This window comes from Ovis canadensis, chromosome 6 (assembly GCF_042477335.2).
Source record: "Ovis canadensis isolate MfBH-ARS-UI-01 breed Bighorn chromosome 6, ARS-UI_OviCan_v2, whole genome shotgun sequence".
Classification (NCBI taxonomy): Eukaryota; Metazoa; Chordata; class Mammalia; order Artiodactyla; family Bovidae; genus Ovis; species Ovis canadensis.
This window is the reverse complement of record NC_091250.1, coordinates 18,768,383-18,840,471: the sequence shown is the minus strand read 5'-3', so window position 1 is coordinate 18,840,471 and position 72,089 is coordinate 18,768,383.

The following is a 72,089-nucleotide window of genomic DNA, read 5'->3' as shown; positions in this document are numbered from 1 at the left end:
AAACATTTATGCATCCAACAGAGAAATGCCAAGATATATAAAACAAATATTAATGGATTTAATACAAGAAATTGAAAGATAATAGTAGTAATAATAGTAAATAGCATTAATAGTAAAGAGCATTAATATTGCACCTACATCACTGGATGTATCATCCAGACAGATAATGAATAAGCAGTCGTTAGGTTAAATAATATGCTAAATCACACTGACTAATAGATGTAGCAAAGTGTTAGTCGCTCAGCCTTCTCCAGCTTTTTGCAACCCAATGGACTTGTAGCCTGCCAGACTCCTCTGTCCATGGAATTCTCCAGGTAAGAATACTGGAATGGGTTGCTGTTCCCTTCTCCAGGGGGATCTTCCTGACCTAGGGATCAAACCTGTGCCTCCCACATTGTGGGCAGATTCTTTACCATCTGAGCCACCAGGAAACTACAGAACATTTTACTAAACGGTAGCAGAATACACATTCTTTTCAAGGGCATATAGAAAATTCTCCAAGAAGAATACATATAAGTTTGCAAAACAAATCTCAAAAAAATTCAAGAATTTTAAAATAATGTCAAGTGTCTTCTCTGACAAAAATAGTATGAAACTAGAAATCAATCAAAGGAAAAAAATAGGACAATTCACAAATATGTGGAGATTAAAGAAGATTGACTGAACAACAAAGCAGTCATCAAAGAAATCAAAGGAGAAATCAAAACTTTCCTAGGAATAAATTAAAACAGAAATATGGCATACCAAATGCTATATAACACAGCAAAAGTAATTCTAAGAGGGAAGTTGTTAGTAATGCAGGCCTGCCTCAAGAAAGAAATAAAAAGATTCCAAGTAAATAAAGTAATTTTACACCTAAAGAAACTAGAAAAAAACAAAGTTCAGAATTAATTTAAAAGAAAAAGTAGGAAAGAGGAATAATATGACAGTAAAAATGAGAGTGGAAATAAAGATTAAAAAAAGAAAATAGAAAGGTTTGATGTAACTGAGATTTGGTTCTTTAAAATATAAGCAAAAATCAACAAACGTTTAGCCAGACTAACCAAAGAAAAAAGAAAATTCAAATAAATAAAATCAGTGGGAACTTATGTATACCCGTGGTGGATTCATATTGATGTATGGCAAAGTATGGCAAAACCAATACAGTATTGTAAAGTAAAAAATAAATAAATAAATAAATAATAAAATAAATAAAAAAATTTAAAAAAAGAAATAAAAAAGAAGTTGCAACTGATACCACAGAAATGCAAAGGATCATGAGAAATTACTAAAATAATTATTAACTATGGAAATTGTACAACCTAGAAGAAATGGAATTCTAAATTCCTACAAATATACACTCTTTCAAAACTAACTCATGAAGAAAAGGAAAATCTAAATAGGACACTTACTCAAAAAGAGATTGAAAGAGTAATCTAAAATTTCCAAACAAGAAAAACTTCAGGATCAGAAGACCTCACTGGCAAATTCTATACATTAAAAAAAAAAAAAATTATATGTATTTTTTTAACCTTTTCAAAAAAACTGAAGAAAAGAAAATCTTCCAAACTCAATTTATGAAGAAAGCATTATGCTGGTCTCACAACCAGACAAGGATATCTCAAAAAAAGAAACCTGATAAACATTTGCAAAAATATTCAATGAAGTATTAGCAAACTGAATCCAACAATACATAAATGAATCATGCACCATTTTAAAGTGCAGTTTGTTTTGGGATGCAAAAATGGTTCAACATCTGCAAATCAATCAAAGTGAAACAACACACTAACAAAATAAAAGATAAAAATCATATGGTCATCTCAATAGGTGTGGGAAAAGCATTGGACAAGATCAAACAACCATTTATGATAAAAACTTCAAAAACCAGCTATCAAAGGAACATGCTTCAATAAAATAAAGGCCATATATGACAATTCCATAGCTACCACCATTCTCAACAGTTAAAAACTAAAAGATTTTTCTCTAAAATCAGGAAAAAGATAAGGATGCCCACTGTGATCATTTTCATTCCATATGCAATTGTTGGACTCAGTTTGCTAATAGGATTGGAAGTCCTATCCACATCAATTGGAGAAGAAAAGGGAATTAAAAAGCATTAAAATAGGAAAAGATTAATTAAAACTCACAAAATTAAATATACAGAAATCTGTTTTGTTTTTCTCTGTACCTATAACAAACTATCATAAAGAGAAATTAAGAAAATAATCCATTATGTCAAATGTAATCAAGGTCGTGAAAGATCTGATACAAAAATTTTAAAACACTAGTGAAAGAAATTGAAGAAGACACAAATAAATTAAAAGATATTTTGTGTCCATGAATTGAAATAATTCATTATTGTTAAAATGTCCACACCCTCCAAAGCAATTTGAAGATTCAGTGCAGTCACTATAAATATTTTGATGACATATTTCACAAAAATTGAACAGGTGATTCTAAACTGTTTATGGAATCACAAAATATCGCAAGTAGTTAAAACATTCTTGAGAAAGAAGTACAAAGCTGGGGGCATTAAGCTCCCTGATTTTCAACTATACTACAAATCTATAGCAATCAAAAATTGACATATACACAGATACACGGACAAAATAGAGAGTTCAGAAATAAGTCCACATGTATTTGCTTGATTAATTTATGACAAACCAGTCAATCCTAAAGGAAATCAGTCCTGAATGTTCCCTGGAAGGACTGACATTGAAGCTGAAACGCCAATACTTTAGCCACCTGATGGGAAGAGTCAACTGTTTGGAAAAGACGCTGAAGCAGGGAAAGATCGAAGGCAGGAGGAGAAGAGGATGACAGAGGATGAGATGGTTGGATGGCATCATCGACTCAACAGACATGAGTTTGAGCAAGCTTAGGAAGTTGGTGATGGACAGGGAAGCCTGGTGTCCTGCAGTCCATGGGGTCACAAAGAGTTGGACACAACTGAGCAACTGAACTGAATTTATGACAAATAAGCAAAGCTCATACAGTGGAAAAACAAGAGTCTTTTTAGTAAATGATGTTGGAAAAACTGGACAGTCTCATGCAAATAATGAACCTAGACAACTCTCTTATGCCATACACCAAAATTAACTCAAAAGGAGTTAAAGACTTGAGTGTGGGAATTTTCCCTGGCAGTCCAGTGGTTAGGACTCCATGCTTCAGGGGACTTATGTTTGATCCCTGGTCAACGAACTAAGATCCCAAGTGGCATGTGGTGCATCCAAAAAATTAAAAAACAAACAAACAAAAAAGACTTGCATGTAAGACCCGAAACCATTAAATTCCTAAAAGAAAACATAAGTTTTGATTTCACTGATATCCATTGTTAGTGATGCTTTTGTGGATCTGACTCCAAAGGCAATGGAAACAAAGCAATAATAAACAAACGGGACTACATCAAGGTGAAAAATTCTGAATAGTGAAGGAAAACACCTCAAAACAAAAGGTATTTTACGGAATATGAGAAGATATTTACAGATCATACATTCAATACAAGGTTAATATCCAAACTATAAAAAGAACTCATATGACTAAAGAAAAAAGACACAACCTGCCTAAAAATGGGCTGAAGTCCTAAAGAGTTATTTTTCTAAGAAAGGACATATGGGTAGCCAAGAGGCACATGAAAGGATGTTCAACATCCCTAATTACTAGGGAAACGCAAATCAAAAGCACCATGAAATATCACCTCACATGTGATAGAATCAGTTCAGTAGCTCAGAATGGTTGTTATTAAAAAAGACAATAAATAACAAACGTTGGATAAAATGTGGAGAAAAGGGCACCCTTATCCAGTTGCTACTAAAAGCTGATGATGTCACTATGGAAAACAGTATGGAGATTGTTCCAAAAATTAAGAACTATCATATGACCTAGTTATACTATCCTAGGTATTTATCTGAAGAATATGAAAACATCGATTTGAAAATACATATGCACCCTTGTATTCATTGCTGCATTATTTACAGTTGCCAAGATATGGAAGTAAACTGCCTGTACACTGATGGACGAATGAGTAAATATGATGAGGTGTATATACACAATTGGATACTATTCAGTCATGAAAAAAAAGTCCTGAGATTCTTCCATTTGGAACATGGATATCTCTTGAAAATACTGGATTTGCCAAACAGTTCATTTGGATTTCTGTAGTATCTTAGAGAAAAACCCAAATGAACTTTTTTGCCAATCCAGTATTATGCTATGTGATATGTCAGAGAAAAACAAATATACCTGATTTTATGAATATATAAAATCTAAAAAAAAACAAACAAAAACAGATGCATAGAAACAGATATCAGATTAGTGTTTATCAGAGGAAGAGAAAGTTGGGGGTCCAGAAAAATGAGTAAAGAGAGCAAACTGCATGATAATGAATGGTAACTCGACTTGTGGGGTGATCATTTTGTGTGCATACACATGTCAAATTACAATATTGTACACCTGAAGCTTTACTGGTAATAATATCATCTCCAAGGAAAAAATTAAGGTCTTATTTTCAACTAAATCTCTTAAAATAAGAATGCATTAATGGAGAGGGAGGGAAAGATGGCAGAGGAATAGGACGGGAAGACCACTTTCTCCCTCACAAATTCCTCAAAAGAACATTTCAACGCTGAGCAAACTCCACAAAACAACTTCTGTAGGCTGGCAGAGGACATCAGGCAACCAGAAAAGCAGACCATTGTCTTCAAAAACAGGTAGGAAAAAATATAAAAGACGAGAAAGGAGACAAAGGAGGTGGGGAGGGAGCTCCGTCCCGGGAAGGGAAGCCCGTCCCAGGAAGGGAATTTGAAGAAGAGAGGTTTCCAAACACCAGGAAACACTCTCCCTGCCGAGTCTGTGGCGAGCCTTGGAAACACAGAGGGCAACATAACAGGAAGGAAAGATAGATAAATAATTAAAACCAAGAGATTACAAGCCCAACAGTAACTCCCCCAGTGGAAAAGCAGCACAGACGCCTGCATCCGCCATTGGGAAGTGGGGGCAGGGCAGGGCCGCGTGGGAGGCGCGGGCTGCAGAGCTTTGCAAGAATCGGGCAGGAACGCCCCACGCGCAACCAGAACGATCTAACTTGGGCTAGCAAACCAGACTGTGGGATAGCTACCACGCGAAAAGCTCGACACCGCCAGGACCGAGCACAGAACAAAGGACGGAACGGAAAAAGCCGGCTGCAGACCATCCCCCGTCGGGGACAGGCAGCCAGAGCCGTAAGGACTGGAAAGGGGCAATTGCAGACCCGGAGAGACTTTACGTACCTAACTGCAAGCAGGCTCCTTTGCTAAGACTTCTGGGGGTGCTGGACAGTCACAATCTGCCTCACGGGGTGGGCCAGCGGTCCACCCAGAAAGCTGAGCAGCAGCGGCAGAAAAGGTGACAAGCCACGGCGATCGCGCTCGCCAAACCCCTGAGCTACTCGGACCTGGGAAGGGCCCAAAGTGCAGTCCCAGCCGAATCTGTGCCTCTGAGGGCTGCCTGAGCGCCGAACCTGAGCGGCTTGGACCAGGGAAGTGCACGCAGCCTAGGGCCGGCCCCAGATGGTTCCCGGCTGAGCATCCTAGAGCCGGAGCGGTTTGTGCGCCGCGAGAAAGGACAGGTCAAGAGGGGCTGAGACATGGTGTGCACACGACAGTGCTATTTGTTTGCAGCATCCCCCCTCCCCACAGCGCGACTGAACTAGTGAGCCTAAAAAACCAGCAAACAGAAGAAGTTAAACAGAGGGAACCACCTTGGAAGTGATCCCACACAGCCCACAACATCAGAGTAGGGCCAGGTATATTTTTACTATTTTAAAAATAATTCCTTTTTTTTCCTGCCTTTTTTTGTTGTTTTTTCTTTTTTCTTTTTTTTCTAACTTTTTTTTAATTGTTAAGTCTTCTATTTCTCCTCTAATTTTAATTTCTATAACCTATTATTACTATTTAAAAAAAAAGACTTTTTTTTTTTTTTAAGGCAAACAGCATATATAGTCCTTGGATGGTTGTTGGTGGTTTTGTTTGTTTGTTTGTTAATAATTCTTTTTTTTTCTTTCTTCCTTTTTCCTTCTGCTTTTCTTTAATATTGTATCTTTGAAAATCCAACCTCTACTCTAGATTTTTAATCTTTGCTCTTAGGTTTTTGTTGTCAATTTTGTACATTTAAAAACCCAAACTTCACTACCCAAGTTTACCTGAGAGCGAGATTACTGGCTTGACCACTCTCTCCTCCTCTGGACTCTCCTTTTTCTCCACTAGGTGGCCTCTGTCTCTTTTCTCCCCCATCTCTTCTCTATCCAACTCTGTGAATCTCTGTGTGTTCCAGACGATGGAGAACACCTAAGGAACTGGTTACTGGCAGGATTTGTCTCTCTCCTACTCATTCTTCTCTCTTATCCTCTTGGTCACCTCTGTCTACTTCCTCCCTCTCTGCTGCCCCGTATAACTCTGTAAATACCTCTGAGCGGTCCAGACTATAGAGCACACATAAGGAAGTGACTACTGGCTAGCTTGCTCTCTCCTCTTTTGATCTCACTGCATCTCATTCCAGTTACCTGTAACTACCCCCTCCATCTTCTCTTCTCCTTGTAACTCAGTGAACCTCTCTGAGTGTCCCTCAATGTGGAGAAACTTTTCATCTTTAACTTAGATGTTTTATCATCGGTGCTGTATAGATGGAGAAGTCTAGAGGCTACTGTAAAAATAAAACTGAAAACCAGAAGCAGGAGGCTTAAATCCAAAGCCTGAAAACATTAGAGAACTCTTGAATTCAGGGAACATTAAGCAATAGGAGCCCATCTAATGCCTTCATACCTACACCGAAACCAAGCTCCACCCAAGGGCCAACAAGTTCCAAAACAAGACATACCATGCAAATTTTCCAGCAACACAGGAACACTCCCCTGAGCCTCAACATACAGGCAGCTCAAAATTATCCCAAAACCTTTGATGTCTCATAACCCATTACGGGTCACTCCACTGCACTCCAGAGAGAAGAAACCCAGCTCCACCCACCAAAACTCCAACACAAGCCTCCCTAACCAGGAAACCTTGACAAGCCACTGATAGAACCCCACCCAAAGTGAGGAAGCTCCATAATAAAGAGAACTCCACAAATTATCAGAATATAAAAAGGCCACCCCAAACGCAGCAATATAACCAAGATGAAGAGACAGAGGAATACTCAGCAGGTAAAGGAACAGGAGAGTTGCCCACCAAACCAAACAAAAGAGGAAGAAGTAGGGAATCTACTGGAGAAGGAATTCCGAATGTTGATAGTGAAAATGATCCAAAATCTTGAAATCAAAATGGAAACACAGATTAATAGCCTAGAGACAAGGATTGAGAAGATGCAAGAAAGGTTTAACAAGGACCTAGAAGAAATAAAAGAGTCAAAATATAATGAATAACGCAATAAATGAGATCAGAAACACTCTGGAGGCAACAAATAGTAGAATAACGGAGGCAGAAGATAGGATTAGTGAAATAGAAGATAGAATGGTAGAAATAAATGAATCAGAGAGGAAACAAGAAACACGAATTAAAAGAAATGAGGACAATCTCAGAGACCTCCAGGACAATATGAAACGCTCCAACATTTGAATTATAGGAGTCCCAGAAGAAGAGGACAGAAAGAAAGATCATGAGAAAATCCTTGAGGAGATAATAGTTGAAAACTTCCCTAAAATGGGGAAGGAAATAATCACCCAAGTCCAAGAAACACAGAGAGTTCCAAATAGGATAAACCCAAGGCGAAACACCCCAAGACACATATTAATCAAATTAACAAAGATCAAACACAAAGAACAAATATTAAAAGCAGCAAGGGAAAAACAACAAATAACACACAAGGGGATTCCCATAAGGATAACAGCTGATCTGTCAATAGAAACTCTTCAGGCCAGGAGGGAATGGCAAGACATACTTAAAGTGATGAAAGACAATAACCTACAGCCCAGATTACTGTACCCAGCAAGGATCTCATTCAAATACAAAGGAGAAATCAAAAGCTTTACAGACAAGGAAAAGCTGAGAGAATTCAGCACCACCAAACCAGCTCTCCAACAAATTCTAAAGGATATTCTCTAGACAGGAAACATGAAAAGGGTGTATAAACCCGAACCCAAAACAATAAAGTAAATGGTAACGGGATCATACTTATCAATAATTACCTTAAACGTAAATGGGTTGAACGCCCCAACCAAAAGGCAAAGACTGGCCGAATGGATACAAAAACAAGACCCCTCTATATGCTGCTTACAAGAGACCCACCTCAAAACAAGGGACACATACAGACTGAAAGTGAAGGGCTGGAAAAAGATATACCATGCAAATAGAGACCAAAAGAAAGCAGGAGTGGCAATACTCATATCCGATAAAATAGACTTTAAAACAAAGGCTGTGAAAAGAGACAAAGAAGGCCACTACATAATGATCAAAGGAACAATCCAAGAAGAAGATATAACAATTATAAATATATATGCACCCAATATAGGAGCACCACAATATGTAAGACAAACGCTAACAAGTATGAAAGGGGAAATCAACAATAACACAATAATAGTGGGAGACTTTAATACCCCACTCACACCTATGGACAGATCAACTAAACAGAAAATTAACAAAGAAATGCAAACTTTAAATTATACATTAGATCAGTTAGACCTAATTGATATCTATAGGACATTTCACCCCAAAACAATGAATTTCACCTTTTTTTCAAATGCTCATGGAACCTTCTCCAGGATAGATCACATCCTGGGCCATAAATCTAAACTTGATAAATTCAAAAAAATCGAATTCATTCCAAGCATCTTTTCTGACCATAATGCATTAAGATTAGATCTCAATTACAGGAGAAAAACTATTAAAAATTCCAACATATGGAGGTTGAACAACACACTTCTGAATAACCAACAAATCACAGAAGAAATCAAAAAAGAAATCAAAATGTGCATAGAAACTAATGAAAATGAAAACACAACAACCCAAAACCTGTGGGACACTATAAAAGCAGTGCTTAGAGGAAAGTTCATAGCAATACAGGCATACCTCAAGAAACTAGAAAAAAGTCAAATAAATAACCTAACTCTACAACTAAAGCAACTAGAAAAGGAAGAGTTGGAGAACCCCAGAGTTAGTAGAAGGAAAGAAATCTTAAAAATTAGGGCAGAAATAAATGCAAAAGAAACAAAAGAGACCATAGCAAAAATCAACAAAGCCAAAAGCTGGTTCTTTGAAAGGATAAATAAAATTGACAAACCATTAGCCAGACTCATCAAGAAGCAAAGAGAGAAAAATCAAATCAATAAAATTAGAAATGAAAATGGAGAGATCACAACAGACAACACAGAAATACAAAGGATCATAAGAGACTACTATGAGCAGTTGTATGCCAATAAAATGGACAACGTGGAAGAAATGGACACATTCTTAGAAAAGTATAATTTTCCAAAACTGAACCAGGAAGAAATGGAAAATCTTAACAGACCCATCACAAGCATGGAAATTGAAACTGTAATCAGAAATCTTCCAGCAAACAAAAGCCCAGGTCCAGACGGCTTCACAGCTGAATTCTACCAAAAATTTCGAGAAGAGCTAACACCTATCCTCCTCAAACTCTTCCAGAAAATTGCAGAGGAAGGTAAACTTCCAAACTCATTCTATGAGGCCACCATCACCCTAATACCAAAACCTGACAAAAATGTCACAAAAAAAGAAAACTACAGGCCAATATCACTGATGAACATAGATGCAAAAATCCTCAACAAAATTCTAGCAATCAGAATCCAATGACACATTAAAAAGATCATACACCATGACCAAGTGGGCTTTATCCCAGGGATGCAAGGATTCTTCAATATCCGCAAATCAATCAATGTAATTCACCACATTAACAAATTGAAAAATAAAAACCATATGATTATCTCAATAGATGCAGAGAAGGCCTTTGACAAAATTCAACATCCATTTATGATAAAAACTCTCCAGAAAGCAGGAATAGAAGGAACATACCTCAACATAATAAAAGCTGTCTATGACAAACCCACAGCAAACATTATCCTCAATGGTGAAAAATTGACAGCATTTCCCCTAAAGTCAGGAACAAGACAAGGGTGTCCACTCTCACCGCTACTATTCAACATAGTTCTGGAAGTTTTGGCCACAGCAATCAGAGCAGAAAAAGAAATAAAAGGAATCCAAATTGGAAAAGAAGAAGTAAAACTCTCACTGTTTGCAGATGACATGATCCTCTACATGGAAAACCCTAAAGACTCCACCAGAAAATTACTAGAGCTCATCAATGAATATAGTAAAGTTGCAGGATATAAAATCAACACACAGAAATCCCTTGCATTCCTATACACGAATAATGAGAAAGTAGAAAAAGAAATTAAGGAAACAATTCCATTCACCATTGCAACGAAAAGAATAAAATACTTAGGAATATATCTACCTAAAGAAACTAAAGACCTATATATAGAAAACTATAAAACACTGATGAAAGAAATCAAAGAGGACACTAATAGATGGAGAAATATACCATGTTCATGGATCGGAAGAATCAATACAGTGAAAATGAGTATACTACCCAAAGCAATTTACAAATTCAATGCAATCCCTATCAAGCTACCAGCCACATTTTTCACAGAACTAGAACAAATAATTTCAAGATTTGTATGGAAATACAAAAAACCTCAAATAGCCAAAGCAATCTTGAGAAAGAAGAATGGAACTGGAGGAATCAACTTGCCTGACTTCAGGCTCTACTACAAAGCCACAGTCATCAAGACAGTATGGTACTGGCACAAAGACAGACATATAGATCAATGGAACAAAATAGAAAGCCCAGAGATAAATCCACACACATATGGACACCTTATCTTTGACAAAGGAGGCAAGAATATACAATGGAGTAAAGACAATCTCTTTAACAAGTGGTGCTGGGAAAACTGGTCAACCACTTGTAAAAGAATGAAACTAGATCACTTTCTAACACCATACACAAAAATAAACTCAAAATGGATTAAAGATCTAAATGTAAGACCAGAAACTATAAGACTCCTAGAGGAGAACATAGGCAAAACACTCTCCGACATAAATCACAGCAGGATCCTCTATGATCCACCTCCCAGAATTCTGGAAATAAAAGCAAAAATAAACAAATGGGATCTAATTAAAATTAAAAGCTTCTGCACAACAAAGGAAACTATAAGCAAGGTGAAAAGACAGCCTTCTGAGTGGGAGAAAATAATAGCAAATGAAGCAACTGACAAACAACTAATCTCAAAAATATACAAGCAACTTATGCAGCTCAATTCCAGAAAAATAAACGACCCAATCAAAAAATGGGCCAAAGAACTAAATAGACATTTCTCCAAAGAAGACATACGGATGGCTAACAAACACATGAAAAGATGCTCAACATCACTCATTATTAGAGAAATGCAAATCAAAACCACAATGAGGTACCACTTCACACCAGTCAGAATGGCTGCGATCCAAAAATCTGCAAGCAATAAATGCTGGAGAGGGTGTGGAGAAAAGGGAACCCTCCTACACTGTTGGTGGGAATGCAAACTAGTACAGCCCCTATGGAGAACAGTGTGGAGATTCCTTAAAAAATTGCAAATAGAACTACCTTATGACCCAGCAATCCCACTGCTGGGCATACACAGCGAGGAAACCAGAAGTGAAAGAGATACGTGTACCCCAATGTTCATCGCAGCACTGTTTATAATAGCCAGGACATGGAAGCAACCTAGATGTCCATCAGCAGATGAATGGATAGGAAATCTGTGGTACATATACACAATGGAGTATTACTCAGCCGTTAAAAAGAATTCATTTGAATCAGTTCTGCTGAGATGGATGAAACTGGAGCCAATTATACAGAGTGAAGTAAGCCAGAAAGAAAAACACCAATACAGTATACTAACACATATATATGGCATTTAGGAAGATGGCAATGACGACCCTGTATGCAAGACAGGAAGGAAGACACAGATGTGTATAACGGACTTTTGGACTCAGAGGGAGAGGGAGAGGGTGGGATGATTTGGGAGAATGGCATTCTAACATGTATACTATCATGTAAGAATTGAATCGCCAGTCTATGTCTGACGCAGGATACGGCATGCTTGGGGCTGGTGTATGGGGATGACCCAGAGAGATGTTATGGGGAGGGAGGTGGGAGGGGAGTTCATGTTTGGGAATGCATGTAAGAATTAAAGATTTTAAAATTTTTAAAAAACCAAAAAACAAAAAACAAATATGCCTGACTTTATTAATATATAAAATCTAAAAAAAAAATGTAAAACAAAAACAGATGCATAGAAACAGATATCAGATTAGTGTTTATCAGAGGAAGAGAAAGTTGGGGGTCCAGAAAAATGAGTAAAGAGAACAAACTGCATGATAATGAATGGTAACTCAACTTGTGGGGTGATCATTTTGTGTGCATACACATGCCAAATTATAATATTGTACACCTGAAGCTTTACTGGTAATAATATCATCTCCAAGGAAAAAATTAAGGTCTTATTTTCAACTAAATCTCTTAAAAGAAGAATGCATTAATGAACACCTTGGATGCAGTTTTAATGAACAGAAACTCAAGATAAAGGCAATTTAGTGAGGCAGCTAGGTGACTAATCTCATACAATATTTTCCAAAGATCCCTAGCTATCCAACACAGAAGTGTGTAACACACTTATCAACAAAAACACTCTGTGATCTCAAAACTTTGGGAAGTCCTGGGTAATGTAAAATAATTTTGTAACATCGTGCTGTTTATTTTTGCAGAGTGTCTCAAGTGACAAACATTAAACCAATCAAAATGAAGCAGGCTTTACTTCATTTTAGGAATTTGGGACTTGAAATTTTATGAGTTTAAATTTCTTCAGTGATTGAATTTCTCATAGAATTATGCAAATAGTGTGTTATTGTGGGAAGAGGTGTGTAATAAACTAGAAATGAGTTCAAATATTTTACTATCACTTACTAGTTTAAGGACCTTTAGCTGCTTAAATTTTATGAATTTTAGTAATATCTTTGATAAAAAAAGAATACTTTAAAAAATTCACCTGATATAGTTTATGTAACTTTAAGTTAGATAATGCATTCAATGACTAAGAATAATTTTAATAAATTATGCATAAAAATTCATCATAGCTCTTATTTAGTTTATTTTTATGTTTATGACTCTTTAGATAAACATATAAAACATTTATTTAAACATATTTGGATAAACATATAAAAAGATTTACAAAATGATATGGGCTTTTCTTTCTTGTTATGCTTTGTAGTGAATTTAATTTTAGGGGACAGAAAGGATCCCATGATTCTTATGCAAATGCCAGAAAATACATGTACACAAAAAATACTTACATAATTCAAAGATTATGTGTATGTCAGACTGGAAACTTCCAATTCTTGGAAGTCTACCCTATACCACAGTGCTCAGTATTTTTGTGTCCAAGTTTGATGGATAAAAACAACTTTTAGCAATATTTTTGACTTTTGATTCTACACAGAAGTGCATAATTTTGAATATGTGTGGGTTGGTGAAGGAGGATTAAGTGATAATGATGTGAGTGTAGTTTAAAAAGACTTTATATCTGATTCTGATAAGCTTTCCAAGTTCAACAAAAAGTTATAGAATTATACAGCCACAGACTTACAAATCCATTATAAATTAATCATCATAGAGTTTTTAATACTCAAAAGTTATGACTCACTTTTGTGTAAAACACAGTAGACATATTGAATCAGTAACAGTTTATAAAGAAAAATAGCTATTTAGGCAATTTTTGAGTGAAAAGGAAAATGTTCATATGGAGTGATCTTTGCAAAAAATGATTCAATATATGAAAGTATAAGGCACAAGATTTTAAGAGTCTCATGCTCTACTGACTGAGCTAGTTGGGCACTAAGGCAAAAGATTTTAAGAATGATTTTTTGCATTTAAAGAGAAAGAATGAGAAGTTACTGGTCAATATTAAGACAAAATCTAAAGGGAAGAAGAGCAGCCCTTTAGAGATTTTTTCTTTTTTTGGACAATGAAAAACTCTTTATTATTTTTTTCCTCTCTTTTTTGTATTTTATTTTTTAAAATTTGTTTATTTATTTTAATTGAAGGCTAATTGCTTTACAATATTGTATTGGTTTTGCCATACATCAAAATGAATCCGCCACAGGTGTACACGTGTTCCCCATCCTAACCCCCCCTCCTACTTCCCTCCCCGTACCATCCCTCTGGGTCATCCCAGTGCACCAGCCCGAAGCATCCTATATCCTGCATCAAACCTGGACAGGCGATTTTGTGAAGAGAAAATATAATGGATTTGAGCCACTTGTGGAAAAAAATGGTATTAGTCTTTAAAAACCAAAAGGGACTCAGGAAATAGAGAGCTTAAAAGAGATTTTTTTGTGTGTTAGTGTGAAATTACTATAGCTGCTCATTGTGACATTATCTCAGTAATGGAATCAACTGCATATTCCCACAAATATGTTAAACTTCTGTTAATACTATATTCATAGCTTCACCGAATTTTGAACTTTAAAAGTTAGCATGGGTGTATCACTTAACAGTTGCTTTAGAATATTAATTACTGGGAAACCAGTCCATGGAGAAGATTCATTTGTAATGAATTTTAGCTTGAGTTAATTAAAACAACCTACCTCTGAAGAAAGATAATGATTATAAGGAAAAAAAAAATTCCCCTTTGCCAAACACTTATTAATTAATACAAGATTTCAAGACCCAGGTCAAATGTACTTTCTCTGTAAAACATTTTTTTTAATTAAAATACTTTTATCTATTAAAATCATTCATTCAGTGGATATTATCAACAGCTATGTGTTACCCATTTCATTGTGTTGGAGATATTTGCAAGTACTGTTTTTAGGAAATCTAAAAGGGAGGAAAGACAGGTATACTGCATTTACAGGTTTTTTTCTCTCTCTAAAAAAAAAGAAATAGTGAATACAGACCTCAATGGGAGAGTATGCCTTTTGAGCTGGTGGTGATGAGGTGTGAGAAGAAAGGATTGCAAAGAATTTTTCAAGGAGGAGAAGGTGTCTGCCACAAGTTCTGAAAAAAGAAAAGGAGTTACTTGGTAGGCAAGGTGAAAAGAACCTGTGTGTATTTAATATATTGAACTAAAAAAATCTTTGTTAATACTTCTAATCCATATGCCATACCCTAAACTTAAGAGCAAGGATAGGTATGATAAATTATTTCTTTATTACACTAGCACTTAGAAAAGAACCTGAGTTTCAGATGTCATTCAACAAATTATCACTAAGTAAGGGTTTCCCTGATGGCTCAGACGGAGACCTGAGTTTGATCCCTGGGTTGAGAATATTCCCTGGAGAAGAGCACAACAACCCACTCCAGTATTCTTGCCTGGAGAATCCCGTGGACAGAGGAGCCTGGCGGGCTACAGTCCATGGGGGTCACAAAAAGTCAGACACGACTGAACAATTAAAAACAAGCACAAGCAATGAATAGACACACAAAAGATCACATAGTGACCTTGATACAAGAACTTATTTGGACTATAGGAACATCAAGGGCAAAGATGGAGGTCCTTTAACAAAATCTTGGAAATAGAATTCAAGCTAGAAAGTGGGAGCGGCAGCATAGTTTCTAAAATTGTTTAAATCCTCCAATAAAATCAAACAAGAAAGTAGGAGAGACAAGCCAGAATAAAACTGAAAACTCATGGAAAATGCATATAATAATATTAGGCAGGAAACATTCTCATATAACACAAAAAGCATGAGTGGAAGGAGATCAGTCACCACCAACTACAGAATCTACATGAAATCAGTGTTTGTATACGAGGAAGTAGCAGGAACTGTTGTAATATCAAAGAGACCTAAAATTTTCAGGATGATCACCATTCCCTCAACGTCTCAGTGAGCTGACTGGAAAACTGTAAGGGGTTAACATTCCAAAAGCAAGTAGGAATAAAGGGCTGTGATGAGATTTGAAGGAGAAAAAAGTAGTTTCTTGCCTTAAGAATTCTCAGAACTAACCAGGCTGTAAGTTAAAAAACAAGATTTCCCCTGGTTTTCAGGAGAAAGCACCTTTGAGGAAAAAATTGTTAAACACAGGTTCCAAATGTAACACAATGGGATAAAGAAACAAAGGGAAAAGAAGATCCAGATAAAGTCAAGAAGGGAACAGGGAGAGGAAGACCCAAGAAACCTAGCCACATATATTTAAAACTCTTTTAGAAGAGGAAACTCTAAAATTATGAAATTAGAAAAAAGACTCTTATGCCTTCTATCTAAAAGTTCAGAAAAGTAATTATGCACACAAATAAGAAACGGAACAGCAATGAAGCTGAATACCATAGAATGTTCTAATAAAAAATAAAAATGTAGACTAGAGACAACATAAAAACAAGTACACACATAGATTATGCATTAAAAAGTAGAAGAAAAATGATACAACATTTACTGTATAATAAAGAATTAAAGAAAGAAATTAGATAAAAAGGAAACTTTGAAGACAAGCAAAGTATATATCCAATTTCCATATATTAGGAACAGCAGAGCAAAGAGGAGGGGAAGCAAATAATCAGCTCAGGGCTAAAACTTCCCAGATGTTTATGAAATCAAAATTAAAGCAGGTTTGAAACCCCATATTGAAGAAGTACAATGACACCTGGAAAAGTCTACATAAAATGTCTAACATTAAGAAATATTCTAGTAAATTTTGGTTATTACAGGAAAGGAATAGAAAAGAAAAAATCCTTCAAGTAACTTCAAGCAAACAGGTAAACAAAGAAGTGAGTTGGAAGGGTAAGAAAATTCAGATGTAATAAAATTTCTCAGTAGAAGAAATTGTAAACATTTTAATGATATTAAAAAAAAAAAAAGACAATCACTCACAGGTTTCATTTACACCTAAACTGCATTTCAAGTATAAACACTGGAAATAAACATCTTCAACATGCAAATTTTCAAGGAATATATTTCCTGGAAATTCCAAAGAATGATTTGGGAGTAAAAGATTAAACAATTATTGAAATAAAGTGGTTAATGGTAAATCTATATTCATATGTAGAATAGAATAAATTAGGAGCAAATGAGTAAAGATTAGGTAATGGCTACAACTATATTTAAATTTAAAGTAAAATTTAAATAAACTAGTAAAAATTTTAACAATATATATTTACAGCAATAAAATGGGTGAGTTTTATGTTTCCATTCTAGGAATGTTTTATTTGTAATGTAGAGAAAATAATTTCATCATGTTTTTATAATATCTCCCTTTGGGTCCTTGAGAATGATGATTCTTTGAAGAAGAAAAGGAGTAAAAGATATAAACAGAAGAGTTATATAAATACTATGAAGTCTAGACTTTCATTTGGCAATAGCAGTTTGAACATATGATGTGTTTTATCAAAAAGGAAAATATACTTAACAAATATTTTTTCTAGCTCTGTCCAGCTAAAAGACCTAGGACAACTAATATATCTGGTGTCAGTGATTGCCTCCAACAGCCAGACTGAAATGCCATTTCCTACTAAAATAAAACATGCCACTTTAGAGACATGACTGATTTTAAGTCTGGAATAGAAAATGGACCAAATGAGCTACAAAAGCTTATTTTAAATTAAGCACACACATATTTTTGCCTTTTTAAATGTACATCCCATGTATTTGAACACATATATGGAGTTCTATAATCACCTCCACAATCAGGTTACAGAACACTATAATCTCAAAATCCCTTCAGATCTCTTTATAATCACATTCACTCCATCTGTAATTCGGCAACCACTGACCTGCTCTCAATCGCTATATTTCATCTTTTTGAGAATGTCATATAATGGACTTATATAAGATGTAATCTGTCAAGATTGGCTTTTTCATTCAGTATTGTTGTTCAGCTATTCAGTCATGTCTAATACTTTGCGACCCCACGGGCTGCAGCACACCAGGCTTCCCCATCCTTCGCTATCTCCTGGGTTTGCTCAGACTCATGTCCATTTAGTCAATGATGCCATCCAATCATCTCATTCTCTGTCACCCCCTTCTCCCCCTGCCCTCAGTCTTTCCCAGAATCAGGGCTTTTTTCCAATGAGTTGACTGTTTGCATCAGATGGCCAAAGTGTTGGAGTTTCAACTTCAGCATCAGTTCTTCCAATGAATCTTCAGTGTTGATCTTTAGGACTGACTGGTTTGATCTCCATGCAGTCCAAGGGAATCTCAAGAGTCTTCTCCAACTCCACAATTCAAAAGAATTAATTCTTCAGCGTTCAACCTTCTTTATGGTCCAGTTCTCATAACCATGACTGTGGTTTTCATTCTGTCTGTTCTCTGATGGTGGAGAAGGCAATGACAACCCATTCCAGTACTCTCACCTGGAAAATCCCATGGACGGAGGAGCCTTGCGGGCTATAGTCTATGGGGTTGCAAGAGTCAGACATGACTGAGCAACTAAAGAAATAAAAACATCAGAGTACTCATCCTCTAGTTCAAGGGCTGACATCTGTCACATTATTCTATCATCATCTTTCTATCTATATCATTGCCCATGTCATAGGTCACCCACGCAGAATAAAAACACTCTTCTACACAAACATAATACCATTGCCACAATCAGGAAATTTAATATTATGTATCCCAGGGATGGAGGAGCCTGGTAGGCTGCAGTCCAAGGGGTCGCTTAAGAGTCGGACACAACTGAACAACTTCACTTTCACTTTTCACTTTCCTGTACTGGAGAAGGAAATGGCAACCCACTCCAGTTTTTTTTGCCTGGAAGATCCCAGGGACGGAGGAGCCTCGTGGGCTGCCGTCTATGGGGTTGCACAGAGTTACACACGACTGAAGCGACTTAGCAGCAGCAGCAGCCCTTGAATGGATGGGGATAAGAGGCTTGTGCAAGCTTCCTAATGGGAGGGATTTTCTGTGGGGAAAACTAAGCCTTGTTCTGAAGGGCAGGGCTATGCTCAGTAGATCTTTAATGCAATTTTCTATTGGTGGATGAGCCTGTGCTCCCTCCCTGTGATTAGGCCTCAGGCAGCCCAGTCCTAGAGTTTGCAGTCTTTGGAAGGCTGTGAGTGAGTGAAGTCGCTCAGTCGTGTCCAACTCTTTGCAACCCCATGGATTGCAGCCTACCAGGCTCCTCTGTCCATGGGATTTTCCAGGCAATAGTACTGGAGTGGATTGCCATTTCCTCCTCCAGGGGATCTTCCTGACCCAGGGATTGAACCCGGGTGTCCTGCATTGTAGACAGACGCTTTACTGTCTGAGCCACCAGGGAAGACCTTTGGAAGGCTTTAGGCTCTATCATGATGTTAATGGCTGCTGCTGCTGCTGCTAAGTCACTTCAGTCGTGTCCGACTCTGTGTGACCCCATAGACGGCAGCCCACCAGGCTCCCCCGTCCCTGGGATTCTCCAGACAAGAACAGTGGAGTGGGTTGCCATTTCCTTCTCCAATGCATGAAAGTGAAAAGTGAAAGGGAAGTCGTTCAGTCGTGTCTGACTCTTTGCGACCCCATGGACCGCAGCCCACCAGGCTCCTCTGTTAATGGCAACCTCCTCCAAAAGGACTTAGGCCAGCAGGCCATGACTCCCAGGACTGCTGCTCCCGGCGCCCCTGATCCCACAGCAGGCCATTGTTGACCCATGTCTCTGCCAGAGACTCCCACTCACAGGCAAGTCTGGCTCAGTCTTCTGTGGGGTCACTGCTCCTTTCTTCTGGTCCCTATAGTCAAAGCTATGGTTTTTCCAGTAATCATGTACAGATGTGAGCGTTGGGCTGTAATGTTTTCAAATTGTAGTGCTGCAAGACTCTAGAGTCCCTTGGACAGCAAGGAGATCAAACCAGTCAATCCTAAAACAAATCAACCCTGAATATTCATTGGAAGGACTGATGCTCAAGCTGAAGTTCCAATATTTTGGCCACCTGATGCAAATAACTGACTAATTAGAAAAGACCCTGATGCTCAGAAAGATTAAAGGCAGGAGAAGGGGGTGACAGAGAATGAGATGGTTTAATAGCATCACCAACTCAATGGACATGAGTTTGGGCAAATCCGGGAGATAGTGAAGGACAGAGAAACCTGGTATGCTGCTGTTCATGGGGTCACAAAGAGTTGGATACAGTTGAGTGGCTGAACAAAAACAGCTCACATCTGTACATGCTGCTGCTAAGTCACTTTGGTCATGTCCGACTCTGTGCGACTCCATAGACAGCAGCTCACCAGGCTCCTCTTGTCCCTGGGATTCTCCAGGGAAGAATACCGGAGTGAGTTGCCTTTACCTTTTCCACATCTGTTCATGACTAATGGAGAAATCATAGTTTTGATTGGACAGATTTTTGTGGGAAAAGTGACATCTCTGCTTTTTAATACACTGTCTAGGTTTGTCATAGCTTTTCTTTCAGGAGCAAGTGTCTTTTAATTTGATGGTTGCAGTCACTGCCTGCACTTTATTTTCCTGGAGCCCATGAAAATATATATATTATATATATATATAATATATTATATATAAAATAAGAATAGAATATATATTATATAATATTGTATATAACATTTTATATTATATAATATATATTAATATGATATTATAATAGCGATATATTAATAATAATTAATTATCAACAACTAATAATTAATCATTATTTCAATTATTTTATTTAATAATATTTTAAAATAATTTAAAATAATTATTTTAAATATTTAACACATTTTCAAAGTTTATTATTAAAATTAACCATATTAATCATGTTAACAATTATATTAATCAATACAATTAATAATACTAATATTAATTTTGATTAATAATTTAATTATAAACTAAATAATTTAATTATTAAATAATTTAATTTGTAAATTACTAAATAATTAAATAGTTAAAATAATTCTTTAATTGATAATGAAATAATTAATTGCTTAAATATTCAATTAATAAAATTATAATATTAAAATCATTTATTAATAAAATGTTAGTAAAATTCTAATTTAAATTTAAAATAAGACTTGAAATAGAATAAAATATAATTAATAATTAGTTATCAATTTAATTAATAATTAAGTTAAATAATTTGCAGAAATTATTATTAAAATCACTATATAAATATATTATTAAAGTAGTTATTTAAAATTTAATATAATTATTATTAATATAATTAATATATAATATGCTATATCACTAATGTAATTATTAATCATTATAATTATTATATATAATATATAATGTAATATATTATATTATTTTATATAAATATAAAGTTATATAATAATATCAATGTATATTTAATACATACATTTATTTTAAATATTTAAAAATAATATTATATTCATAAATTATATTTATAACATTATTAGTGTATTATAAACATATATTTACATTTTATTTCAGATTTTATATATTTATAAATTATATTGGTAGTTATAAATAAATTATAAATTTTCTTATTATATAAATATAAATTTATTTATATATATTATATAAATTATATATATTTATAAAAACTTATATGTATATATAAGATATATATGTATAGTTTTGTGTACATGTATACATATATACTGTATATACTATATAGAGTATATATGAAAATATATTGGATTTTCTCATTCTAAATATTATATTGATACTAAAATATATGTACTGAATAAAATATATAATGCTATATATTATATATACAAATATCTATACTAATATATTAATGTTTTGTGTACTAATATATACACTAATTCTAAAATATATATAATGTACTGTATTAATATCTATTAGTATATTATACTGTGCTATGATATTTATATAATTTTATATAATATAGAAATATATACATTAATAAATCAATATATAAATTGAACAGTAAATATTAATATATATTAATATATTAATAAAATTTTACAAATTAATATATATTATAAATTATATGTATTATATATAATATACAATATTTATTATAAAATATAATATCATGTGTTATATATCTTTTATATACTATATATATATATATATATAACTTCAGAAGTTGGTGATGGACATGGACGCCTGGCGTGCTGCTGTTCATGGGGTCACCAATATTCGGACATACTGAGCGACTGAAGTGACTGAACTGACTGAATGTACTTCACTTTGTATAACAGATTCTAGGCCCATCCTATTGAACATAACTGCCAAGAACAGAGTCGTTGCCAGCCTTGTTTACTGCATGTCCAGTGTCTTGGACACTGTCTGGCATTTTTTTAGTAATAGTGAGTGTGTGTTGGCTAAATGAATAAATTTACAAATGCATAAATGACTAAAATGAGAGTGTTACCTGTAGGTTAAAAAAGAAAAAGTATGATCTTCAGACCCTGAAGACTTCCCTGGTGGCTTCCCTGGTGAGAAGCGGCTGCCTAAAATGCAGGAGACCTGGGTTCGATACTTGGGTCAGGAAGATCCCCTGGAGAAGGAAATGGCAACCCATTCCAGTATTCTTGTCTGGAAAATCCCATGGATGGAAGATCCTGTTAGGCTACAGTCCATGGAGTCACAAAGAGTCGGACACAACTGAGTGACTTCACTTCAGACCCTACGCCAGGTCAAGGCATTTAAAAAAATGTCTGTTTTCCCCCCTACTTTATTGTTAACTGTGCCTTGAATCATTTATACAGCTGTATATATTCATCTCTCCCCTCTCTCTCTTTCTCTGCTTCAGTCTGTCCTAGGGGATGTATAGCATCCTTTGACTAGACAAAACTATATTGATGTTTTTTAATTTAAATTTTTTATGCCCAGCATATGGGATCTTAGTTGCCCCATGGGGATGGAATCAGGGCCCCTTGTAGTGGGAACATGGAGTCACCAAAACTATACAGACTGATCCATGTAATAATCTTCATCAACATATCAGAATAAAAAAATAAGTCACACTATTTCATAGTTATATTTTAGCTTTATAGTGTGTAGTCAGGAACCCTTGGCAGCTGGTAAATTTAGAATCCTTGCAGCATAGCATAAGAGTGGGAATTTTGGAAGCTCAACACTTAACATCTTCAACTTGAGTTCACCGAGGATTCACACCCTCAGTGAACTCTACAAAGCCCTGCACTGGACACATTGTCTCCTTAACGAGTCAGTAGGTTTTCAATTGAGCAGCTATTTTTATTTATTTATTTATATTTTTAAAGCCACTATTTTGTTTGTTTGTTTTTATTATTTTATTTTTTTTTACTTTACAATATTGTATTGGTTTTGCCGTACATCAACATGAATCCGCCACGGGTGTACACGTGTTCCCAATCCTGATCCCCCCTCCCACCTCCCCATACCATCCCTCTGGGTCATCCCAGTGCACCAGCCCCAGGTGTCCTGTATCCTGCATCAAACCCAGATTGGCGATTCGTTTCTCATATGATAGTATACATGTTTCAATGCCATTCTCCCAAATCTTCCCACCCTCTCCCTCTCCCACAGAGTCCAAAAAACTGTTCTATACATCTGTGTCTCTTTTGCTGTCTCGCATACAGGGTTATCGTTACCATCTTTCTAAAGCCGCTATTTTTAATACTGATTTCTCATTAAATAGAAGAAATGTACATAATGCATAGGTAGTTATTCTCTTTCTGTTATCTTAATATCTTAATAATTGACCCTCACAAAGCCCAGGAGAGGAAAGAGCAAACTGTGGTATGAAGTACCTGCCAGCTAAAAGAAACATAGTGGATCAACCTCAGATTATAGGAGACCATAAAAGGAAAATAAGTCCATATAAAACCAGCATCAAGCTGGGCCTGAATGCACATTAGTTCACTGAGGTCACACAACTATGAGATAACGTGGTAATGATGGTATACTCTGTTACACATGGAGGAACATAAGTGTTTAATGAAAAGTAACTTGCACAAGAATATCATAAAATTTTTTTAACCTGCAGACATCAAGCCCAGACTTTCAGACACGAATGTTCTTTCTGGAAGGATAAAATAGAATAGCTATTCTTACCTTACATATTTACTTCTGAATAAACATTTTGCAGCGTCCAAATTCAGAGCATTTTGGAAGTAAGATATGTGTGTGTATATGTGTGTGTGTGTGTGTGTGTGTGTGTAACACTCTATACCATTGCCATTATTATTTATCTGAAATTAAAAAAAAAACTGCTACTTGCTATTTTTTCCATAAAAATAAAAACACTTTTCAATCAATGTTTTCATATTCCTGCTTACTCTAATATTTTGTCTAAACAAGTAAACATTTGAATAAGAAATGTGCCTGCATATGGATAGCTAATTCTTCTAAAGTAAAATATGCAACTTCTATTTAAAAACTCTTTCCCCTCCCACCTGCTGCCCTCAAATACCTCATGAATAAATATTGAAAGCCTACAGAAAGTCAATTATGCTATAACAGCTAAAAGGCAATTTCCTCCATTTAGCTGTTTCATTGCAAAAATAGTGATGAATACGAAAAATTTAATATTATCAGGAAATGCTGTGTATATTATTTAGATGTTATCATGAATATATTTATATATTCTTATCTTGATAGAAAAACATTTTAAACATATAAGCCTTTTGTGTTGTTTGGTAAGACTAATTTAGTTTTACAAATATTTATGATCAAATATTGAATGTGAAAAATTATATTTCAGATTTTATTCAGATTAAAGTATGTGGTTTTCACTGAATAGAAGAAATTATTTATGCCACTACATAAATGATGATTACTTCTGGATGGTAAGATTCTTTAGATTTCCTATATTTTCTAAAATGACAATATATCATTTCTTTATTCACTAATTTAACATTACTATAAATACTTGATGGTGGTACTATTTAACTTATTTAGCCTTATTACAGCTGTCTAAATGTTATTATTTTATTAAGTTAATATAAACCTTAAAAGTTCATTTTGACAGAAAATTAGCTATTAACTAAATACCCATTTTATATAGCATATTTTGAAAAATTTTTAATTTTTAAGGTATAAGTAGATAACCTTCTAGGTAAGCTGAATTATATATCTAAATTTAAACATAATAAACAAATAAATAAATGTATATTTACAAGTTACAAATTACATATACATAGGAGAAGGCAATGGCACTCCACTCCAGTACTCTTGCCTGGAAAACCCCATGAATGGAGGAGCCTGGTAGGCCACAGTCCATGGGGTCGTGAAGAGTCGGACACAACTGAGGGACTTCACTTTCACTTTTCATTTTCATGCATTGGAGAAGGAAATGGCAACCCACTCCAGTGTTCTTGCCTGGAGAATCCCAGGGACAGCGCAGCCTGGTGGGCTGCCGTCTATGAGGTCGCACAGAGTTGGACACGACTGAAGCGGCTTAGCAGCAGCAGCAGCAGCAGCAGCAGCAGCAGCAGAGATTCCATGCATTAATAATGCACATATATAACACATATAGTTCAATTCAGTTTAGTCGCTCAGTCGTGTCTGACTCTGTGCAACCCCATGAATCGCAGCACACCAGGCCTCCCTGTCCATCACCAACTCCCAGAGATCACCCGAACTCACGCCCATCGAGTAGGTGATGCCATCCAGCCATCTCATCTTCTGTCGTCCCCTTTTCCTCCTGCCCGCAATCCCTCCCAGCATCAAAGTCTTTTCCAATGAGTCAACTCTTCGCATGAGGTGGCCAAAGTACTGGAGTTTCAGCTTTAGCATCATTCCTTCCAAAGAACACGTAGGACTGATCTCCTTTAGAATGGATTGGTTGGATCTCCTTGCAGTCCAAGGGACTCTCAAGAGTCTTCTCCAACACCACAGTTCAAAAGTATCAGTTCTTCGGAGCTCAGCTTTCTTCACAGTCACTCACATCCAAACATGACCACTGGAAAAACCAGAGCATTGACTAGAGCGACCTTTGCTGGCAAAGGAATGTCTCTGCTTTTGAATATGCTATCTAGGTTGGTCATAACTTTCCTTCCAAGGAGTAAGCATCTTTTAATTTCATGGCTACAATCACCATCTACAGTGATTTTGGAGCCCCCCAAAATAAAGTCTGACACAGTTTCCACTGTTTGCCCATCTATTTGCCATGAAGTGATGGGACTAGATGCCATGATCTTCGTTTTCTGAATGTTGAGCTTTAAGCCAACTTTTTCACTCTCCTCTTTCACTTTCATCAAGAGGCTTTTTAGTTCCTCTTCACTTTCTGCCATAAGGGTGGTGTCATCTGCATATCTGAGGTGATTGATATTTCTCCTGGCAATCTTGATTCCAGCTTGTGCTTCTTCCAGCCCAGCGTTTCTCATGATTTATTCTGCAGATAAGTTAAATAAGCAGGGTGACAATATACAGCTTTGATGTACTTGTAGTAATACATAATTATTTTATTATATTTATGATACATATCTTTATATTATAAATTATATGTATTATTGTCTCATGTAAACAATGCATTCTCACAAAAACTTTATATTTGTCTTACATTTTTGAGATATTTACACACCTAATAGTTTATTCAAGCTCTGTCCTTCTCATGCATAAATTATGGTGAAGCAGTTTTATTTTGTGGTTATTACACAGAAGATTCCTAAGAAAAAATTTAAGTACAAATTAAATATCATACATTAATTTTAAATTAAAATATTAAAATTATTTATAAAATGTATAGGGTAATAAAGCAAGGGAACTAAATATTTGTAATATATATTAATAATTATGCAAAAATTTACAACTGATTATATCAAGAAATTTTATTTTTTTAACATAACTACAACTATGAAAAGAAGGGATAAGAAATACCAGTATCCAGAAAGAGTGATAAGCATCAAAGATAGTTTCATTAGTTGCCAAGCATCTGAAGATAAAATCTAGAGAGTATCACATTCTATCGAAAATGTCTATACTGTGGAGAACTGTATGTTCAGGAAAAATTAAAATCTTCAGTTCTAGACAGGATGCTACTGTCTCTTCTCTATCACTAGCAAACTGACTTCAGTGGCAGTATAATAAAGAGAAAAGGTAAGGACACAGAGGTTCACCAAAAAGGAAGAAAGTTCCTATTCTCCATACTCTTGCTGAGTCTGTGTAACATCAAGTTTTATCTTTGCATTTCTGAAAAGTTTAAAAAGTAACATATTATCAAAGATTCTATTTATATTCCCCTTTTAAATCTTGAGTTTAATCATTTTTGCAAAATTCAAAATGATCATTATATCCTTTTCTATTCTCTCTCTGTTCTTGTGTTTTGCCTATTTTTAATTGGAAGTTTTCTCTTATTTAAATTAACATTTCAATTCAGTTCAGTCACTCAGTCATGTCCGACACTTTGCAACCCCACGCCAGGCCTCCCTGTCCATCACCATCTCCCAGAGTTCACTCAGACTCATGTCCATCGAGTCAGTGATGCCATCCAGCCATCTCATTCTCTGTCGTCCCCTTCTCCTTCTGCCTCCAATCCCTCCCAGCATCAGAGTCTTTTCCAATGAGTCAACTCTTCGCATCAGGTGGTAAATGTACTGGAGTTTCAGCTTTAGCATCATTCTTTCCAAAGAACACCCGGGAGTGATCTCCTTTAGAATGGACTGGTTGGATCTCCTTGCAGTCCAAGGGACTCTCAAGGGTCTTCAACACCACAGTTTAAAAGCATCAATTCTTTGTTACTCAGCCTTCTTCACAGTCCAACTCTCACATCCATACATGACCAGTGGAAAAACCATAGCCTTGACTAGATGGACCTTTAGGCATGTATAATATTTTTGACATATTTCTCCATTTCTGTAAATGAATTTCAATAAACTTTCCCTTTGCCCTTAGCTCCTTGACTTTATATACATAGTTTATGCTGGAATATTTTTCCATGTAACTGAATACTTAATCTATTCAGTGTTTTACTTATTTTGAAATTAAGTAGAGGTGAAGTTCACATAATATAAAATAAACTATTTTAAAATTGATGTTAGTGACATTTAGTACATGAACACTGTTACACAAACTCCAGTTCCATCTAGTTACAAAATATTTTCATCATCCCAAAAGGAAATTTCTTACCTGTTAAGTAGTTATTCTCTGGTCCCTACTTCCCTTGCCCCTTGTAATTTGCAAACTGCATTCTGTCTTTGTGGATTTACCTCTTCTGTGTATTCCTGAGAAAATAAGCCATACATTCTCTGTCACTTCGTAGGTGGCTTCTTTCACTTAATGCTTTCTAGGTTCATCAGTGTTGTAGCCTTTAACAGTTTTTTTTTTTTTAATACCTGAGTGATACTCCATTGTATGTAAATATACCACAGCTTGTAGTATATTCACCTTGTGACCATCATAAATAATTCTACAATAAACATACATGCACAGGTACTTGTTTGAACACTGGTTTTGAATTCTTCTGAATATACATGTTGGTGTGGAATTGGTAGATCTTATGGTAATTTTATGTTTAACTTTTGAGGGCCCATCAAACTACTCTCCATAGTACTGAGCCATCTTTCACTCCCACCACTCACATATAAGGGTGCTAATTTCACTGTATCTTCTTCAACATTTTTTTTTTATTATTGTGGCTTTTTATTATTCAGTAGCTAAATCGTGTCCAATTCTTTGAGATCCCATGAACTGCAGCACACGAGGCTTTACTGCCCTTCACTATTTCCCTGAGTTTGCTCAAATTCATCTCCACTGAGTCAGTGATGCCATCGAACAATCCCATTCTCTGTTGCCTCCTTCACTTCTTGCCCTCAATCTTTCCCATGATTGGGGTCTTTCCCAGTGAATCAGCTGTTTGTGTCAGGTGGCCAAAGCATTGGCGCTTCAGCTTCAGCATCAGTCCTTCCAATGAGTATTCAGAGTTGATCTCCTTGCTGTCCAAGGGACTCTCAAGAGTCTTCTCCAGTACCACAGTTCAAAAGCATCAGTTCTTCAGTGCTTAGCCTTACACATGGTCCAACTCTCACATCCATACATGACTACTGGAAAACCCATAGCTTTAACAACTTGGACCTTTGTTGGCAAAGAGATGCCTCTGCTTTGTCATAGCTTTTCTTCCATGGAGCAAGTGTCTTTTAACTTCATGGCTGCGGTCTCTGTCCACAGGGATTTTGGAGCCCAAGGATGTGAAATCTGTTACAGTTTCCACTTTTTCCCCATTTTCTTGCTATGAAGTGATGGAACTAGACCCCATGATCTTTGTTTGTTGAATGTTGAGTTTTAAGTCAGCTTTTTCACTCTTCTCTTTCACCTTCATCAAAAGGCTCTTTATTTCCTCTTCACTTTCTGCCTTTAATGTGGTATCATCTGCATATCTGAGGTTGTTCTATTTCTACTTGAAATCTTGATTCTAGCTTGTGCTTCATCCAGTCCAGCATTTTGCATGATATACTCTGCATATAAGTTAAATAAGCAGGGTGAAAATATACAGCCTTGACATACCTCTTTCCCAATTTGGAACCAGTTCATCATTCCATGTCTGGCTCTAACTGTTGCTTCTTGACCTGCATACAATTTTTTTATGATGCAGATAAGGTGGTCAGGTATTCTTATCTCTTTAAGAATTTTCCAGTTTGCTGTCATCCACACAGTCAAAGGCTTTAGTGTAGTGAATGGAGCAGAAGTAGATTTTTGTTTTTTAATTCCATTGCTTTTTCTATGATCCAGCAGATGTTGACGTTTTCGTCTCTGGTTCCTATGCCTTTTCTAAATCCAGCTTGTACATCTGGAAGTTTTTGGTTCACATACTGTTGAAGCCTAGCTTGAAGGATTTGAGCGTTACCTTGCTAACATACGAAATGAGCACAATTGTGCGGTAGTTTGAGCATTCTTTGGCATTGCCCTTCTTTGGGATTGGAATAAAAACTGATCTTTTCCAGTCCTGTGGCCATTGCTGAATTTTCCACATTTGCTGGCATATTGAGTGCAGCACTTTAGCAGCATCATCTTTTAGGATTTGAAATAGCTCAACTGGAATTCTGTCACCTCCACTAGCTTTGTTTGTAGTAATGCTTCCTAAGGCCCACTTAACTTCACATTCCAAGATGTCTGGCTTTATGTGAGTGACCACACCATCATGGTTATCTGGGTCATTAAGACCTTTCTTACATAGTTCTTCTGTGTATTCTTGCCATCTCTTCTTAATCTCCTATGCTTCTGTTAGGTCCTTGCTGTTTTCCTTCTTTGTTGTACCCATCTTTGCCTAAAATGTTTTCTTGGTATCTCTAATTTTCTTGAAGAGATCTCTAGTCTTTCCCATTCTATTGTTTTCTCTATTTTTTTTTGTATTGTCCACTTAAGATTTTCTTATCTCTCCTTGCTATCCTCTGGGCTCTGCATTCAGGTGGGTATAGTTTTCCCTGTGTTGTTGCTATTATTATTGATATCTTAGCGCCTCAACTCTCTTTCTCTCCCCCTCTCTCTTATTCTCTCTCCATAAACTGGCTTTCTTTCTTTAGGAAATACTGACTAATACACTTGTTAATTAGAGACAAATTAAATGACTCTTATACACTCAATATATAATGAGGGAGACAAACTGTGTAATTGCTTTAGATAGTCCTGTCCCAGAGGAAGAAAAGTAGCACTCATCCAGAAATACTAATGATCGGGTGCATGTGCAGTCAGTCATGCCAGACTCTTTGGGATCCCATGGACTGTAGCCCACCAGGCTTCTCTGTGCCTGGAATTTTCTAGGCAAGAATGCTAAAGTGGGTTGTCAATTCCTTCTCCAGGGGATCTTCCCGACCCAGGAATTGAACCCACCTCTCGTGTCTCCTGCGTTGGCAGCAAGGTCCTTTATCAGCTAAGCCACTGTACATAGCAATTCTGAAATTCAGATGAGAATACAATGTGCTTTGCTGTGTAGTGCTTAATCACTCAGTCATGTCCAACTCTTCATGACCCTATGAAGCCTGCCAAGTTTCTCTGTCCATAGGGATTCTCTGGGTAAGAATACTGGAGTGGGTTGCCACGCCCTCCTCCTGGGGATCTTCCCAACCCAGGGACTGAACCCAGGCCCCCCATATTGCGGGAGGATTCTTTACCATCTGAGCCACCAGTGAAGCCCAAGAGTACTGAAGTGGGTAGTCTATCCCTTCTCCATGGGATCTTCCCAAACCAGGAATCAAACCAGGGCCTCCTGATTTCCTTAGGGTGTATGCCTAGAAATGGAATTGCTGGGTCATATGGTGGTAAAATTTCACCTCCCACCCGAGCTACCAGGGAAACCCGAGCAATAATTAATTACCACTCATTAATTAGCTCACAATTCTCCTACCTGGGAATGACTCCCTACCATTCTTATTTGATGTTGCCATCTAAATTATTCCTCTTCGGAAAAGAAAAAAAATTAGCTTGTGTTTGTGCTCAGTACATTTCTCACCATTCTTACTACCTAAGGTCAAAGATTCAAATCTTCCTTTTCATATTGTACTCTATCTTCTTTCAGTTTTACCTGATACAATTTCTTAAACTTAAAATTTTTCAAGTTTCTTTATTTTTTAAATTATTTTTTAATTGAAGGATAATTGCTTTACAGAATTGTGTTGGTTTGTGCCAAACATCAACATGTATCAGCCATAGGTATACATATATTCCCTCCTTCTTGAACCTCCTTCCCATCTTCCTTCCCATTCCACCTCTCTAGGTTTTTACGGAGCCCCAGTTTGACTTCTCTGTCATACAGCAAATGCCTTTTGGCTATCTATTTTACATACGGTAATGTAAATTTCCATATTACTCTCTCCGTAGGTCCCAGCCTCTCATTGTTCCCATCCCCTGGGTCATCAAGTACGTTCTTTATATCTGTGTTCCCAGTGCTGCCCTGCAAATAATTTTATCAGTATCACCCTTCTAGATTCCATATATATGCATTGGTATAAGATACTCATTTTTCTCTTTCTGACTTACTTTGCTCTGTATAATAGGCCCTAGGTTCATCAGCTCATTAGAACTGACTCAAATGTGTTCCTTCTTGTGGCTGAGTAATACTTCGTTGTATATATGTAACACAGTTTCTTTATCCATTCATCTGTTGATGGACATCTAGGTTGCTTCCATTTTCGAGCTATTGCAAATAGTGCTGCAATGAACATTGGGGTACATGTGTCTTTTTCAATTTTGATTTCCTTAGGGTATATGCCTAGAAATGGAATTGCTGGGTCATATAATGGTAAAATTTTTCAAATTTTTTGAGTCAATTTATAATTTACTCCAGTAGATAAGAAACAATCCCACAAACTTGCTCTAAAGAAGCTATTGAATACTTGGATTCCCTGTAAATCTTTTATAAGACAAGACTCTTAAGATGTAAGGAAGCTCTGTTATTTAAAAAAGATATGTGAGAAATGACCTAAACATACTTAGAGGGGCTCCAGTTTTTGAATAGATCTCTGAGGTTGACTATGTTTTTCAGAAGTCTTGATAAAGTGTTTTACTTTCAAAGCCCTAATTCCATTTACAGAACTATTTATTTGTTTGTTGCCATATTCAACTACTGTGTCAACCCATTTCTTAATTTTAGAAACATTTGCTATCTGGAAAGCTGGGCCTAAAAAATGTTTTATTTTTAAACTGAGAAAACCTATGAGACTTTATATTATATTGTTCTTATATCAGCTAGTTTCTACTCTCTCACATTTTACTATAGAGAGCAAGGAGACTGTAGGTTGCATCTTCAACTCTATTCCTAGAGATCTCTTTACTTAGTTCAACAGTTTCTTAGGTGAATTTTCTCTTTCCACGTTATTTTAGGCCATAATGTCCCCAGATTTCTTTTACTCTATTAACAAGGCTGTCTAGCTTCCAATCACTTCATGGGAAATAGATGGGGAAACAGTGGAAACAGTGTCAGACTTTATTTTTTGGGGCTCCAAAATCACTGCAGATGGTGATTGCAGCCATGAAATTAAAAGATGCTTACTCCTTGGAAGGAAAGTTATGACCAACCTAAACAGCATATTCAAAAGCAGAGACATTCCTTTGTCAACAAAGGTCCGTGTAATCAAGGCTATGGTTTTTCCAGTAGTCATGTATGGATGTCAGAGTTGGACCGTGAAGAAAGCTGAGCACCGAAGAATTGATGCTTTTGAACTGTGGTGTTGGAGAAGACTCTTGAGAGTCCCTTGGACTGCAGGGAGATCCAACCAGTCCATTCTAAAGGAGATCAGTCCTGGGTGTTCTTTGGAAGGACTGACGCTAAAGCTGAAACTCCAATACTTTGGCCACCTCATGCGAAGTATTGACTCATTGGCAAAGACTCTGATGCTGGGAGGGATTGGGGGCAGGAGGAGAAGGGGACGACAGAGGATGAGATGGCTGGATGGCATCACTGACTCGATGGACGTGAGTTCGGGTGAACTCCAGGAATTGGTGATGAACAGGGAGGCCTAGTGTGCTGCAATTCATGGGGTTACAAAGAGTCGGACACGACTGAGCGACTGAACTGGACTGAACTAGCTCCCAATGACATTTATCTATCCTTCATTGAGCACTCATCAATATGCCTCTGAGAGCAATTAGGCCTTTACCAGCAGTCTCTTCTTAGTCTGTCACTAATGCTCTTCTCAGGGCTCTTCCAGCTTCCACATGCAACCTGGTTCCACATGCTCCAAAACCACTGTCTCAGATTTAGATGCTGCTTTGGGACCAACCTCCAATCCAACATGAATTGTTGTAACAAGATGGTAGACTTTGGTAAACTATGTTTCCCAACAAAGAGCACAGTTCCAATCTCATATGTTGTTTCAGAAACTTGCTATTCTTGCAGGATATATTTTCTCTTCTCTTAAAACTGGATGGGTCTTTGTAAATGCCTCATGCAAATAGAATATAGCAGAAATAACATATTGTAACTTATAAGTCTATGTTAGAACAGAAAATACAATTTTTACCAATCTATGTCCCTTGGAACCTATGCACTATATTGTAGGAAAGCTCTGACCCACTGAGAGGCCACAAACACTGTATAATAACTGAAAGCCAAGCTAAGGGTCCAGCTTGTCAACCATCAAGAAGTTATCAACCATGGGAGTGTGAACGAAATGCCTCAGATGAGTTCAGACCCTTTGTGTAGTGTCAGCTCAAGCCCTCAGCTGTTAATTAAATGCCCAAACATCACTGGACAAAAACAAATAGACCTTTCTTTGTCGTTTCAAAATCTTAATACTCCATAGAATGTGTGAGTATATAAAATAGCTGTTTTACAGTGCTAAAATTTGGGGTAATTTTTTGTACAGCAATATAATCAGAACAGTAAGAATTGTCAAGAGCAGATGAAAAATATGGAAGTAAACAGTTGTAACAGAAATCAAATGGCTAACAACAATGCAAATCAGTCATAATGGCAGAAAACTACACAACATTGTAAGGCCATTGTCATCCAATTAAAAATAAGTAAATAAAAAATCAATTGGCTCTGTAAGAAAAAGTTTGCATCTCCCTAACAGGCATCATTAAAGCAGCAATGATTTCTACCTATTATGAGCCAGTTTAATTTGTTACTTTTGGCTTATGAAGATACCTAGATTCCTAATAAAATTCTTGTTTTTCCTTCAGTTTTTTCAGAGTTGGTGTGTCTTGCTTGCAGTCAAAGAATACAAACTGATCACAAAACAAGCTCAAGGGGTGGAAGCAAGCAATAGATCCTCTGAAAAAAATTTGTAGTATTTGGAAATATTTGCTCACACTAGTTGGGGAAATAGCAATGAGGTTGCTTTTTAAAGACCAAGATGAAATAGTAACTCCCCATGACACACAGTTGCAAAGTAGTGAATTAATCTATCAGTGGTGGCCCCTGCATCTTTGTTATAAGGAATTCCATCTGTTACTGTAAAATAATTCAGCTATCATTGGTCTAACCACACAGTCATTTTTACATATGATTAATGCACTAGTTGTTTTAAATAGTGAAGTATAAAATGACAAAAACTGCATAGAATTATAGGTCTAAAAATAAGTTTAATTTTGGTCTCTCAGGAGGCTAAAATTCCTTGAGAATTGAGATAATTTTTCAAATATTTGCATGGGTTCTCATTCTTGATAAATAAAAACAAATTAATGATTGAAACAATAACTTATTGAATGCTGTACAGCACTTTCTCTGAATTGGTTGGAATTAACATGGGGCATTTAGATTTCTGAAAGTCAATGATTGTAGGGATTTCTAATTGCTTCTCCCACACTGACACACACACACAGAATAAGATCTTAAAGACACTAAACAAGACATATGAGAGTAGAAATATTTCTGGTTATTTTCAAGTGTTTAGCATTTTTTGTTTGTTTGTTTGTTTTAATGAGAGGATGAAAATATAATATTGCAAATATTCATAGTTGTAAAATTCTTAAAGTTAATAATATTACAATTTTTCACCATTTTTTAACTCAGTGAAAGTACTAGCTCTCTATATATAGACTACAAGCAAGAAGAGCAAAATATGTTCTTGTTCTTCTGTAACACATATTTTTAATTATTCAAAGTTTAAGCAATTTGACACTACCCATCTATATGCTCCCTGAAATTATAACATTGTTTATGCCTGGATTGGTTGAAATAGTTAAACCAATCTCTTAAACTAAAAACATTTTCGTATATAAGCTATTGGTGTTGCATCTGACATCCGGACCAGTTGTCAGCCCTGGTAGTTATGTCCCTTTAGTGTTCCATGCCGGAGAAGGCAATGGCAACCCACTCCAGTACTCTTGCCTGGAGAATCCCATGGACAGAGGGGCCTGGTGGGCTGCAGTCCGTGGGTTCGCTAGGAGTTGAACACAACTGAACAACTTCACTTTCACTTTTCACTTTCATGCATTGGAGAAGGAAATGGCAACCCACTCTAGTGTTCTTGCCTGGAGAATCCCAGGGACGGGGGAGCCTGGTGGGGTGCTGTCTATGGGGTCTCACAGAGTCGGACACAACTGAAGCGACTTAGCAGCAGCAGCAGCAGCAGCAGCAGCAGCAGCAGCAGTATTGTTCCATGCATCTATTTTCTATCTTGTTTAGATCTTGTAATTTAAGTGTCTTTAAATAGGATACAGGTCTTCTGCATAATGCAAAATCTTGAATTAATTCAAAAGAGAGATGTGATATCATAGAAACATTGTCTGCAAAATATAATTACATTTTTTAAAAGTTTTCATCCTTGCATGCATGACAGCAATGTAGGTATTCTATTTAAAGCCACTAGGATATAGTGAAAACTTCTTGGTGTATTGGCCAAAAGGTTCATTTAGGTTTTTCCATACACTGCATGGAAAAACCCAGATGAATCTTTTGGCCAACTCAATATTAATGTCTGTGGCACATAAAAAGCCAATTTAAAATGCTATTAAATGTAGTTACAGTATGTAAGTGATCCTTTTGTAAACTGATAAAAGATTACTGATTGATTGTGGAGAGAAAGCAATAAACTTAGATTTAGGAATTGGACCATTGGTAAGGTTTCTTTATTATCTAAATAACTCCAAGCTCTCGTCCATTTCATTCCCAGGCACATAAAAAATAGTAACATGTCACAGACCTTCAGATTCATTCCTGAGTGCCTGAAAATCTAAACTGTGAAAAATCTAAACACAGTGGTCAGGCTTTGACATCATATGTTTAAAACAACGTGTGTTCATTGTAGAAAAATATATAATAAAATATGGTTTCAGTATTTCTTCCTTCTTTTACTGGAAACATTATCTCAATCTCTCTACCATTTATCCTCAATCTATATATGGCTGAAAGATGGAGAAGCTCTAAACAGTCAGCAAAAACAAGACCAGGAGCAGACTGTGGCTCAGATCATGAACTCCAAATTCAGACTTAAATTGAAGAAAGTGGTGAAAACCACTAGACCATTCAGGTATGACCTAAATCAAATCCCTTACAATTATACAGTGAAAGTGATACATAGCTTTAAGGGACTAGATCTGATAAACAGAGTGCCTGATGAACTATGGACAGAGGTTTGTGGCACTGTACAAGAGACAGGGATCAAGACCATCCCCATGGAAAAGAAATGCAAAAAAAAAAACCCACAAATGGCTGTCTGAGGAGGCCTTACAAATAGCTGTGAAAAGAAGAGAAGTGAAAAGAAAAGGAGAAAAAGAAAGATATACCCATTTAAATGCAGAGTTCCAAAGAATAGCAAGAAGAGATAAGAAAGCCTTCCCCAGTGATCAGTGCAAAGAAATAGAGGAAAAGAAAAGAATGGGAAAGACTAGAGATCTCTTCAAGAAAATTAGAGATAGCAAGGGAATATTTCATGCAAAGATGGGTTCAATAAAGGACAGAAATTGTATGGCCCTAAGAGAAGCAGAAGATATTAAGAAGAGGTGGCAAGAATAAACAAAAGAACTGTACAAAAATGATCTTCATGGCCCAGATAATCACGATGGTGTGATTACTCACCTAGAGCCAGACATCCTGGAATGTGAAGTTAAGTGGGCTTTAGGAAGCATCACTATGACCAAAGCTAGTGGAGGTGATGGAATTCCAGTTGAACTATTTCAAATCCTGTGAAAGTGTTGCACTCAATATGGCAGCAAATTTGGAAAACTTAGCAGCGGCCACAGGACTGGAAAAGGTCAGTTTTCATCCCAATCCCAAAGAAAGACAATGCCAAAGAATGCTCAAACTACCACACAATTTCACTCATCTCACACACTAGCAAAGTAATGCTCAAAATTCTCCAAGGAAGGCTTCAGCAATATATGAACCAAGAACTTTCAGATGTTCAAGCTGGTTTTAGAAAAGACAGAGTAACTGGAGATTAAATCACATCTGTTGGACCATTGAAAAAGCAAGAGAGCTCCAAAAAACATCTACTTCTGCTTTATTGACTATGCCAAAGCCTTTGACTGTGTGGATCACAATAAACTGTGGAAAATTCCTAAAGAGATGGGAATGCTAGACCACCTGACCTGCCTCTTGAGAAATCTGTATACAAGTCAGGAAGCAACAGTTAGAACTGGACATGGAATAACAGATTGTTTCCAAATCGGTAAAGGAATACATCAAGGCTGTATATTGTCACCCTGCTTATTTAACTTATATGCAGAGTACATCATGAGAAACGCTGGACTGGATGAAGCACAAGCTGGAATCATGATTGCCGGGAGAAATATCAATAACCTCAGGTATGCAGACGACACCATGCTTATGGCAGAAAGTGAAGAAGAACTAAAGAGCCTCTTGATGAAAGTGAAAGTGGAGAGTGAAAATGTTGGCTTAAAGCTCAACATTCAGAAAATGAAGATCATGGCATCCAGTCCCATCATTTCATGGGAAATAGATGGGGAAACAGTAGAAACAGTGCCAGACTTTATTTTGGGGGGCTCCAAAATCACTGCAGATGGTGATTGCAGCCATGAAACTAAAAGACGCTTACTCCTTGGAAAGAAAGTTATGACCAACCTAGACAGCTTATTGAAAAGCAGAGACATTACTTTGCCAACAAAGGTCCATCTAGTCAAGGCTATGGTTTTTCCAGTAGTCATGCATGGTTGTGAGAGTTGGACTGTAAAGAAGCTGAGCACTGAAGAATCGATGCTTTTGAAGTGTGGTGTTGGAGAAGACTCTTGAGGGTCCTTTGGACTGCAAGAAGACCCAACCAGTCCATTCTAAAGGGGTTCAGTCCTGGGTTTTTATTGGAAGGACTGATGTTGAAGCTGAAACTCCAGTTCTTTGGCCACCTGATGTGAAGAGCTGACTGATTTGAAAAGATTCTGATGCTGGGAAAGATTGAAGGTGGGAGGAGAAGGGGACTACAGAGGATGAGATGGTTGGATGGCACACTGACTCAGTCAACATGAGTTTAGGTAAATTCTAGGAGCTAGCGATGGGCAGTTAGGCTTGGCGTGCTGCAGTCCATAGGGTCGCAAAGAGTCAGACACTACTGAGTGACTGAATTGAACTGAACTGTCGATCAAAGTATCTTTTTAGCCCCATAAAAGTGACCAGTAACTTAGTGAGATGAGAGAATCTTTCCTGAACTTTAGAATCTTTGATAAATGGCATGAAGAAAATCAAAAGAGCTCATTTATTGCTTGCAATTTTGTCAATCAGAGATCAGCAAACTGTGTAAAGAGGATCAGTCTCCTAGATTTAGAAACAGTTTATTGGAACATAGTCATGCTCATTTGCTTACAAATTGTAGATAGCTGATTTCACACCACAGTGGTAGAGATGAGTAGTTGCAACAAAAATCAAATGGCTCACAAACCTTAAATATCTACTGTTTTTTTTTTCCTGTAAGAAAAAGTTTGTATATCCCTTCCTGGCATCATTAAAGCAGCAATGGATTTCTATCTTTCCTGTGCCAGTTTGTCCAGTTACTGTTTGGGGCTTATGGAATTACCTAGGTTCCTATTAAAATTCATTTTTTCTCAATTGGTTAGAGCTGGTGTGTTTTGCTTGTAATCAAAGAATACCATTTGATCACAAAATGAATTCCAGGAGTGGAGGCACACAGTAGATCCTCTTCAAAGAAATATGCAGTATTTGGAAGTATTTATCTTCACAAAATGGGGAAACAGCAGTGAGATTGCTATTTAAAGACCAAGATGAGAGAGTTACTCCCCATGACACAGTTTCAAAGTAGTGAATTAGTCTATCTATGGTGGCCCCAGAAACTTTGAGATAACTGCAGAGAATTCTGATACTGTCGATTAATCCAAATATCATAAGAAGTATAGAAACTGGAATAGAATTGTTACTATGACAGCACTGGAATATACAAAATATTAAAATTATAATTTTAATTAATATTAAAAGATGAAGTTGGTTTTTCTTGTTTACAATAAAAGAATCTTACCTGATCTGCCTTTACTTATTAATTCGAAAGCCTTTAAAATCCAAACTGAGACTGTTTTCCCTACTTCAACTATATAAAATGATCACTGTTTGCTTCTAATATATAAAATATGAAACATTATAGAGAGCCTTTTTTAATGGCTGCATGAAAAGTTATCCATTGTACTATATGGAGATATAGTAGCCCTAAGAAGACCTCTCTATTTAAGACAGATAAATAAATGCCTTAGTTATTTGACATTATAAAGCATAAAGGTAGCTAAAGAGTATGAGCTATTGCTCTTGTCTATTTCAATAAAAACTGTTAAAACTGTGCTTTCTTATACATATATATTATAAAATGTTAAAATATGAATTTATTTTCTGTTACCACTGCTATGTTTTCTTTTATCCATCTCTAGAATTGTTTAATGCACTGTTTTCTTTGCTTTGATAGCCTTATGTTACAGAGAAAAAGGCAGAAGTTCCCATGCATTCAGATTATGACTTGTTAAGTTATCCTAGCACATGAAAGTATGAAGAAGTATGATTAAAGTTTATAAGGCAAAAATGGCTAAATCCAGTAGGATTTAGAAATATTACCAAAAGAAGAACAGAGTTTTTGGAGTGGGTTACATAAGGAAAAGGGGATTCTCTTCAGATCAAAGACTCAGGCTACTTTTGCATATAGCATCCTTAGTGAAGAATTGCTTTAGGATGCAGGTAGGCATCTTACACTGAATGCTGAGATCTTGGAATCTTCAGTAAAAGAGCTAATTCTCATGCTTAATATAAGAAATCAAACAGCTGTCAGAATCTCCTGGGTTATATTGGCTTACAAAAAGCACATGTTTGTAAAGTCTGATATAGCCTGAAGATAACAGAGCTTTTTCCTAAATACACTGAGTTAGTCCAAGCATTTGAAACCATTAAATAAATACAAAAGAAAAACAGCTGAGGATGTTGGATCAAGAGAGCTCAGTAAAAATGAATTTAAATATCTGATAGCATGGAATGACAGAGAATCTGAAAATTATGTTTAAGAACAGAAGAAGCAAAATTCCTTGAATCTTAGTATTATAGAGTAATATGCTGCATAATTGATGCATAGTTTCTATAATACTTTATGATCTGAGACTTATTCAACTATTACTTTTGTCTAGTAGTGAAGAAACTATAAGAATATCAAGTTCTCTGACAGTTATGATAGAGTGGATAGAGGGATTGAAGATTCTTAATTTAAAACAGAACTGTTCAGTTCTGAAGTCACATTTAACTCTTTGTGTCATGGACTGTAACATACCAGCCTCATCTATCCTCTGCTGTCTCCCAGAGTTTGCTCAAATTCATGTCCATTAAGTCAATGATGCTATCTAACCATCTCAATCTTTGCCATCCCTTCTCCTTTTGTCTTCAATCTTTCCCAGCACCAGGGTTTTTTCCAATGCTTCAGTTCTTTGCATCAGGTGGCCAAAGTATTGGATCTTCAGCTGGGTGGTATTACACTGTATGTATATACACCACATTTTAATTGATTAATCTGTTCTTTCATAGATTTACTATCAGTTAACCTGTTCTTTTAATGATTAATCTGTTCTTGATGAGGTTGAAGGAGAAAAGGGAAAGAGCTGGTTTAAAACAAAATATTAAAAACTAAGATCATGGAATCTGTCTTCATTACTTCATGGTAAATCAAAGGGGAAGAGGTGGAAGCAGTGACAGTTTTCCTCTTCTTGGGCTCTAAAGTCACTGCAGATGGTGACTGCAGCCATGAAATGAGAAGATGATTGCTTCTTGGCAGGAAAGCTATGACAAACCTATTCTGCCAACAAAGGTCCATATAGTCAAGGTTATGGTCTTCTCAGTGGTTACATAGTGTTGTGAGAGCTGGACTATAAAGAAGGAAGAATGCCAAAGAATTGGTGCCTTCAAACTGTGGTGCTGCAGAAGACTCCTGACAGCCCCTTGGACAGCAAAGAAATCAAACCAGTCAGTCTTAAGGAAAAGCAACCCTGAATATTCATTGGAAAGACTGACATTGACACTGAAGCTACAGTATTTTGGTCACCTAATATGAACAACCACCTCATTGGAAAAGTCCCTGATGATGGGAAAGATCATGAGCAGAAGGAGAAGAGGATGAGATGGCTTGATGGAATCACTGATAAAATAGACATGAACTTGGGCATACTTCAGGAGATGGTGAGGACAGGGAGGCCTGGTGTGCTTCAGTCCATCAGGTCACAAAGAGTCGGACACAACTGGGCAACTGAACAATAATCTGTTCTGCCATGAACACTGGGGTGTATATATCTTTAAAAGTTAGAGTTTTCTCCAGCTACATGCCCAGGAGTGGGGTTGCAGGATCATGTTGGAATTCTATTTTTGATTTTTTTAAGGAAACTCCATACTGTTTCATTGATCCATATGTCTTTTGGTGTCAAGATTATGCTGTTCTGATTAGCTTGGAAAGATTGAAGGCAGAGGGAGAAGAGGGTGACAGAGTATGAGATGGTTGGATGGCATCACACAAATTCAGTGGACACGAACTTAGGCAAACTCTAGGAGATGGCAAGGGACAAGGAAGCCTGGCGTGCTGCAGTTCCTGGGGTTCTAAGAGTTGGACATGCCTTGACAAATGAACAACAACTGAAGTCTAAGAAGGTTATGTCTCCGCTTTTGCTTTTTCTACAAAATTTCTTTGGCAATTCTGTGTATTTATGGTTTCATATAAATTTTAGGATTATTTGTTCTAGTTCTGTGAAAAACTAGATACCATCACTGACTCAATAGATATGAATCTGAGTAAAGTCCAGGAGATGGTAAATGACAGGGAAGCCTGACTGGCATGTTACAGTCCATGGGGTTTCAAGGAGTCCAGCACAACTTAATGACTGAACAATGATTGTGAAAAATGTCATCAGTAATTTGATAGGAATGCGATAAATTTATAGATTGCTTTGAGTTCGATGACCAGTTTAACAATATTAATTCTTCTAAACAGCGTGGAATATGCTTCCATTTATTTGAACCATCTTCAATTTCCTTTATTAATGTTTTATAGTTCTCAGCAAATATGTCTTTTACCACCTAAGTCAAGTTTATTCCTAAGTATTTTGTTTCTGATGTGATTTTAAAAGGGATTAAAAAAAAAAACTTTTCCTTTCTGATATTTCACTGTTACTGTAAAGAAATGACAGGTTTTGATATGTTAAGCTTGTGTCCTGCTACCTTGCTGAATTTATTTATTAGTTTCAGTAGTTTTTGTTGGAGACTTAAGGGTTTTCTGTATACAGTATCATGTTATCTGTGTAGAATGACCATTTTACCTCTTCTGTTCCAATTTACACTTTTTATTTCTTTTTCTTGACTGATTGTTATGGCTAGGACTTCAACACTATGTTGAATAGAAGTCTTAAGAATGGACATTCTTGTCCTCTTTCAGATTTTAGTGGGAAGGCTTTTGGCTTTTCACCACTGAATATTATTTTGGCTGTGGTTTTATCACAGATAGGTTTTATTATGCTGTGCTATGTCCCCTCTATACCCACTTTGGTGAGAATTTTTATCATGAACGGATGTTGAATTTCATCTAATGATTTTTTTTGCATTTATTGAGATGATCCTGATTTTTGTCTTCTTTTTTGTTGATGTTGTATACCACATTAATTGGTTTGCATATACTGAACCATCCTTTTGACACTGGGATTAATTTAATTTGATTAGAGTGTATAATGCTTTTCATGTGTTATTGAATTTGGTTAGCTAGTATTTTGTTGAGAATTTTTACATGTACACTCATCAAAGATGTTGGCCTGTAAATCTGCTTTGTGGTAATGTCTTTATATGGTTTTGGTATCAGAATGACAGTGGTTTCATGGAATGACTTTGGGAGTGTTTCCTCCTTTTTTGATCTTTTGGAATTTTGAGAAGGATTTGTACATATTCTTCTCTGAATGTTTGGTAGAATTCCCCATTGAAGCCATCAGCCCTAGACTTTGCAGGGAGTTATTTTTTCTTTTTTTAAATTATAGATTCTATTTCACTTCTAGTGATCAGTTTGTTAGTTATCTTTTCTTCTTGATTCATTTTTGTTGGGTTTTATGTTTTCAGAAACTTTCCCATTTCTTCCAGATTCTTCAGTTGGTTGGCAACAAGTTTTCATAGTATTCTGTTATTATGTTTTTGTATTTCTGAGATATTGGTTGCTAGTTCAACCTTTTAATTTCTAATTTTGTTTATTTGCATTCTATATTCTTCTTGACCTGTCCAGAGGCTTGTTGACTGTGCTTAAAATTTCAAACACCCCTCTCCCACCCAAGTTTTTGGTTTTATTAACTTTTCTATTGATTTTAATCTCTATTTAAGTTATTTCTTCTCTGATCTTTACATTTCCTCCCTTCTGCTGACTTTAAGTTTTACTTGTTCACTTTTTTCTAATACTTTCAGGTGATAGGTTAGGTTGTTTAATTTAGACTCTTCTTGTTTTCTGAGGGAAGCCTGTTTTGCTATGAAGTTCCCTATCAGGACTGTTTTGGTGCATCCCATAGATTTTTGTATGGTTGTGTTTTAGTTGTCATTTGTCTCAAGATACTTTTAAATTTCTTCTTTGATTTCATCTCGCCTCATTGGTTTTTCAGGAGTGTGTTGTTTAATCTACATGTAACCACAGAAATCAAACTTTCTGTGTTTGATAATCACAGAAATCAAACTTTCTGTGTTTGATAATCACAGAAATCAAACTTTTTGTGTTTGATTTCTACTTCCATGCCATTATTATCAGAAATAATGCTTCAAATAATTTCTCTCCAAGTTTGTTGAGACTTGTTTTTATCCCTGTGATGTTATCTCTCCTAGAGAATACTCTATTGCACTTGAAAAAAATGTGCATTCTGGATTTTTGAATGGAATATCCTAAGAATATAAATTAATTCTAACTGATGTATTGTATCATAGTATCTCTGTTGTTGTTCAATTGCCAAGTCATGTCAATGCTTTTGAGACCCCATGGACTGCAGCAGGCCAGGCTTCCCTGTTTCTCACCACCTCCTGGAGTTTGCCCAAGTTCATGTTCATTGAATAGGTGATGCTACTCAACTATCTCATCCTCTGTCACCACTTCTCCTTCTGCCTTCACTCTTTCCCATTATCAGGGTCTTTTCCAAGGAGTCAGCTGTTTGTATCAGATGGCCAAAGTATTGGAACTTCAGCTTCAGCATCAGTCCTGCCATTGAGTATGCAGGGTTGATTTCCTTTAATATTGACTGATTTGATCTCCTTGCTGTCCAAGAGACTCTCAAGAGTCTTCTCCAGCACCATGGTTTGAAAGCATCAGTTATCCAGTGCTCTGCCGTCTTTATGGTCCAGCTCTCACATCCATATGTGACTACTGGAAAAACCATAGTTTGATTATATGTCCCTTTGTCAGCAACGTGATGTCTTTTCTTTTTTATTAAAAAGTACTCTGTAGGTTTGTCACAGCTTTCCTGCCAAAAAGCAACTGGCTTCTAATTTTATGGCTGCAGTCACCATCTGCAGTGATTTTAGAGCCCAAGAAAAGAGAATCTGACACTGTTTCCACCTTTTCCTCCTCTATTTGCCATGAACTGATGGAGCCAGATGCCATGATCTTAGTTTGTTTGTTTTTTTTTCTTCAATACTGAATTTTCAGCCAGCTTTTTTATTCTCCTTTTTCACTCTCATCAAGAGGCTCTTTAGTTCCTCTTCATTTTCTGCCATTAAAGTGGTACCATCTGCGTATCTGAGATTGTTATTTCTCCTGGCAAGCTTGTAACTCATCCAGCCCAGTGTGTTTCATATGATGTGCTCTGCATAGAAGTTAAATAAACAGAGTGACAATAGCAGCCTTTTTGTACTCCTTTCTCAATTTTGAATGAGTCAGTTGTTCCAAATAAGCTTTTTGACCCGCATACAGGTTTCTCAAGAGACATTTAGGATGGTCTGGTATTCCTGTCTCTTTATTTTTCCACAGTTTGTTATGATCTGCACAGTCAAAGGCTTTAGCATAGTCAGTGAAACAGAGGTAGATATGTTTCTGAAAACAGTAACTCTGTTACCTGTTGATTTTCTAACTGGAAGATCCATCCATTGATGTGAGTAGGGTGTTAAATTCTCCTACTATTATCGCATTCTCATAAATCTCTCCCTTTGTTTGTTAGTGTTTAAGCCCTCTGATATTGAGTGCATACGTGTTAATGAGTGTAATGTCTTCTTGCAGTGATCCTTTTATCATTATATTGTGTCCTTTATTTTTTGGCTTTTGTTTTCAAAACTATTTTATGTGTTGTGAATATTGCTACCCTGAATTTCTTGTCATTTTCACTTACATGAAATATATATTTTCATCCCCTCAGTTTCAGTGTATGTGTTCCCTTTGCCCTAAAATGGATGACTTGTAGATAGCATTTTATAGGATTTTTTTAACCCAGTTGTCACTGTATGTCTTTTAATTAGAAAATTTATTCCATTGACTTTTAAGGTAATTATTGATAGGTATGTATTTATTGCCACTTTAAACCTTGTTTTCCAATTGATTTTGTGTTATTTCTTTGCTCCTTTCTTTTTTTCCCTTTTGTGGTTTGATGGTTTTCTTTTGTATTGTTCTTGTGTTCCCTTATTTTTTGTTTTTGTGAATCTATTTTATCTTTTTTTGTCATTAACTAGTTTTCTAAGTATTTTAACCCATTATTATATTTACTTACTTTATACTTGTAGTCATGTAAGCTCAAACAAATTCTAAAAAAGAAAATCTAAATGTTCTAACTCTCCTCCCCCACATTTTGTTATTTTTATGTCCTCTCACAATTTCATGTTTACCTTTTTGCTGTTCTTTGTAGTTACCTTTGCTTTCACAATAATTTTTTTTTAATCTTTGCAAGTGTTAGGGGATATCTAGGTGGTGTTAATGGCAAAGAATCCACCTGCCAATGCAGAAGATGCAGGAGACACAGGTTCAATCCCTGTGTCAGTAAGATCCCCTGGAGGAGGACATGGCAAGCTGCTCCAATATTCTGTCTTGAAGAATACCATTGACAGTGAATCCTGGTGGGCTGCAGCCCATAGAGTTGCAGAGTCAGACATGACTGAAGTGATTTAGCACACAAGCACGAGTGTTATTTAAGTGATTTACTTTTTTATTTTCCATTGTTTCTTTTCTATTTAGATAAAGCCTTTCAATATTTCTTTTATGCTAGGTTTAGTATTGCTTTATTCTTAAAGTTTTTGGTTGTCTGAGAAATTCTTTGTCTCTCCTTCTATCCTAAATGATAATCTTGCTGGACAGACTATCTTAAGTTGCAGCTTTTTCCCCTTCAGCACTTTAGATATACCTTTCCACTTCCTTTTGGCCTGAAACATTTCTGTAGAGAAGTCAGCTGATAGTGTTATGGGTGTTCACTTGTAACTAACTCTTTGTTTTTTCTCTTGCTGTTTTTAGAATTCTCTCTTTAACTTTTGCCATTTTTTAAATGTTATGTCTCATTGTAGATCTGCTTGGTTTCATCTTGTTGAAGACTCTCTGTGCTTCCTATAAGTGAATATCTGTTCTTTCTTTAGGTTTGGGAAGTTTTCAGCCATAATTTATTCAACTACACTTTCAATCCTGTTTTATCTTTCTTCTTCTTCTGAGATCCCTATTGTGTGTAGATTAACACACTATAAACATTCAGAAAATGAAGATCATGGCATCTGGTCCCATCACTTCACGGGAAATAGATGGTGAAACAGTGGAAACAGTGTCAGACTTTATTTTCTTGGACTCCAAAATCACTGCAGATGGTGATTGCAGCCATGAAATTAAAAGATGCTTACTCCTTGGAACAAAAGTTATGACCAACCTAGATAGCATATTGAAAAGCAGAGACATTACTTTGCCAATAAAGGTCTGTCTAGTCAAGGCTATGGTTTTTCCTGTGGTCATGTATGGATGTGAGAGTTGGACCGTGAAGAAAGCTGAGCGCTGAACAATTGATGCTTTTGAAGTGTGGTGTTGGAGAAGACTCTTGAGAGTCCCTTGGACCACAAGGAGATCCCACCAGTCCATTCTGAAGGAGATCAGCCCTTGGATTTCTTTGGAGGGAATGATGCTGAAGCTGAAACTCTAGTACTTTGGCCACCTCATGTAGAGAGTTGACTCCTTGGAAAAGACTCTGATGCTGGGAGGGATTGGGGGCAGGGGGAGAAGGGGACGACAGAGGATTAGATGGCTGGATGGCATCACCGACTCGATGGACATGAGTCTGGGTGAACTCCGGGAGTTGGTGATGGACAGGGAGGCCAGGCGTGCTGCAATTCATGGGGTCGCAAAGAGTCAGACACGACTGAGCGACTGAACTGAACTGAGTGACTACAAGTCTTAAAGTCTTTACGATTTTTAGGATCGTACTCACTTGCCTTCCTAGATGTAATAAATGTTTTATTATAGATTTATTCTGGGAATTTAGAAACATATTTAAGTGTTCTATTTGGCACTTCCTATTACAATAGCTCTTACTCTAACAATCAATGTGTTTCCACAATAATGTAATAATTATTTGTCCTATTGCTGTGAAAAATGCCACTGGAATTTTGATATGCTTGTCTTGAATCTCTAGATTGCTTCAGGTATTTCGGACATTATAATAATATTTATTAATTTATTAATATTTATTAATTCTTCCTTTCTAATGCTTCCCTCGTGGCTCAGGTGGTAAAGAATCCACCCGCAATGCAGGGTTCGATCCCTGGGTTGGGAAGATTCCCTGGAGAAGGTAAAGGCTACCCGCTCCAGTATTCTGGCCGGGAGAATTCCATGGATTGTAGTGAGTCCATGGGGTCACAAAGAGTCGGACATGACTAAGCAACTTTCAGTATTAATTCTTCCAATCCATCAGCACAGAATATCTTTCCATCTATTTGTGTCTTCTTCAAATCTTTCCATCAATCTTATAGTTTCCAGCCTAGAGGTCTTTTATATCTTTGCCAGTTGTTGATACACTTGAAATCAAGGTCATGTGTTTCTGAATTCTTATCTTTCTCATTGTAACATACGTAGCATGCATGTCCATGGTGGAATTCTAGAAGCCTCACTAGAGGCCAGCTCTGTAAAGCACATCCTAAACTTTCTAATTTCCTATTTCAAACACTTTTCTGCTTAAAATGTCAATTGAATCCTGACTAGTATAATTGTCATGCTCTTTCTCTTTGAAATTTGAGATAGTCAATGGTGAAGAAATAAACCTCCACAATAAATTGTTTTATCACACAATCCACTGAATATGGTGCCAAAAGAAATTTCAGGTTGGAGTTTATATTTTCTTTCATATAAGTGACTCAGATAAGATAAAGAAGGCCACCATGGAACATTTGTTATGATATTGTTCAATAGAGTCCTGTTTCTTTTATTGCTCACAATTTATTAAACAATTTTATGGTATTTATACTGCTGTTCTAATGCTATAATTCTTTTGTGATTATCTTGGTAACTGTAAACATACATACATTGAGTATAATCTCAGTGGTTCTAATCACAAACAGGTTTCTAATGTTTATAATATAGTCACAATTTTGAGACACCGTTCTATTTCCTTGAATTATTAATTCTATTAGTATTTCTATATTAATTAATATAACTATTAATATTTCTGCCTGCATATGAAGACATTCTTTGTTCCACATCATCCTTTCTAAATATACTTTAATAAAATTCCCAACTGATTGGATTTCTTTCAGTTTGCATTATCTGATTCTGAGATTGAGTAAATTATTTTTTAGAAATTTTATTTATTCTGTGAGTTCTTCTGTTTTGCAGTTCTATATTGCTATAATGTTTTCCAAGTTAATTTCACTTTTAGGCACCACATTGGGGGAAAATAGGAGCATACAGTCTTCTGCATCAAGTTCAACCAAAGCAGACATAGAGTTTCTTTTGCAACATTCCTCCAAATGTATCATGATGGCTTATGGCCTCCACCTTTAATTGGATCCTATATGCAATTCCAGCAAGTCACAGAGGCAGGGGAACATGGTATATTGTTCCCTGCTAATCAGGTGCCTTCCCTAGAGACGTAAGACTATGTCAGAGGATTTGTTAGTGAAAGAACATAGAATAAATGGTGGGAGAAAATATAGCAGATAGCTACCAAATTATCTAATATAAAAATACATTTATCCTCCATTTAATTTTTTTCCTATTGTGAATTAGTAATATTTTATTGATAATGAATACGTTATATTATTTGCATGTTATTGCATCTGTTTCCAGAATTCTCACAAACCATTACCCACTTTACATATTCATATTTTTGGCTACCTAGATTAAGATTCCCAAGAAGGAACAAGGGCTTTTAAGCATCTGCTGTTGTTGTTCAGTCGTTTCAGTCATGACCAACTCTTTGTAATCCCATGGACTGCAATCAGTTAATTTTAATTAAATATTAAAGTGAAAGTGTGAAAGTCTTAGTGGCTCAGCCATGTCTGACTCTTTTGACCCCATGGACTGCAGCCCTCCAGGCTCCTCTGATGGTGGAATTTCCCAGACAAGAATACTGGAGTGGGTTGCCATTTCCTTCTCCAGGGCATCTTCCCCACCCAGGGTTCTAACCTGGGTCTTCCAGCTTGCAGGCAGACTCTTTACTGTCTGATTATGATTTTCCTAATTTTAATGAACACAGTTTAATCATTAAATAAATACAAAATAAAGAGTAAAAATAAAGTTGGAGGTAAATATATAGATATTTGTTACAGGATAAAGATATGAGATTTTTGAGCCAAATACATAAATTGAACCACAACTCTGCTAAATATTTAGGAAAACATATTAAAGAGTTGCTTATAATGTGAGGATAGTAAAGATTAAGTATAATATAATTAAGTATAATATAATACAGGTAAACAGGCAGTAATTTTAGTCTGACTCATAAAATGAGTTATTTTTATTGGGATTGGTTTTATTAAAATGTTAAGGTAGATTCAGACTTGGCATGAATATACATTGAAAATTGTTTCCATACTTTTTAAAATTATCACCAAATATTTAAAACTGTTTCATCCATAATTTCTCACATTCTAATTCACTTCATTTTTATATTATAGCACGCACATCATTGCAGTTTTACCAGAATCATAAGCAAACTGCTGTTGTTTGACCACTAAGTCGTGTTCAACCCTTTTGTGACCCCATGGATTGTAGCTCACCAGTTTTCTCTATCCATGGAATTTCCCAGGCAAGAATACTAGAGTATGTTGCCGTTTCTTTGTCCAGGGGATCTTCCTCACCCAGGAATCAAACCCACTTCTGTATTGGCAGACAGTCTCTTTACCTCTGAGCCACCAGGGAACCCCCATAAGCAAGCAGACCAAGCCAAATTTTCTGATCATCATGCTGCTATCGTTTTTGAACAAAAGGTCGATTTTCAACCATAATATCCAGATAGTTAATATTCTAAATAAATACTTATGTTTAATTGCTGTGTACTCAATCTCTAAAGTTACATAAATATTAATGTTGATATCATCATGACAGTGATTTGAAATGCAGAATCACAGTCATTTCCATATATGATAACACAATCACTTCACTTTATCAGCTGTTGTTTCTTTACAGTTAATCTCAAAGCTTATTTTTAATTTTAACATATACTTGAATTTGATTCACATTTTAATGCTCTTTTTATTCCTAAATTGAGGTTTTTTGAAATTATGAGGTAGTTTGATTTAATTAACATTCTTGTGTATGATTTCTTGCTATATATTCACTATAATAGGAATAACATTATTTTGAATGACACATATTTAATTTCAAATTTCTGAAAGCAATGTGTCCCTTCCAATGTTTCATTTTTATAATTCTTTCAACTAGGAAATATACTAATGTTGGAACACTTGTTTGTGTCATACATGCATTGTATCAGGCATTAGAAAACCATAACTTCTGTTACCATAAAATAAATTGACCCTTTATCTCCTGAGTTATGTACTAGTGTCTATCTGTGGCATCATATTGAGTTGGTTGTATGAACTGTGCATGCCACTCTGAATATTTATGTCATACTTGGGCATGAAATTCAGGTTTTGTATTAGGTGGTGCATAGAAAGTACCTAGTAACTAACAAGCTACTAGTGACAGAGATTCAGGTTCTCAACACAGATATAACACATTAATGAACAAAGTGACTAAATGGTTAGTCTTCCTCTGTATTGTCTTCTTAGTTACAAAATATTGGTTATCCTGTATATCTTGCATTGATAAAAGTATCAGTTGAATTTATTACTTTTAAATACTTGGGAAATGTGAAAGCACAAATGCAACAATTCCACTGCTTAGGGAGTAGGGTAAATTTTTCACTCCTCCCTAATTTTGTACCACATTGAAAAGAGGTGATTTGCTAAAAATAAGACTAGCAAGTTACTGTAAAACTTGGATAGACTCAGACATCTGAAAAATAGTATCTTTAAGAGATTTCTTGTAAGTTAGAGTTATAAACTACCAAGGACACTGAGAATGCCTATCTCATAAACAATAATTTTTAAAATTTTTAAATTGAAGGATAATTGCTTTACAGAAATTTGTGGTTTTCTGTCATACATCAACAAGAATCAGACATAGGTATGCCCATGGCCCCTCCCTCCCATCTCCTTCCCTATCTCACCCTTCAGTCTGCCACAGAGCTCCTGTCTGAGTTCCCTGAGTCATACAGAAAATTCCCATTGGCTACTTATTTTACACATGATATTGTAAATTTCTATGTTACTCTCTCCATATATCTCCCCTTCTCCCTCCTCTCCTCCTACCTTGTCCATAGGTCTGTTCTCTATGTCTGTTTCTCCATTGCTGCCCTGAAAAAAAAAATTATCAGTGCTATCTCTTCAGATTCTATATATATGTGTCAGTATACAATATTTATATTTATCTTTCTGACTTACTTCACACTGTATAATAGGTTCTAGTTTCATCCATCTCATTAGAACAGATTCAAACGTGTTCCTTTTTATGGCTGAGTAGTATACCATTGCACATATGTACCAGAACTTGTTTATCCATTCATCTGTCAATGGACATCTAGGTTGCTTCCATGTTCTAATTATTGTAAATAGTGCTGCAGTGAATATTGGGGTACATGTGTCTTTTTCAGTTTTTGTTTCCTCAGGGTATATGCCTGAGAGTGGGATTGCTGGGTCATATGGGGGTTTTACTCCTAGCTTTTTAAGGAGTCTCCATACCATCTTCCATAGTGGCTGCGTCAGTTTACATTCCCAATGGCAATCCAAGAGTGTTCCCTTTTCTCCACACCCTCTCCAGCATTTATTGTTTGAAGACATTTTGATGATGGCTAGTCTGACCAGTGTGAGGTGGTATCTCATTGTAGTTTTGATTTGCGGAGCTGTTTCAAATCCGGAAAGATGATGCTGTGAAAGTGCTGCACTCAATATGCCAACAAATTTGGAAAACTCAGCAGTGGCCACAGGACTGGAAAAGGTCAGTGTTTATTCCAATTCCAAAGAAAGACAATGCCAAAGAATGCTCAAACTACCGCACAATTGCACTCATCTCACATGCTAGTAAAGTAATGCTCAAAATTCTCCAAGCCAGGCTTCAGCAATACATGAACTGTGAACTTCCTGATGTTCAAGTTGGTTTTCGAAAAGGCAGAGGAACCAGAGATCAAATTGCCAACATCCGCTGGATCATGGAAAAAGCAAGAGAGTTCCAGAAAAACATATACTTCTGCTTTATTGACTATGCCAAAGCCTTTGACTGTGTGGATCACAATAAACTGTGGAAGATTCTGAAAGAGATGGGAATACCAGACCACCTGACCTGCCTCTTGAGAAATCTGTATGCAGGTCAGGAAGCAACAGTTAGAACTGGACATGGAACAACAGACTGGTTCCAAATAGGCAAAGTAGAGTGTCAAGGCTGTATATTGTCACCCTGCTTATTTAACTTCTATGAAGAGTACATCATGAGAAACGCTGGACTGGAAGTAACACAAGCTGGAATCAAGATTGCCAGGAGAAATATCAATCACCTCAGATATGCAGATGACACCACCCTTATGGCAGAAAGTGAAGAGGAACTCAAAAGCCTCTTGATGAAAGTGAAAGTGGAGAGTGAAAGAATTGGCCTAAAGCTCAACATTCAGAAAACGAAGATCATGGCATCCGGTCCCATCACTTCATGGGAAATAGATGGGGAAACAGTTGAAACTGTGTCAGACTTTATTTTGGGGGCTCCAAAATCACTGCAGATGGTGACTGCAGCCATGAAATTAAAAGACGCTTACTCCTTGGAAGAAACGTTATGAGCAACATAGATAGCATATTCAAAAGCAGAGACATTACTTTGCCAACAAAGGTTCGTCTAGTCAAGGCTATGGTTTTTCCTGAGGTCATGTATGGATGTGAGAGTTGGACTGTGAAGAAGGCTGAGTGCCAAAGAGTTGATACTTTTGAAGTGTGGTGTTGGAGAAGACTCTTGAGAGTCCCTTGGACTGCAAGGAGATCCAACCAGTCCATTCTGAAGGAGATCAACCCTGGGATTTCTTTGGAAGGAATGACGCTGAAGCTGAAACTCCAGTACTTTGGCCACCTCATGCGAAGAGCTGACTCATTGGAAAAGCCTCTGATGTTGGGAGGGGTTGGAGGCAGGAGGAGAAGGGGACGACTGAGGATGAGATGGCTGCATGGCATCACTGACTCGATGGACGTGAGTCTGAGTGAACTCCAGGAGTTGGTGATGGACAGGGAGGCCTGGTGTGCTGCGATTCATGGGGTCGCGAAGAGTTGGACAAGACTGAGTGACTGAACTGAACTGATAATGAGTGATGTACTCATCACTTTTCATGTGTTTGTTAGCCATCTGTATGCCTTCTTTGGAGAAATGTCTCTTCAGGTCCCTTTCCCACTTTTTGATTGAGTGGTTTGCTTTTCTGTTATTGAGTTGTATAAGCTGCTTGTATATTTTGTAAATTAATTCTTTATCAGTTGTTTCCCTTGCCATTATTTTCTCCATTCTGAGGGTTGTCTTTTCACCTTGTTTGTAGTCTCCTTTGCTGTGCAAAAACTTTTAAATTTAATTAGGTCCCACTTGTTTATTTTTGTTTTTATTTCCATTATTCTAGGAGGTGGGTCACAGATCTTGCCTTGATTTATGTCATCAAGTGTTCTGCCTGTGTTCTTCTCTAAGTGTTTAATAGTTTCTGGTCTTACATTTAGATCTTTTATCCATTTTGAGTTTATCTTTGTGTATGGCATTAGGTAGAGACATAATTTCATTCTTTTGCATGTAGCTGTCCAGTTTTCCCAGCACCACTTACTGAAGAGACTGTCTTTGCCCCATTGTATATTTTTGCCTCCTTTGTCAAAAATAAGGTGCCCATAGGTATGTGGATTTAGCTCTGGCTTCTCTATCTCGTTCCAGTTGTCTATATTTCTGGTTTTGTGCCAGTACCATATTGTCTTGATGACTATAGCTTTGTAATATAGTCTGAAGTCAGGAAGTTTGATTCCTCCAGCTCCATTCTTCTTTCTCAAGACTGCTTTGGCTCTTCAGGGTCTTTTGTGTTTCCATATGAATTGTGGAATTTTTCTGTTTTAGTTCTGCGAAAACAGCCATTGGTAATTTTATAGGGATCGTATTGAATCTGTAGATTGCATTTTGTAGTACGTGTATTTTCACAATATTTATTCTTCCTACCCAGGTACATGGAATATCTCTCCATCTGCTTATGTCATCTTTGATTTCTGTCATCAGTGTCTTATAGTTTTCCATATATAGGTCTTTTGTTTCCTTAGGTAGGTTTATTCCTAGATATTTTATTCTTTTTGTTGCAAAGGTGTATGGTATTGACTCCTTAATTTTTCTTTCTGATTTTTCTTTGTTAGTATATAGAAGTACAAATGATTTCTTTGTATTGACCTTGTATCCCACAATGTTGCTGAATTTGCTGATTAGTTCTAGTAATTTTCTGAAAGTTTCTTTTGGGTTTTCTGTGTATAGTATCATGTCATCTACAAAGAGTGATGGTTTTACTTCTTCTTTTCTGATCTATATTTTTTTTATTTCTTTTTCTTCTCTAATTGTTGTAGCTAAGACTTTCAAAACTATGTTGAATGATAGTGATGAGAAAAGACTACCTTGTCTTGTTCCTGATCTTAGAGGAAAATCTTTTAGTTTTTCACCATTAAGAATAATGTTTGCTGTGGGCTTTTCATACACAGCCTTTACTATGTAGGTTCCTTCTATGCTCATTTTTTGAAGTGTTTTTTATCATAAATGGATACTGGATTTTGTCAAAGGCTTTTTCTGCATCTATTGAGATAACCACATGGTTTTTATCTTTCAATTTGTTGATATGGTATACCACGTTGATGGATTTGCATATATTGAATAAGCCTTGCACCCATTGTATAAAGTTGACTTGATCATGGTGTATGAGCTTTTTAATGTGTTGTTGGATTCTGTTTGCTAGAATTTTGTTGAGGATTTTTGCATATATGTTCATCAGTGATATTGGCCTGTAATTTTCTTTTTTCATGTTTTCTTTTTCTGGTTTTGGTATCAGGGTGATTGTGGTCTCATACAATGATTTTGGAAGTGTTCCTTCCTCAGAAATGTTTTGGACGAGTTTCAGAAAAATAGGGATTAGCTCTCCTCTAAATGTTTGATAGAATTCCCCTCTTAAGCCATCTGGCCCTGGGCTTTTGTTTTGGGGAAGATTTTTGATCACCATTTCAATTTCAGTGTTTGTAATTGGGTTGTTCATAATTTCTATTTCTTCCTGGTTCAGTCTTGGGAGGCTGATCTTTTCTAAGCATCTGTCCATTTCCTCAATGTCCATTTTATTAACATGTAGATACTCATAATATTCTCTTATGATCCTTTGTGTTTCTGTGTTGTCTGTTGTAACCTCTGCTCTTTCATTTCTAATTTTACTGATTCGATTTCTCTCCTTTTTTTCCTTGATGAGTCTGGCTAGTGGTTTGTCAATTTTGTTTATCTTCTCAAAGAAGCAGCTTTTAGTTTTATTAATCTTTGTCATTGTTTCCTTCATTTCTTTTTCATTTATTTCTGCTCGAAGCTTTATGATTTCTTTCCTTCTGCTACCTTTGAGGATTCTTTGTTCTTTTTCCAGTTGTTTTAGGCATAAAGCTAGGTTGTCTGTTCGATGTTTTTGTTGTTTCTTGAGGTAGGATTGTGTCACTAGAAACTTCCCTGTCAGAACTGCTTTTGCTCAGTCCCATAAGTTTTGGGTCGTGTTTTCATTGTCATTTGTTTCTAGGAATCTTTTGACTTCTTTTCTTATTTCTTCAGTAACCTCTATGTTAATTAGTAATGTATTGTTTAATCTCCATGAGTTTTTTTTTTTTTTCCAGTACTTGATATCTAGTATCAGAGCATTGGGATCAGAGAAGATACTTGATACAATTTCAATTTTCTTAAATTTACTGAGGCTTGATTTGTCATCCAAGATGTGATCTGTCCTGGAGAATGTTCCATGTGCACTTGAGAAGAAAATGTATTCTTCTGCATTTGGATGGAAAGTCCTGAAGATATCAATTAGATTTGTTTGGTCTAATGTTTTATTTAAGGTTTGTGTTTCCTTATTGATTCTCTGTTTTGATGATCTGTCTATTGGTGAAAGTGGGTTGTTAAAGTCCCCTAATACTACTGTGTTGCTGTTGATTTCTCCTCCTATGCCTGTTAGTGTTTGCCTTATGTATTAGGGTGCTCCTATATTGGTTACATAGACATTTACAATTGTTATGTCTTCTTGGGTTGATTCCTTGATCATTATGTAGTGTCCTTCTTTGTCTCTTATGATATTCTTTATTTTAAAATCTGTTTTGTTTAAAATAAGGATTGTCACTCCAGCTTTCTTTTGGTTTCCATTCACATGGAATATCTTTTTCTATCCTTTTACTTTCTTTTTTTAAAATATAAATTTATTTAATTGGAGGCTAATTACTTTACAGTATTGTATTGGTTTTGCCATACATCAACATGAATCCATCACAGGTATACACGTGTTCCCCATCCTGAAGCCCCCTCCCTCCTCCCTCCCCGTACCATCCCTCTGGGTTGTCCCAGTGCACCAGCCCCAAGCATCCAGTATCCTTCATCAAACCTGGACTGGTGATTCTTTTCTTATATGATATTATACATGTTTCAATGCTATTCTCCCAAATCATCCCACCTCTCCTCTCATCCTTTTACTTTCAGTCTGTATGTGTCTCTCGGTCTGAAGTGAGTCTCCTGTTCAGTTCAGTTTAGTTCATTCTCTCAGTCGTGTTTAACTCTTTGCGACCCCATGAATTGCAGCATGCCAGGCCTCCCTGTCCATCACCAACTCCTGGAGTTTACCCAGACTCATGTCCATCGAGTTGATGATGCCATCCAGCCATCTCACCCTCTGTTGTCCTCTTCTCCTCCTGTCCTCAACCCCTCCCAGGATCAGGGTCTTTTCCAATGAGTCAACTCTTCGCATGAGGTAGCCAAAGTATTGGAGTTTCAGCTTCAGCATCAGTCCTTCCAATGAACACCTGTAGGCAGCATATATATGGGTTTTGGTTTCGTATCCATTCAGTCAGTGTGTATTTTTGGTTAGTGCATTTAATCCATTTACATTTAAGGTAATTATTGATACATATGTTCCTATTGGCATTTTCTTGATTGTTTTGGGTTTGTTTTTGTAGGTCTTTCCTTTCTCTTGTGTTACTGGCTATGCAAGTCCCTTTAGTATTGTTGCAAGGCTGGTTTGGTTGTGTTGAATTTTCTTAACTTCTGCTTGTCCATAAAGATTTTGATTTTTGCATCAATTTTGAATGAGATCTTTGCCTGGTACAGTAATTGTGGTTGTAGGTTTTTCTCTTTCATTACTTTAAATATATCTTACCATTCCCTTCTGGCCTGTAGAGTTTATGCTGAAAGATTCACTGTTAATCATTTGGATTTCCCCTTGTATGTTGTTTGTTGTTTTTCCCTTGCTGCTTTAAGCTTAATCTCTGTTAGCTTGATTAATATATGTCTCAATGTGTTTCTCCTTGGGTTTAACCTGTAGGGGACTCTCTGCACTTCTTGGGCTTGATTGACTATTTCCTTTCCCATGTTGGGGAAATTTTCAACTATAATGTCTTCAAAAATTTTCTCAGTGCCTTTCTTTTTTGTCTTCTTCCTCTGGAACCCCTATAACTTGAATGTTGGTGTGTTTAATGTTGTCCCAAAGGTCTCTGAGGCTTTGCTCAATTCTTTTCATTCCTTTCCCTTTATTCTACTCTTCAGCAGTTATTGTTATTTCCACCATTCTATCCTCCAGCTCACGTATGCATTCCTCTGCCTCAATTATTCTGCTATTAGTTCCTTCTAGAGTATTTTTAATTTCAGTAATTGTGTCATTCATCAGTCTTTGTTTATTCTTTATTTTTTCTATGTCCTTGGTGATTGTATTAACTGTGTTAAATGCTTTTTGCATTTTCTCCATTCTATTTTCAAGTCTTTGGAGCATCTTTACTATCATTATTCTGAATTCTCTTTCAGGGAGATTATTTATTTCCTCTTTGTTTATTTGGCCCTGTGAGTTTCTACCTTGCTCTTTCATTTGTGCCATATTTCTCTGTTTTTTCATTTTTTTTTTTTTCCTAACTTGCTCCACTTGAGGTCTCCTCTTCCAAGGCTTTAGGGTTGTATTACTTGTTCCTTTTGATTTCTTCCCTTGGAGGGAAATGTTGGCTGGGTGGTTTGTGTTGATGTCTTGTTGGGGGTGACTTGTGCTTGTGTTCTAGTGGGAGGAGATCAAGCATGTAATCACAGAAATACTGGGACATATACACACACACTTTCATATATAAAGTTATAACTGAAGTGTTCTAAAGAAAAGAGTACAGGGGATTGACTTGGTGAGCAAAGGAAATCAGAGATGATGCCAACCAATTGGGGAATATAGCCTAGAGAGCGCAACAATTTAACTTACTTGGTGAAAGAAGAAAGAGTGAAGGAAAAAAGAAAGTGGGAAAAAAGAAAGGAGAGAAAGGAGGAAAAAGAAAAAAGGAAGGGGTGGAGAAGAGGATTTAAAAATTTCTTAAAAATAGAAAGAAAAGAAAAAACAGAAAAACAAAGATGATTAGAGGTATTTGGAAAAGAGTTGTAGTATTCAGAAATAGCCACCAGTAAAAAACAGTAGGAAAAGCAGTTGAATATATCAAAAACAAAATCTGAAAAACTCATCAAGAAAAAAGAAAAAAAAATGAGAAAAGAGAAGAAAAAAAAAAAAAAACCTTGAATTTTTTTTTTTTTTTTGACAAGAACACAAAGAGGAAAACTCCACAGCCCCACAAAAGGCTACTATGGAGGTGGAAAAATGTAGGGGAAATAAACCGTGTGATTTATAAGAACAAAAGAAAAAAAATCTTAAGATGATGTTTTTTTTTCCCTGAACAAGGAAAGCTCCACAGCACTGCAAAAAGCTAATGTGATGGTGAAAATATGTTGGGAAATAAGCAGTGTGATTTACAAGAAGAAACACTCGTTAAATGATTTAAAAAAATTTTTTTATAATAAGAAAAACAAACAGGAAAATTCCATAATACTGCTAAGGGCTAATGTGAAGGTAGATATGTTGGGGAAATAAACTGTGAATTATAAGAGAGGAAAAAAAAAAGAAAAAAATTAAAAAGGATTTTCAAGGTCATAATTCTTGGCTGTGGAGTCTGCCCCTGTGGATGGGGTTGGCTTAGTGCCCTGTGACATTTTCCTCGTTGGCGGAGCTTGCGCCTGTGTTCTGGTTGATGGAGCTGGATCTCGTCTCTCTGAAGCGCAGTGCGGCGTCCAGTAGTAGGTTTTGGAGCATTTAAGGGTTCAGTACGATTTTGGGCAGTTGTTCTAGCTTTTGCGGTATTAGGCGCGTCTATTTCGCAGCTGCTTCAAAGTGTGGCTCTCTCAGCATAACTTCAGTGCTGCCAGCCCCCTACTTGTCCAGGGGATCATTGCTGGTGCCTCAGTTCCCCTGTCCCACCCTGCGCTGCGGGCAGAAACTTGCTAGGCAGGGGCTTGTGTGGATCCTTCTGCGACACGGGCGACTTGTGTGGGTTTCCCTCAGCCCCCTAAGCTCAGCCTCAGTGTCGTGGACTTGTGTGCACTTGACTCAGTTCCCGAGGTCCACCCTCTGTGTCGTAGGCTTGTGTGCACTGATCTCGGCTTCCCGGGCGCGCACTCTGCGTTGCAGGGCTACTGTGGCCTTGTTTTGGCTCCCTGTGCCTGCCTTCTGTGTTGTGGGGTTTATGTGCACTTGCTTCACCTCACTGTGTCGTGGAGGTTATTTGCTTTTCTTTCGGCTGTGCTGGAAGGGCTGTGTGCGCTGCCCAAGTTTGCATGCCTCCCTTCTATGACACCCCAGGCCCGCACTTTGCGTCGGCTGTGTTTGTCTGCCCAGTCACACTCGGCCACCTGGGCCAGCCCTCTGTGCTGCAAGGGTTGTGTGCACTGGCTGGGTTTGTACGCTCACCCCTCTCGGTTCTGTGAGCCCGCCATGTTTGGGGCCACAGTGCATGAGCTGTGAACTGGCTGAAAATTGCAGCGTTCTCTGCTTACTGCCTCCCAAGTCTCTGCTTTGACTGTTTTTCCAAGACTCCCCTTTGGACCTGCCTGTGAGGGAGTTTCCCTGTGCCCAGGAACTCCTGTTTCAGGGCTCCCTCTCCGCTCCTTGGGGAACAAGCTCCTGCCCAGAAGTTCTCCATCTTTTCCTTTTTGTGTCTCCCTCCTCTTTCCTACCTCACTTCAGGGAGCTTAGCCTGTCCCCCTGGATGCCTGGGTCTTCTACTGTCGCCTAGAGGTTGCTTTGTAGGAGTTGTTCCATATCTTAACAAGTTTTTGATGTATTTGGGAGGAGACTGGTGATCTCCCCATCTTATTTTTCAACCATCTTCTTCTGTCTCCTCACTCATAAACAATAATTTTAATAAAACATTTTCAAGCAAATCTTGTTAATAATAGGTGCAACAAACATAGACTTTAGAAGAGAAAATTCCTAAATTAAAACTTGTGAGACTTGCCCTAAGGCGAATATACTCTCTTACAGGCATGAACATTTTGTTGTTGTTCAAATCATACCCAACTCTTCACAACCCATGGACTGCAGCACACCTGTCCCTTACCATCTCCCTGAGTTTGCCCAACTTCACGTCCATTGAATCAGTGATGCATTCTAACCATCTTGTCCTCTGTGCCTCTTTCTCCTTCTGCCTTCAACCTTTCCCAGCATCAGGGTCTTTACCAATGAGTTAACTATTTATGACCGGTAGCCAAAGTATTGGAGCTTCAACTCTAATGAGTATTCAGGGTTGACTTCCTTTAAGATTTGCTGGTTTGATATCTTTGCTTTACAAAGGACTCTCAGGAATCTTCTCCAGCACCACAGCTTGAAAGCATCAATTCTTTGGTGCTCTACCTTCTTTATTGTCCAGCTCTCGCATCCATACATGACTGCTAGGAAGACCATGACCTTGACTATATGGAACTTTGTTGCCAAAGTGTTGTCTTTGCTTTTTAACACACTGTCTAGGTTTATCATAGCTTTCCTGCCAGGAAGCAATTTTATCTGAGGTTGTTGATATTTCTCCAGGTAATCTTGATTCCAGCTTGCAATTCATCCAGCCCAACATTTCATTTGATGTGCTCTGTGTATAATTACATAAACAGAGTGACAATAAACGGCCTTGTTATATTCTTTTCCCAATCCTGAACCAGTCAGTTGTTCCATATAGGTTTTCTTTTTTTTTTTTTTTTTGCTTCTTGACCCACATATAGGTTTCTCAGAATACAGGTAAGACGATCTGGTATTCCCATCACTTTAAGAGTTTTCTACAGTTTGTTATAACTCATGCAGTCATAAGCTTTAGTATAGTGGATGAAACAGAGGTAAATGTTTTCTGAAATTCCCTTGCTTTTTCCATGATTCAGCAAATGTTGGCAATTTGATCACTAGTTCCTCTACCTTTTCTAAACCCAGCTTAGACATCTGGAAGTTCTTGGTTCACATAATGCTAAAGCCTAGCTTGGAGAATTTTGAGCATAACTTACTAGCATGGGAAATGAGTGCAATTGTCCGGTGATTTGAACATTCTTTAATACTGCCCTTTTTGGGAACTGGGATGAGGATTGACCTTTTCCCCACCTGTGGCCACTGCTGGTTTTTCCAAATTTGCTGACATAATGAGTGCAGCACTTTAGAAACATCATATTTTAGGATTTAAATATCTCTGCTGGAATTCTATCACCTCCGTGAGCATTATTAGCAGCAGCGCTTCCTGAGGCTTACTTGAATTCACACTCCAGAATGTCTGGCTCTGAGTGAGTGATTACACCATTGTGGCTATCCAGGTCAAGATGTTTTTTGTACAATTATTCTTTTATTCTTTACATCTGTTCTTGATCTCTTCTGCTTCTATTAGGTCTTTACAATTCAGTTCAGTTCAGTTCAGTCTCTCAGTTGTGTCCAACTCTTTGTGACCCTGTGGACTGCAGCACGCCAGGCTTCCCTGTTCATCACCAACTCCTGGAGCTTACTCAGACTCATGTCTATCAAATCAGTGGTGCCATCCAACCATCTCATCCTCTGTTGTCCTCTTCTCCTTCTGCCTTCATTCTTTCCCAGCATCAGGGTCTTTTCCAAGGAGTCAGTTCTTCACATCAGGTGGCCAAATTATTGGAGCTTCAGTTTCAGTATCAGTCCTTTCAATTCAGGACTGCTTTTGTTAGGATGGACTGGTTGGATCTCCTTGCTGTCCAAGGGACTCTCAAGAGTCTTCTCCAACACCACAGTTCAAAAGCATCAATTCTTTGGTGCTCAGCTTTTTTTAGAGTCCAACTCTCACATCCATACATGACTGCTGGAAAAACCATGGCTTTGACTAGATGGACCTTTGTTGGCAAAGTAATGTCTCTGCTTTTTAATATGCTGCCTAGGTTGGTCATAACTTTTCTTCCTTCCAAGGAGCAAGTATCTTTTAATTTCATGGCTGCAGTCACCATCTGTAGTGATTTTGGAGCCCCCCTAAAATAAAGCTGTCACCGTTTCCATTGTTTCCCCATCTATTTGCCATGAAGTGATGGGACCAGATGCCATGATCTTAGTTTTCTGAATGTTGCATTTTAAGCTAACATTTTCACTCTCCTCTTTCACTTTCATCAAGAGGCTCTTTAGTTTTTCTTTGCTTTCTGTCATAAGGGTGGTGTCATCTGCATGTCTGAGGTTATTGATTTTTCTCCCAGCAATCATGATTCCAGCTTGTGCTTCATCCAGCCCAGGATTTTGCATGATGTATTCTGCATATAACTTAAATAAGCAGGGTGTCGACTGAAAAAAGATGTACAACTTGAGAGTTGTGAGTTAAGTTTTATTTGGGACAAAATGAGAACTGCAGCCTAGAAGGCAGCATCTCAGATAACTCTGAGAGACTGTTCCAAAGCAGCAGTGGGGAAAATCAATATATAAGGTTTTGGTGAAGGGGGCGTTCAATACCATGAAGCACTCATTTTGCGAAAGTTTTTTTGTTAGTCATGAGGATCTGATCTCACCATGAAGGGATTTAGTGCTTCTTTAGATATGAGGACATGCAAGGATTGAGATCATAAACTCTGTTCCTAGAAACATCCAACTACCTAAAGACCTGTCCCACCAGATTCCCTGGAGCAGAGTGCCTCATTCCACCCTGAACTCCCTTGGGGGTTGTTTAAGATCACTAGCTATAGAAGCCCAGGGCTCAATCTCCATAGAGGCAGATGGCAAGCACCTTTGTTGTTCAGTCATTGGCAATGCTCTTGGTAAGTGCCAATTTGTAGTTGACAAGGGTGACAATATACAGCCTTGATGTACTCATTTCCCAATTTGTAGCTAGTCTGTTGTTCCGTGTCCAGTTCTAACTCTTGCTTCTTGACCTGTATACAGATTTTTCAAGAGGCAGGTAAGGTGGTCTGGTATTCTCATCTTCCCATCTCTTGTGCCCATCTTCAGATAAAATGTTCCTCTGATAGTTCCAATTTTCCTGAAGAGATCTCTGGTCTTATCCTTTCCGTCCTTTTCCTTTTTCTTTGCATTGATCACTGAGGAAGGCTTTCTTATCTCTCCTTGCTATTCTCTAGAACTCTGCATTTAGTTGGGTGTACCTTTCCCTGTCTCCCTTGCTTTTCTCTTCTCTTCTTTCCTCTGCTATTTTTAAAGCCTCCTCAGACAACCACTTTGCCTTCTTGCACAACATTTTCTTTGGGATGATTTTGTTTGCTGCCTCCTGTACAATATTGTGCACCTCTGTCCATAGATCTTCAGGCACTCTGTTTACTAGATCTAACCCCTTGAATCTGTGGTCACCTTCACTGTACATTCATAGGGGATTTCATATAAGTTGTACCTGACTGGCTTAGTGTTTTCCCTGCTTTCTTTAGTTTAAGCCTGAATTTTGCTATGAAGAGCTGATGATCTGAGCCACAGTTAGCTCCAGGTCTTTTTTTTGAACTTTATACAGCTTCTCCATCTCCAGGTACAAAGAATGTAATCAACTCGATTTCAGTATTGGCCATTTGGTGATGTCCATGTGGAAAGTTATCTCTTGTGTCATTGAAAAAGGGTATTTACTATGACCAGTGCATTCTCTTGGCAGAATTCTGTTAGCCTTTGCCCTGCTTCATTTTGTACTCCAAGGCCAAACTTGCCTGTTATTCCAGGTATCTCTTGACTTCCTACTTTTGCATTCCAATCCTATATGATGACTAGGACATCTTATTTTGGCATTAGTTCTAAAGGAGATCTTCTAGGCCTTCACAGAACTGATCAACGTCAGCTTCTTTCGCATCAGTGGTTGGGGCATAGACTTGGATTACTGTGATGTTGAATGCTTTGCCTTCAAAACAAACTGAGATCATTCTGTTGTTTTCAAGGTTGCACCTAAGTACTACATTTCAGACTCTTTTGTTGATTATGAGGGCTATGCCATTTCTTCTATGGGATTTTTGCCCACAGTTGTAGATAAAATTGTTATCTGAATTAAATACACCTATTCCTCACCATTTTAGTTCACTGATTCCTAAGATGACCATGTTTACTCTTGCCATCTCCTGCTTGACCAATCCAATTTATCTTGATTCACAGACCTAACATTCCAGGTTCCTATGAATTACTGTTCTTTATGGCATTATATTTTACTTTCATCAAAAGATACAACCACATTTCCACTGAGCATCATTTTTGCTTTGGTATCCGTGAATATGCGCTAAATCATTTCAGTTGTGTCCAAATCTCTGTGACTCCATGGGCAGTAGCCCACCAGGCTCCTCTGTCCATGGGCTATTCCAGGCAAGAATACTGGAGTGGGTTGCCATGTCCTCCTCCAGGGGATCTTCCTGACCCAGGGTCAAACCTACATCTTCTGTAGCTACTGCATTGGAAATGAAATGTTTATTGCTGAGCCACTGGGGAAGCCCAGGGATATCTTGTTTTCTTTAATTAAAAATAACATTTTGGTGTTCAGACCACCTGGACATCAAAACTGCCTTTGTTGTAAGACTTCTATACAACCTGGCTCCCCTGGCTCACTTTCTTAGAGCAGGTTTCTCAGGGCTACTTGTGATGCTATCACCCGGAACTGAAGTTCTAAAAATTCCTACTGAATAAAACACAATTCTCAACTTTTAGGTTGTTACCATTTTTAAAGCTGATATCTTAAACACACATTTGCTTTCTTACAGTTCTGGCAGTCAGGAGTCCAAAATCAGATTTACTGGGATGAAATCAAGGTGTCAGGTTGGCCGTTTTGCCTCTCAAATGTCTAGGGAGAGCCTTGGTTTCCTGGTCTTTCCCAGGTTACAGAGATGCCTTCCCTAGCTCCTGACTTTATCTCCGTGAGTTGGTGATGGACAGGGAAGCCTGGTGTGCTGCAGTCCATGGGGTTGCAAAGAGTCAGACACGACTGAGTGACTGAGCTGAACTGAAGCCTTTCTCTTTTAAAGATACTTTGATTATCTCCAGGGCCTTTGCAGGGTAATACAGGATCATCTCCCCATTTCCAGATCTTAATTTAACCACATCTGCATAGTCCTTTGGGATATTTTTATAGTTTTATATCATTCACAGATTTCAGAGTTTAGGACCTAGATATCACTGGGTCTCTCACAGAGGGCAGAGGTGTTTCTTTTTTCCTTTTTCTGCAATAGTCAAATTAAACATTGCTCAAGATATATTAAATATATTTGCTTTAATACTGGGTGCCTGTAAAAATCAAACCCATCTTGCTTTTGTTTTCACAAACTATTCTATTAGAAATTTGCAGAATGAAGAGAGTACTGGCTGAAAAAAAAAAGTTATATTCCAATTACTTTAAAGTTAGTTTTCTCTCCTTTACAAATCAGTGAATGAGCAGCTAGTTTATTAAAATATATATAACATATTAATAGCTGTAATTCAATCTTTGGGTAATTTTATTTTATTTTATTTTTTTTTTGAAGATCTACATTTGCTTTTTGAGATCAAGAACAGTTTTTTTCAACATCATGCTTTTCCTTGTTGAGGGGTCCTGTCTGAGCTCCAACACATTTCCTTTGACATTTGTGATGGTTAAATGATGAGATAAGATAATATTTGCACAGTTCCAAGTAATTTCCCACTACATATTTATCTTGATATTGCTTAGGTGATAATAAGACTTTAGACAAAACACACTACGATATGGCCGGGTTAACCGGACATTTCAAAACGCTGTTACTTTTATGTACTGTTTTGGAGTCTGCTGGAGGTAAGCATGTGTAATTACAGGAAAAAAAAAATGATGGTTTTCAGCTTCTGAACTTAATATCTATAGTATAATAATAATGCATAGACTTTGTAGAACTTACGTGAAGTAAGTTCTACACGTAGAACTAAGCTGCATTTTAAAATAATTTTTACACAATATCAAGATGGAGGGTTAGGAGGCCTCTCATATAAGAAAAAGAACAAGGATAAGTGAAGCTAAGAATCTGACAAATTATTATACAGTTCAGAAGAGGCAGAACTTGGACTTAACCCCAGGTTTCCTGACAATATAAGGTTAGAATTGTTGCTAATAATAATACCAAGGCAAGCATTAAGCTATTTTGTCTTTCATGTACAACTTATTATATATAAATGTGGAGAGAAATAAAAATCTAACAGCATTATATGCTATACTTGCATTTTTCTTGCCTTCCTTTGGATTATTTCTTATGAGTATACTTTCTTCCTCCATAATTGGTTTTAGCTAATTACTTCATTTCTAGAAGTTACTCTGAGTTTTAAATATTGCAAAATTAACTAATTACAATCTACTTTCAGAGAATGTTATGCCATCTTTCTTACAGATAAAGAACTTTATAGATTTCATTTTCTCCCTCAAGTCTTTTGTACTATTACCCTCATACATTCTATTTCTATGTATTTCATAAATCTTATGTTCTATTCAGTCAAGTTAATATTATTTAAAACAATTTAAAGTGAAAATTTAAAATATATACCCCGATTTTTATGATTTCTGGTGCTATCCACTCCTTTCTGTAAAAGCACATATTCATTTGGTGTCATATTTCTTCTGCCAAAATAACTTCTTCAACATTTCTTATAGTAGAGTGTGTTGGTAATGGCCTCACCCAGCTTTTTTTTTTTTTTTTTTAATGCATTTTGCCTGAAGTTTTTGGAAGAAATTTTTTTCTGTGTTCGATTCCACTAGTAAAAAAGTCATCCACTAGGTATTCATCTTGTCTTCTGCTTACATAGTTTCTTATAAGAAAACTGTTGTGATTCTCAATGGATTGTCTAATTCTCATGGATTCTACAATCCATTTATGTAGACTTGTGGACTTTGGAAATTCTTGGCTATTTTCAGCTCAAGTGATTCTTCTGATCGATTCTTTCTTTTCTCCTTTCTACACTCCAGTAACACATATGTAGACTTTTAGATATATCCTCCAGCCTTTGAATGCTCTGTTCTGTTTGTGTGCATTATATGTTGCATTACATTTTGGGTGCTACACATATTTATCTCTTCAAGTTCAGTGATTATTTCCTCTGCTGTGTTCACCTTCTTCATGAACTCATTAAGAGTTTTTCATATGGTGTTTTTATTTGTCTTCTTTTTATGGGTTCTATTTATTTGCAAAAATTTTATCTGCTCATGCTTGCTGTTTACTTTTTTCACTGAAACATTTAATATATTGAATATAGTTATTTTAAAAGTCATAATTCTTATAGTTCTAGCATTTTGTATATCTCTGGGTCTCAGATAACTTTATTTTTTATCATGAATCTGATTTTTGCCATCTTGCTTTTTATAAATCCTGAAATTTTTACTTGAATTTTAAACACTGTGCAAAGGAAAAAACAAATAAACAAACAAAAACCAAAGACTTAGGTGTATTGTATTTCTGCTTGGAAATCTTATCTTTTATCAGACTGTTAGTATAAGGATTGAGTCAATCTACTCAGTGACTAAACTGTTTTAGAGTTTTGCTTTTAAATAGTTATTTTCAGAGTACAAGAGGGTTCCTGTCCCTGGGATGCAGTTACCTTGTGGTTAGTATGAAGCCTGGTAGGGGATTTCCCAGTGTTCTTTAACTCTCATATTCTGGCAGGTTTTGCACTTTTGTAACAAAAGAGGAGATGGTCTATTCCCTTTTACCCTTCTCTATGGTAGACTGATCTTCTTTTCTTGACAGATACTCAGTAAATCACTCTGAAGCAGGAAAGGAGTTGTTTTTCTCTTTCTTTTTTTCTTTTTCATTGAAGTATAGTATACTTTATTAGTTTCAGATGTAAACCAGAGTAACTTGATATTTTTGCACATTATAGCCCATAAAAAGTTATTAGAAAATAGTGGCAACGTTCTCTGTGTTGTGCATTAAGGAGATGTTTCTTTATTGTCCTGTTTCAGTTCAGCTGCTAAGTCGTGTCCAACTCTTTGAGACCCCAAGGACTGCAGTAGGCCAGGCCTCCCTGTCCATCACCAACTCCCAAGTTTACTCAAACTCATGTCCATTGAGTCAGTGATGACATCCAAATGTCTCATCCTCTGTCATCCCCTCCTCCTCCTGCCTTCAATCTTTCCAAGCATCAGGGTCATTTCAAATGAGTCAGTTCTTCGCATCAGGTGGCAAAAGTATTGGAGTTTCAGCTTCAGCATCAGTCCTCCCAATGAACATCCAGGACTGATTTCCTTTAAGATGGACTGGTTGGATCTCCTTGCCATCCAAGGGACTCTCAGAGTCTTCTAAGCACCGCAGTTCAAAAGCATCAATTCTTCGGCACACAGCTTTCTTTATAGTCCAACTCTCACATCCATACATGACTACTGGAAAAACAATAGCTTTGACTAGATGGAACTTTGTCAGCAAAGTAATGTTTCTGCTTTTTAATAAGCTGTCTAGGTTAGTCATAGCTTTTCTACCAAGGAGCAAGTGTTTTTTAATTTCATGGCTGCAATCACCATCTGTAGTGATTTTTGAGCCCCCCCAAAATAAAGTCAGCCACTGTTTCCACTATTTCCCCATCTATTTGCCATGAAGTGAAGGGACCAGAAGCCATGATGTTAGTTTTCTGAAAAATCAATTTTTTCACTCTCCTCTTTCACTTTCATCAAGAGACTATTTAGTCCTTCTTAATTTCTGCCATAAGGGTGGTGTCATCTGCATATTTGAAGTTATTGATATTTCTCTCAGCAGTCTTGATTCCAGCTTGTGCTTCATTCAGTCCAGCATTTCTCATGATGTACTCTGCATATAAGTTAAAAAAAGCAGGGTGACAATATATATCCCTGAAAGACTTCTTACCCAATTTGGAACCAGGTTCTTGTTCATGTCCAGTTCTAACTGTTGCTTCCTGACATGCATACAGATTTCTCAGAAGGCAGGTCAGGTGACCTGGTATTCCCATCTCTTTCAGAATTTTCCACAGTTTTCTATGACCCACACTGTCAAAGGCTTTGGCATATTCAGTAAAGCAGAAATAGATGTTTTTCTGGAACTCTCTTGCTTTTTTAATGATCCAACAGATGTTGGCAATTTGATCTCTGGTTCCTCTGCCTTTTCTAAAACCAGCTTGAACATCTGGAAGTTCTCGGTTCATGTATTGCTGAAGCCTGGCTTGGAGAATTTTGAGCATTACTTTGCTAGCATGTGAGATGAGTGCAATTGTGCAGCAGTTTGAGCATTCTTTGACATTGCCTTTCTTGGGGATTGGAATAAAAACTGACAACCTCCAGCCCTATGGCCACTACTGAGTTTTCCAAATTTGCTGGCATATAAAGTACAGCACTTTCACAGCATCATCTTTTAGGATTAGAAATAGCTCAACTGGAATTCCATCACCTCCACTACCTTTGTTCATAGTGATGCTTCCTAAGGCCCACTTGACTTCACATTCCAGGATATCTGGCTCTAGGTGAGTGATCACATCATTATGATTATCTAGATCATGAAGATCTTCTTTTTACAGTTCTTTTGTGTATTCTTCTCACCTCTTCCTAATATCTTTTGCTTCTGTTAGGTCCATACCATTTCTGTCCTTTATTGAGCCCATCTTTGCATGAAATGTTCACTTGGTATTTCTAATTTTCTTGAAGAGATCTCTAGTCTTTCCCATTCTATTGCTTTCCTCTATTTCTTTGCACTGATCATTGAGGAAGGCTTTCTTATCTCTCCCTGCTATTCTTTGGAACTCTGCATTCAAATGGGTATATCTTTCCTGTTCTCCTTTGCCTTTCAATTCTCTTCTTTTCAAAGCTATTGTAAGGCCTCCTCAGACAGCTATTTTGCCTTTTTTGCATTTCTTTTTCTTGGGGATGGTCTTGATCCCTGTCTCCTGTGTAATGTCATGAACCTCCATCCATAGTTAATCAGGTACTCTCTCTATCAGATCTAGTCCCTTAAATCTATTTCTTAATTCCACTGTATAATCATAAGGGATTTGATTTAAGTCATACCTGAATGGTGTAGTGGTTTTCCCTACTTTCTTCAATTTAAGTCTGAATTTTGCCATAAGGAGTTTATAAACTGAGCCATAGTCAGCTCTTGGTCTTATTTTTGCTGACTGTATAGAGCTTCTCCATCTTTGGCTGCAAATAATATGATCAATCTGATTTCAGTGTTGGCCATCTGGTGATGTCCAGGTGTAGAGTCTTCTCCTGTATTTTTTGCTATGACCAGTGCATTATCTTGGCAAAACTCTATTACCATTTGCCCTGCTTAATTCTGTACTCCAAAGCCACATTTGCCTGTTACTCCAGGTATTTCTTGACTTCCTACTTTTGCATTCCAGTCCCCTATGATGAAAAGGACATCTTTTGGGGTATTAGTTCTAGAAGGTCTTGTAAGTCTTCATAGAACCGTTCAACTTCAGCTTCTTCAGCATTCTTGGTCAGGCTATAGACTTGGATTGCTGTAATA